The sequence below is a fragment of the Tasmannia lanceolata genome, unplaced genomic scaffold (assembly GCF_043159265.1).
Source record: "Tasmannia lanceolata isolate RefF3 unplaced genomic scaffold, GAP_Taslan_0.1 ptg000003l, whole genome shotgun sequence".
NCBI classification, from domain to species: Eukaryota; Viridiplantae; Streptophyta; class Magnoliopsida; order Canellales; family Winteraceae; genus Tasmannia; species Tasmannia lanceolata.
The window spans coordinates 62,788,888-62,849,891 of NW_027518680.1; the positions used below are offsets into that span (position 1 = coordinate 62,788,888).

Below are 61,004 nucleotides of genomic sequence, written 5' to 3' on the forward strand. Positions count from 1 at the left end.
GAATTTTGACTTCGTTTTGACCGTAATTTGACCTTTTGAACTTTACCCTCAAAGGGGTAAAATTCTAAAGATTGAATTTAAGAAGATGTCAACATAGATCCAAAATCAATGAAAATTTAAACATAACATAATTGTAAGATTTTGAATTAGTACGAATTTCTTTATGAATTCTTGATTTGATTTAAAGGGTTTAAAAATTCATTTAACTCTAGGGGTATTTTTGGAAAAAACCAATTTTCAAAAACTCTATAATGTTTTCAAAAGTGAAATTTGGATGAGATGCAAATTAAATCTAATCTAATCTCTCGTGAATTTTTCAAGATTTTTGGTTGCTGTTGGATATTTGTTTATGATTTTTTACGTAAAATCATGCATGCTGTATTAAATCTGATAAAAATAGTAAATTGCAATGAAAACTTCTGAAAATATTTGTTTGATAATTACTACTGGAATTACATGTTTTAATAAAGTTTAAACTGATTTGGATTTGATTTACTATGTGTTTCTTTGTTAATTCATAATCTGGATGGATATTTGTAAAATCGTAAATTAATAGTAAATCATTTTTAAAATTTATGAAACTTTTACAGTAATCCTTTCTTATTGTAATACACATACTATAGAAATTTCATATTGTTTTGAATTGATTTGCTATACGTTACTGTGTTAATTCACAATCTGGACAGAAACTTTCAACATTGAAAAACTAATAGCAAACCACATTTAAAATCTATGAAATTTTTATTATAATCTTATATAATTAAGGAGAAGTTACTGTAAAAATTTCATCTTGTTCTGAAAAGATTTGTTATATGTTGATGTGTAAATCTACAATCTGAATTGAAACCTTTTAAAATCCTTGAGTAAATTGAATTAAAATCAAATTGTTTTAAAAATTTCCAGATCATAATATTCCATCACATATTCAATCATTAAATTATCAAAATAGAAACCTTAGGAATCACTGATTTCCTTTGTAAAATCCTGATGCTGTGATTAGTTTGTATGTTTTATTTTCTCATCACATTTACTCAAACTTAATCTAACAAAACCTGAAGGCATCATAGATTGCGCGAACTTATTGCACACACTTACATCACTTGCATCTAAACCCCTGCATCTCACATGCACACACGTCCTATTTTAGGAACCCGGAGTGTTATCTAGCATGGTTGACTGGGATTTCATCACCTGGTGCCTCTGTGCTAGAGAAGCATTCCACCCTTAGCCTAGTACCTTTATGGTACGTAAACGGATCTCTTGTTCACGTACTGATACGCCGGACACTGGTACAGTATATCGAACATGGATTCGCGCTAAGGGAACTCTTGGCCTTACCCCTAGATTAACCCACACATGCATGTAGTATACGAACACATGTGCATCACGTGTGTGAGCCTAGTTTAGGATATCCTACCCATTTGTGTCTAGATTAGGCCGTAGTCCATCTTCCAATGGCTACGATCGGTCCTAGGTACACAAACAAAGTCATGAGTCGAGATCCTCTCTCCACTCCGCTAGATTAGGGTTAGGGTTGATGCCTTCAGGTAACACTGATAAAATGTGCGAAGATTAAAAAACTTTTCCTTTGGGGTTAGGATGTAAATCCCATTCATTTTCAAAGATCTCATAGGATTAGTCATTCATGATCCATCCGTTGAAAGCAATCTTATGCTATCTCATCTCATCTTGATCACAGATTTTCAATCTTCTATTATCTGATTCGATCGTGTTTCCATCTGATTCGAGAGTCTTTTGACTCATCTGTCTTTAGTTGGTGTTAGTGGAGTCTTTGACTCGTGTTTTCATCTCTTTTAGAGAGTCTTTGACTCATTTATCCTTTAGTTGGTGTTAGTGGAGTCTTTGACTCCTGTTTCTTTTCCTTTAGAGAGTCTTTGACTCATATATCCTTTAGTTGGTGTTAGTGGAGTCTTTGACTCGTGTTTTCATCTCTTTTAGAGAGTCTTTGACTCATTAATCCTTTAGTTGGTTTTAGTGGAGTTTTTGACTCGTGTTTCTTTTCCTTTAGAGAGTCTTTGACTCATTTATCTTTTAGTTGGTGTCATTGGAGTCTTTGACTCGTGTTTCCGTTTTTAGAGAGTCTTTGACTCATCTGTTTCATTTGTAGTATTATTAGAGAGTCTTTGACTTTGTTATCTCATTTCAGTGTTATCAGTTGCTCCTATTTGAGAGTCTTTGACTCGTTTATCCTCTAGTCGCTTTTATTAAAGAGTCTTTGACTCATTTATTCTTCAGTTACTGTCATTAGAGAGTCTTTGACTCATTTGCTCTTATAATAGTATTATTAGAGCATAGTTTCCCCTGAACACCCTAGGGTTTGTCCCTAGGATGTTGTTTTGTATATTCCCTCCGGTCTTTGGCCAAAAGGGTGAAAACATAAAAAATAATTGATTTGCTGTAAGTGTTTGATAGGTAGAGAGTTCGTTTCGAACTACGTTGGCTTGATCCTCTTCCACGAGGTACGTAGTGCAGCTTGGGATCCACATCCCAAGTCCAGCCAAACCTTTAAAAATAAACATTTTAAACCTTTGAAAATTACAAAAATATTCAAACCATTTTCAAAAAGATCTTCCTTTAGAGTTAGGAGTGTGTCCTAGCTGTTTAGGTTGTGTTCTAGAGTTAGGAGTTTGTCTTGATTTGTATTGATATGGTATGTCCTGTCGTGTGAGTGTCCCTAGAGTTAGGAGGCCTCGAGTCGATCGGTTAGACATTTAGTCGAACCGATGGCTAGACTAGGCATATAGTCAGCCCGTGGTTTTCATTAGGTTGCACAGCCTAGTTACACATAGGATTGTAGGAACCACCTGCATTAGCCTAAGGCTAATCAACTTGCATTAGTTAGGGCATATAGGGTGTCCTAAAATCCACAATTCACTGGAATTTTAATAATCATACAAGAAGCTTTAATAACTGGTTCGGTCTTTTAGATCGAGTCTAGGATAGAGGGCTAGATGTCTTAGGCATCATAATTTAGAATAGGGCATCGAACTACGTGGGCTCCGATTCTTCCCGAGGCCGGGATACGTAGCGCAGCTAGGATGGATGGCCATTCTGGTCCGAGTCCAGTCCTGCATTAGAGTTAGGACTTGTCTTGTCCCGTCATACATAGCATAGATTTGTGTCTCATGTTTTGATATGTTTTCTTACTTTCTTGTACTGATACTATACCTTTGGTTGTAGCTTGCATGTGCGTGTCCACCAGAAACTTAGACACCCATTAGGCATGTCGCTCATAACCTAGCTTTGCTTAGGTGACACATTTTTCATTTCATTTTACGTGTTTATTTCTCCATTCTCAGGAAATGCATGCTTAGGTAGACGATTCCTGAGGATTGTTCCCATTTCACATGATTTTTACTCAAACTTCTTTGGAATTAATGAAAATGGCATAAGAGACCAAGTGCTTGCACTCGGGCGAATTGGGGGTGCTCTCAGACCTTCCCCATTCGTAACCAGGCACGGACCCATATATATTTCTGGTTATCCATTGCACAGAGGATTTGATTTTAGGGTTCCATGGCCTATCCATGGATGGCGACTCTGAGTTCTTTTTAGGTACATCTCGGTTTCGAGCCCTGGCTCCTGATCAGGATGTATCTCATTCGTTTTGTATCGCCACTCGTGCTATGCTGTGAGGGTGGCATCCGTTTCGAGAGTTCCTTGGCAGAGCTCTCCTTCACATTGTGGAGATCTTAGAGGATTGCTGTGGGGACCTCGCGTCCCTCGCCGCACTCGTCCTCTCCGGATCGGGGTCCACAGCAGGTGAATGACCTTAATTTTTGCCTAGACCGCCCTTTCGGGTTTTCAGTCTAGCGGGTCTAAGACTCCATCATTTTTTCTTTCTTTCTGTTTCTCTACAAACCTTGACCTAAAATACACCAGAAGGACTTTTAGGTAGGCTTGGGTTCAAACAGGTTACATATTGGTGATTTTTCATGTATTTGACCGAATCTGGCCCTCCAGACTGCCTACGTATCCCCAAAGAAATGGGAATCAGGTCTGCGTAGTTCGCCCATTTTTGGGGTTTCAAGGATTGTTTGTTTTGTTCTTTCTTTCATGTTTTTAAGGATTTGAAAGATTTGGAGGTTATGAAAGATTTGACCGAACCTGAATTGATCAGGCTACCTACGTACCCTGTAGAGAGGGATCAGGTCATGACGTAGTTCAGGTTAAATATCTTTTATGACGCAAGTCATAAAAGATGCCCCTGGTTTGAATTTATCAAAGAAATAATGTTTTCTCTCTTTTTAGGCTCAAAGGGTTTGCAAATGGTATTTGACTTTTGGGTTGTTAGCTTTTGGCTCTGATCGATCAAAGACGATCTCCTGGTGTATTTAAGCATAGTACTTCTTTAGTTGGTCCAGGTTTGTAGGTTCTGTTAATTTTTCTCCATTTTCATTGAGGAGTCTTACGGCTTTTCCGGGCAGGACTTCATCAACAATGTAAGGACCAGACCAGTTCGGCCTGAATTTTCCTCTGGGATCGAACACCGGTGCTCGATAAGATTTCAAGACGAGATCTCCTGGTTTCAGGTCTCGAACCTTGACTTTCTTATTGAATGCCCTTTCGATTCTTCTCTGATACCCTTGGATGTGGTATAAGGCTCTGAGCCTCTTTTCATCAATTATCTGCAATTCATCATGTCTGGCTTTGGCCCACTCAGACTCTGGCAGATTCGCTTCCATCATAACTCTTAAAGACGGGATTCTCACTTCAACAGGGAGGATTGCTTCCATTCCATACACCAGAGAGTACGGAGTTACACCTGTAGAGGATCTGATCGATGTCCTGTAAGCCCACAAAGCATACGGGAGTTTATTCGACCAATCCTTATAAGTCTCGGTCATCTTACTGATTATGACCTTGATATTCTTATTCGCTGCTTCTACAGCCCCGTTTGTCTGCGGTCTATAAGGAGATGATTTATGATGCTTGATTTTAAACTCTTCGCACATGTGCACTACTTCTTTCTTGAAATGAGATCCATTGTCAGAAATCAGTTCATGAGGTACTCCATATCTGCAAATGATATTCGCACGGATGAACTTCGCAACGGTATTGGAAGTTATAGAAGCATATGAAGCAGCTTCTATCCATTTTGTGAAATAGTCAATGGCCACCAAGATGTACTCGTGTCCACTCGACGATTTGGGATAAACCTTGCCAATGATATCAATCCCCCATACTGAGAATGGCCATGGTGAAGTCATAGAATGCAGCTCTGACGGAGGCACATGAATAAGATTCGCATAGACTTGGCATTTATGACATTTCTTCACAAATGCGAAACAATCTGTTTCCATTGAGGGCCAACAGAAACCGAGTCTAAGGATCTTCCTTGATAGCATTTTACCATTCATGTGAGGACCACAAACACCTTCATGTGTTTGTTCAATGAGCTCCGTAGCCTGATCTTCATCAACACACAGAAGCTGAATCCCATCAAAGGATCTTCTGTACAATTCTTCACCACAAATGATGAAGTTAGCGGCGAATCTCTGAAGAGTTTTTCTCTCTTTGCTGGAAGCTTCAGGGGGATGTCCATTGCCTGAAATGAGATTTCGAATATCAGTATACCACGGTTTTCCATCTGGACATCGCGCTGATATCTCAATGGCATTTACATGCGCTGGAGCCCATTGCGACCTCACAGCTAAAGGCTGGACCTCCATTGTCTCAGAAATATCCAACATCGAGGCTAAGGTAGCCAAGGCGTCTGCAAAATGATTCTTGGTTCTTGACAGATGGGTAAATGTGATATTCTTGAATTTCTTGGCCAGAGATTCGAGATAGAAATTATACGGGATCAATTTTGATTCTCTTGTCTTCCAATTACCGTTGGTTTGACAAATTATCAGAATTGAATCTCCAAATACATCAATCTCTTGGACTTTCAAAATTAAAGCTGCCTCAAGTCCTGCGATACAAGCTTCGTACTCTGCCATGTTATTTGTACATTCGAATTGTAACTTGATGGATATCGGGATGTATTCTTTCTTGGGAGATACAAGCACTGCTCCTATTCCTTGTCCTCGATTGTTTACAGCTCCATCAAAGTACATTATCCATCTGGTACTTGGAATTTCTTCTTCAAGTTCCATGATCTCTTCATCAGGAAACTCAGCCTTCAGAAAAGCATTCTCCTCAACAGGAGCATCAGCTAGCTGCTCAGCAATAACCCGTCCTTTGACAGATTTCTGAGTGACGTATGTGATGTCAAACTCAGATAACAATAGCAACCACCTTGCAGTTCTTCCTGTAAGGGCGGGCTTCTCGAATAAGTACTTCAACGGATCCATCCGTGAAAGCAGAAATACCTTATTCGATAATAGATAATGTCTAAGCCTTTGAGTCGCCCAGACTAATGCTAGACAAGTCTTTTCCAAGATAGTGTACTTTATCTCGTACTCTAGCATTTTCTTGCTGATGTAGTAGATAGGCTTCTCCTTCTTAGATCCTACATCTTGCTGAGCAAGCATACAACCCATTGCTGTATCTGTGATGGACAAATACATCAACAATGGTTGACCAGGAATGACTGGGGATAAGACAGGAGGCAAAGACAAACACTGCTTGACCTTTTCAAATGCTTCCTAACATTCTTCATTCCATTTCTTGGAGGAATTCTTTTTTAATAACTTGAAGATGGGTTCACACGTCATAGTTAAATGGGATATGAATCTCCTCAAGTATTGCACTTTGCCAAGGAATCCACGAATCTGCTTTTCTGTCTTTGGTGGTTGCATTTCTTGGATAGCCTTGATCTTCTGAGGGTCCACTTCGATTCCTCTTTCACTGACCATGAATCATAGCAACTTCCCTGATGTGACCCCAAATACACATTTATTTGGGTTCAAGCGAAGTTGAAACTTCCGGATTCGCTCAAAGAACTTTCTCAAAGCGACCGTATGCTCTGGCCGAGTCCTGCCTTTGACAATCATGTCATCGACATAGACCTCGACCTCCTTATGAATCATGTCATGAAGAAGAGTAGTCGCAGCCCTCTGATAGGTGGCACCAGCATTCTTGAGTCCAAACGGCATAACTCTATAGCAATATGTCCCCCACTGAGTAATAAATGCCGTCTTCATCATATCCTCAGGCGCCATCTTGATCTGATTGTAGCCTGAAAACCCATCCATGAAGGATAACAGAGCATGTCCAGCAGTGTTGTCTACCAGGATATCGATGTTCGAAAGAGGAAAGTCATCTTTTGGGCTCGCCTTATTCAGATCTCTGAAATCAACGCACATCCTGACTTTTCCATCTTTCTTGGGCACAGGAACTATATTTGCAATCCATTCGGGATATTCCACTACTTCAATGAATTTTACTTCGAGTAGTTTCTTCACCTCATCATGAACCTTTAACTCCCATTCTGTCTTGAGTTTTCGGAGTTTTTGCTTCTTCGGTTTGATGCCAGGGATTAGAGGTAATCTGTGTTGGACAATGTCTTCGCTCAATCCCGGCATGTCATCGTAAGACCAAGCAAAGACCTCCTTAAACTCTTTTAGCAAGGTGATTAATTCTTCGCGCTCCTCAGGAGATAAAGTTTTGCCAATCCGAATCTCCCGAATTAAAGTTTCATCACCTATATTTACGGTTTCAATTTCTTCTTCGAGTGGTTTTGCTCGGCGAATCTCCTCTTGTTGAATCATGTATTTGATTTCAAAAGGAGTTTCGTCGGCTTCCTCGTTTGAGGGGGAGTCTTGATTATTATTATTATTAGTTATTTGATCAGGTTTTGAAGCAGAATCAGAAACAGAATTAGAAATAAAGACAGGATCGTACACAAATGAGTCTTTTATTTCTTTTGCAGAATTGATGATTACATCGAATGATTCACCCACAGCGGGCGTTACAGACTCTGAATCCAAATGAAATGACATGTTGACATCAATATCAACATAGACAGGACTATGTACAAATGAAGAATCAGTGAAAACATCTTCTGACCGAGACTCGACAGGGACCGACTCTTCACCACCTCCGAGAACTACTCCGACCTCTATGGTACCTGCATCAAAAGAAAAGTTAGAAATGACAGACTCTGGGTTGAACTCAGAAACTGACACATTTTTTGAAATGACTGACTCTTTTGAAAGGACTGGACTATACTGGAGGACTACTTGGGGTATAACCTGTGCGGTCCAATTGTCTAAGGGTCCAATAGCTGGAGTAATGCAGTTTTTGGGGCTCACGAAAGGCACATCTCCTCCAATCATAGCGATGATTGGGGCCTCAACCTGATATAGGGAGTCTAGGAGATGCGGCTCAATATTTTCCACCCAATCTGTAGCTGGTTTTTCTGCTATCGCTGCCAAGGTAAACTGCTCACTGTAGAAGTCTTCTGATAACTCATCTGTGAAGAAGATCTCTAACCCTGGAAGCCTCTTCCCAGTCTTATCGCACCAGGTCTCAGGAAAACCATAGAACGGACAGTCTGCCCCTTCTCTTCTGAATCGGCCGTTCATAATCATGCTGTACGGTCCTGTCGGAAATTCTATACCCCGACGACGGCATTCAGCCCTCTTCAACATATACTTTCTCATTTCTTGAACCTCTTTTCGGGTTGGCTGATATCCTAACCCGAATAAACCATCTACTGCTTTCAACTCTGGCCACTCAGTTGGGCCCTGTAGATTTCTTCCCAGGCCAGCTCCTGGGACATAACCATATTTTCTCATTATCTTTACTACTTGAGTGTTTGTGCTTGAGAGAAACATTATTTCTTCATTCATTGCTTCCCCAAAGGAAATAGTAGAGACTTCTAAAGAAAAGCCGGTTAAACTAACATCTCTTGATTTTTCAGTGATCAATTCAGATGTTATTTGACCAATTTCCGGTTCAGGGTCGCCTCGCACTGTGATCACCCGATTGTTTCGGACGAATTTCAATTTTTGATGAAGTGTGGAAGGAACGACTCCAACTTTATGAAGCCACGGCCGACCAAGCAGGAGAAAGAAAGATGTTTTGATGTCAAGAACCTGAAACTCTATCTCGAAAGTTTCACCTCCTATTTCGACTTCTGTGGCGAGTGTCCCGATGAAATCTCTTCTAGTTCCGTCGTACGCCAATATCCCCTGTTCCGACGGGATAAAATCAGCTGGCCCGAATCCTAGGGTAGTGGCGGTGCTTAAAGGACATACATTTAAAGCTGACCCATTATCCACTAATACCTCGGTGACTCTCTTCTTGTTGCACAGTATGGTGATACGGAGAGGTCTTGTGTGATCTCTTCCTTCTGGAGGCAGATCCTCATCAGTAAATGACAATGTTCTAGAAACCCTGGCCATTGCCACGAGATTGACCAACTCATCGGGGGTAATTTCAACTGATACTTGAGAGGCATTTAATTCTCGAAGCACAACCTGTCTGTGTTTCGGTGATGCCATTAGTAAACCCCAGATGGACACGTTAGCTTGTGTCTTCTTCAGTTGTTTCAACAAATTTTCTTCCTCTTCATCCACAGTCTGCTTCTGTTTCAGATTCTCTGCAGCTCTTACAACTTCGGCAGGATTTTCAGCTCTGAGTTCTGCAGGTTTGAAGACACGACCACCTCGTGTGACATGGCGGAGCTCGTCACACTGATCTTCCGGAAGCAACAAGTCTTCTTCTTCCAATCTTAAAACATAAGGGATCTTTTCTTTCATCTCTTCCTCCTCACTCTTGAGGACATAAGAACAAGAACACTCAGAGGATCCTGTTAATCCTTCATCTAGAGGGGACAGTATGTAAGGTTTCTTGTTTTCGATCGTTTCATCATCATCATCCCATCTCAGAACATACGGTCTATCAGAAATAACCGCACAAATACGAGAGTGATCTAAGAGGATTTCTTCAGTGAAAATGGCATACACGTTCGGGGGAGGGACTGCATGTGTAGGTAATGGGTTTCGAGTGACATTCGGTGCTTCAACGGCAAGATCCTTTGCTTCTATCATGTCTTGGATCTTGTGTCTTAAAGCCATGCATTTGTCAGTCAAATGCCCTGAATTCTGATGATAATCGCAGTACTGGTCCTTCCTCCAATACTTGGGCAAAGGGTTGGGAAGCTCTCTAGGTTCCAACAGAGTAATCTTTTTATCTCTCAGCAACTTCTTCAAAGCCACTGATAAGGAGTAAGGGAGAGGGTCAAACTGACAAAAGACCTTCTTTTCAATAGGCCTCCTGACCTCGGTCACCGTTCTGGAAGGTGGTTGATCATAACCCGGTGGTCTGGCATAACTGGAAGGCCTGGTATAGTTAACATTGTGCACCTCCTTCGGTGCCACAATAGGTCTTTTTCCCTCTCTCACATCAGACGAAGATCTTGATCTTAGTCCCTTGGACAAAGCATCTTCGATTTGAGTTCCTGTTTTTATCAGATGGTTGAAATCCAGAAAATACTGAATAGCCATGTGATGATAGTATTGCGGGGATAGGTTCTTGACAACAATCTTAATTTGATCGGCATCTGATAATCGATGTGTCATCTGCGCCGCTTTACGCCTCCATCGGCGAATGAAAGAAGTGAAGGTTTCATTGTGCCCTTGTTTCAGCGCCTTCAGATCTCTTTTTGTCACATCTATTCCCTCCTCCATGGAGAATTGCTCAACAAATCTATTGGCAATATCCTCCAGAGTTCTGATCTCTTCGGTTTTCAAGCTCAAAAACCATTTCTTTGCTGTTCCAGTAAGAGATCTAGGGAAAAGAAGAGCAATCTGCTCTGGAGTAAGCCCATGCTGCTGTAAGAGAGGAATAAGGGCTTTCAGATGACTCTTGGGACATCCTGTCCCATCATACTTATCATGATCCGGCATCTTGAAATTAGGAGGTAGCACAACTCCCGGTATTATCATAAACTCGGCCATGTTTAATTTTTTCGGACCCTGCATTTTCATGTTCTCCATCTCCTGGGCCATCTTATCCAACCTATCGACTATCCCCTTGCCTTTATCCAGATGGGGGAGACAGTTCTCTTCTTCATACTGCTCGTCATCAGAATTGTCATAGACTGGCAACACAGGAGGTTGAACCATCGCAGGAGGTGGGCGAGGCATGATTGGGGTTTGCTGAGGCGCAGGATTTTTAGAAGTAGATTCTCTGTCATTCTTTAATCGGGCTATTTCTTCATTAATGGTACTCAATTGCAACATTATAGCTTTCATCATCTCATTGGTGTCCATACCATTTTGCCCATTCTCTGCCATCGTTTCAGGGGTTGGTTGGACTGGTGAAAGTATTTCTTGAAAATTCAAGGAAGGTGATAGAGGAGAAGTAAAAGAAAAAGGTGACAAGGATTGTCGGCTCAGCCTGGAATCAGATGTCTGACGGGACCAGGTTGGTTTTGAAACGAGGATTTTCTTAGGAGCAATGGCTGCTCGAACAAGAATCCTGAAATAGAAGTATAATCACTAGATTAAAATTTTGATAATCGAGATAAACTATTTTGATCAAGCAATGACAAAAGAAACAAAAACACACTTTCATTAATAAGATTCAAATTGTGATTACAACGGATGAAAAATATTAATCTCTGATCACAGCTGGATAAACAGAATGACAATAATGGGAAATGCAGAAATCGGAATAACAAAACATGATATGGATCTTCAAGGTTCCTCAATCCGAGCTCTCTGGCTTGCGGGCTCTTCCGATATTTCTCCACGTCGGAATTTGCGAGATAAACCTAACCTCCTTTCTATATTTTTGTTTCCCCAAGCAGCCACAATGAATCGGACGAGATCAGGAGTGAGATCTTCACAAAGAGGAGGGACTATGATTCCGGGAGGACATGGAATTCCCGTAATCTGATGGAGAATTCGCATGGGTGCATAAAAAGAAGATTTCTCGATACCCATGAGGTAAACAAATGAATGCGGGTAAGTGCTAGTAAAAACATGGAAACACGAATGACTTACCCAACGAAACTGGCTTTCCTCTACATGTTGTAACCAATTGTGCCATTCATCGATAGATTGAGGTTGATTGGCTATTGGTTTCCATGTACAGAAATTCTTCAAGATATACGGATTTTGACTTTGTCGCTGAAGAATTTGAAATTTTTCACCAAGCCAGACATACAACAGCTTCACACACCCACAGAAATTGTCTTTGATTTCTCGGGAAGCAATAAGATCTAATCCCAAGAAGGTCTCCGCTAACATGGTAGGGATGGGATTTCTCCCTTCGTTAATTTGGTCTACCACAGTTAACAAGGTTAACGGAGCAATACGAGGGTTTTTCCGAATGAAATATCGTGCAAAGACACTAAAAATCAAAGCATTGCGTCGACAACTTTGAAAACGAGAGTTAGTAGGATCGACGTTTTCGGAAAAAAGGGTAATGAGGTTTTGAACTTGCACACACGTATCCGTTAAGCATGGAAGAGCATCAACGATTTGATTTTTGAATAGCTTGCAAAAAATAGAATGAGAGGAATCTATATTCGAAGATCGTATCCAAAGTCCCTCTGTTGGGAGCTCTAATAAAGCACACCAATCCTCGAATATAGGACAAAGCTCGAAAGATCCGAATCAAAAAACATGAAGATTAGGATCCCAGAATCCAGCGGCTGCTTGGAGAAACTTCCAATTTATATCAGACACACTCAAATGATTGAAGGTACAGATGAACCGATCAGTCATACTCCTGTCCGAAGATTCTAGCGGAAGAGCCCTAATTGTCTCGCTTATCCAGCCTCTCAACACATTATTCGCCATGATTTAACCTAAACACAAAGAATAGGATGGGATAATTAGGGAATGGAGAATAACTTGGAATAAACAAAGAATAAAGATGGACTTAACCAATAATCACAAGAAGGATATAATTGGCGACATCAAATGTTCCATTGATGATCAAAGATGATCAGAAACTCAGGGAAGAGACCACGGTTATAAAATGACAAAAGTAGATCATAGACCGGATCTAAATCTGAAAGGTGGACGACAAAAATGTACGATCAAGAAGATCAATAATGATAGACTATGGTCATAGAGACAGCAGACAAGCTATCGACCATATCTAAGACAGGATGAACAATAATTTGAGTAATACAACAAAAGAATGGATAAATGAGGTTTGAATTTGAAGGATGAAAACAGGTAATGTTTATCATCATTGGGTCAAGGAATAAACCATAGCTATGAGTGTGACAAGTAGAAGCCACTAGCTAGGTTTAGATCTGAAAGATGAATATCCACGATTGATTGATTCAAGCCAGGAATCTCTACTAGAAAGTAGGTCCTGATCTTATAATCAAAAGATATATGGACAAAAATCTCAATGAATAGAGCAAAAGATAGGCCACGACCATGAGAGGGCAAGTAAAAGCCACTGGTCGGGTCTAGATCCGAAGAACGGACTGATATGACTAATTTGATTAGATAAGGAAGCCTCACTAATGAGTAGGCTCTAATCTAATAATCAAAATATAGATATATACATATATATATCCTAACCAGGGGCACCAGCCCTAAATATAATCCCACAGAGTCAAGACACTTGACTCAAGACAGACATGTGAGTGTACTAGGACTGCGATGTAGTCATATAAGGTGAGCTACAATAATCTAAGGATAGGACATAGCTCCTAAATCTAGGTTCCAACATGTGTAAGCAACACATATTCGTCATTATATGAATACAGTATATATATAAGCACATGCAGATCCTAATTGGGTTTTACTAAATCAACAAATATATCCAAGTACATAATATATGTAAAATGAAAGTAGAGCTCCGGACTCAATATCAGGTACTATGCATATGATCCATACTTTAAGTATATAACACAAGTACACCGAGTTTATATACAGTATGCTTCATTGCTCACCGGCTGCTGTAAACACAAGTACACCGAGTGTTTACGACTGCAGCACTGGCGCATAGCTTGGTAATAGATACAACAGCACCATCTAGATAGTGATATCCCATGAGGCACGCATTATATCTATCCCGTGGAGCCAATAATAAGAAAAATCAATAAAAGAAAATAAAGAACAAAATGATGTATGCCGTGCAATGTGTGAATCCCTTGTTTTAAACACCTATCTGGTGCCCCTGGATTCTAAGCGATTAAATTCCCATTTATAATGATTTTAGCTCAAAATTCTTCAAAATTAGCAACAAATGGCATTTTAACAGAGTTAGGCAATGTTCTAAGAACTCCCCAGTGGAGTCGCCAGCCTGTGGACCCCGATCCGAGAGAGACGGCGGGGAGCGTGCCCCACACTAGCAGTCTCATATGGATCATCCACGTGAATGGAGAGCTCTACCAAGGAACTCTCGAAAGAAGAAATGCCTCTCACAGCATGAGTGGCGATACAAAGGTGAGATACCTCTCGATTCGGGGACTAGCTCAGATTCGAGGCGTACCTTATACAAAGAAGAGTCGCCATCCAGGGAAGTAGGCCCTGGATCCCACACTATGCTCTGTTGCAACGGATAACCAGAGATTATAAAAAAAGGTTCGTGCCTGATTACGAATTTGGAAGGTCTAAAGAGCACCTCATCCGCCCAAGTGCAAACACCTGGTCTCTTATGCCATTTACTTAATAATTTTGAAGAGTTTTGGGCGAAAATCATATGAAATGGGAACACAAATCTCCGAGAAGACGTCTACCTAATCATGCATGTCTCAGAGATGAAAATTAAACACATACACAAAATAAATGAAAGATGTGTCACCTAAGCAAAACTAGGTTATAAGTGACATGCCTAATGGGTGTCTAAGTTCTGGTGTGCAAACACATGCATGATACAGCTAAATGTATAGGATCTGTACATGAAAGTAAGAAAACACAGCAAAAACATACAACACAAATCAAATCTATACCTGACTGGACAAAATGAGTCCTAACTCTAATGCGACCTGACTCGGACCAAGATGGCCGTCCATCCCAGCTGCTCTACGTATCCCGGCCTCGGGAAGAATCGGAGTCAACGTAGTTCAATGCCCTATTCCAAACTACTATGCCTAACCATCTAGAACCGCTATCCTAGACTCGATCCATTAGACTCAACTGATTTTTAAAAGCTTTTTTGTATGATTGCTTAAATTCAAGTGAATTGTAATTTTCAAGACTCTCTATATGCCCTAACTAATGTAAGTTGATTAGCCTTAAGCTAATGCAGGTGGGCCTACATCCTATGTGTAACTAGGCTGTGTAACCTAAGGAAAACCATAGGCTAACTATATGCTTCCTAGTCTAGCCATCGGTTCGACTAAATGTCTAACTGATCGACTTGAGGCCTCCTAACTCTAGGGACAATCACACGACAGGACACACCATATCAATACAAATCAGGACAGACTCCTAACTCTAAAACACCCCAAACAAACTAGGACGGACTCCTAACTCTATGGGAAGATCTTTTTGAAAAGGTTTTGAAGAAGTTTTGTATTTTTGAAGGTTCGAAATGTTTATTTTTAAAGGTTTGGCTGGACCTGGGATGTGGATCCCAAGCTGCACTACGTACCTCGTGGAAGAGGATCAAGCCAACGTAGTTCGGAATTGATTTTCCTAACTACTCTGAAAGACTCAAGATTTTTAAGGTTTTTGGTTTTTGGAATGTTTTTGATGTTTTTGACACGAGAGGACTGAATCCTATCATCATAAGGGGAGGACAGACTCCTGATATCCCGCAAAGGTTGGACAGCATCCTATGCTTTGCGGGGGAATGAACAGAATAACAACTCTGCAAGGGTTGGACAGCATCCTATACCTTGCAGGAGCGGATAGAAGAACATGATCTGATGAAAGGTTGGATAAAATCCTAACCCCTATGATGATAGAATTCGATTCCTGAACAAGATGACTGACTCTCTAGACTAAGGACGGATTCCTATGCTAGTGGACTGTCAAACTAAGATAAAGCTCAACAAGTAATAAGGAAAAAGAGACCTTGTGCATATTTGGCAAAGGTAAAACACCCAGCTGGGCCGGACAGCTACCTAGCCCTAGGGTGCAACAAATGTGCAACCCAATACCCATAAGGGTAGGGGTATGATGCCAAGCCGAGTAAGATGTTCTCCCAAAACCAAACGACGCAGAAAGAGGAGGTTTAGCAAGAAAATGAGACTGGGTAAGTCTCTTAGACACAGAGGTAAGATAAAGAAAAATGCTAACAAGGAAAAAGAGACCTTGTGCATATTTGACAAAGGTAAAACACCCAGCCGGGCCGGACAGCTACCTAGCCCTAGGGTGCAACAAATGTGCAACCCAATACCCATAAGGGTCGGGGTATGATGCCAAGCCGAGTAAGGTGTTCTCCCAAAACCAAAAGACGCACAAAGAGGAGGTCTAGCAAGAAAATGAGACTGGATAAGTCTCTTAGACATAGAGGTAGGATAAAGAAAAATGCTAGCAAGACTGGGCAAGTCTCCTAGGATGGGCTTGAGCTATCACTTTCATCGCCCTTGCAACGAGAGGGAATTCTAGTATCTAAAGAATTTAACAAAAATCTAAAAGACTGTGTTAGTCTATCAAAGAGAGAAGAAAAGTCTACCAGATAATCACAAATTTTATTCTAAAAATAAATCAAGTGCTAAGCAAAGAAGAATATACAATCTAATAGCAATCATAAAATGATAAATAACATTAATTAGTCCAGACCAGCCGCTGGATAGCCTAATAAAGTAAAAACAATATCAAACACTTCAAAACCAACCACAAACCCCAATACGGGGACTCCAATGAAATCAGATGATGCCAAAGTAATCATCTGATATCAAATACACATGATAATATTTCTAATCCCGCCTTGAGATCGGACAGTACTCATGTCGATAATATCGAATAGAGTAGTCATCTGATCTCCTTCTTCCTATTAACAATTTATTTAAATAAAAAGGAATGAGTATAATGAACTTTGATATAATCTCACCTGAACAATCCATTTATCTTCAGAATCTAACTCAAAATTAAATAAGAGGAAAGAAGAGGGGAGAGGGTATTATCATAATCCAATAAATCCCTCTAAGGGTGGGCTTAGGCTATCGCCTTCATCGCCCTTGTAATGATGGAAGGAAGGTTATTAATCTAACAGGTTTAACTAATCAACAAAACTAATTTTCCACTCAAATATTATCAAGTACTTGACTCCAATATGATGTGGATATAAAATTAGAAAAAGATAAACTCTCTTTGCTTGAGACCTCAATACTCAAGGTCTTATAAAACAAAATTGAGTTCAATCAATCCAACCTGTTATCCCTCAAAGATATAAGCATCACAACCATATTTCAAACAAATACCTTATATAAATTGGCAGACTTTAAATCCCATTCATGTTGGTCATATGGTCTGACCAAGCAATATAACTCCTCATGATTATTGCAAGCTAAAAAAAAGAATAATCATGAAAATAATAACTATATGAACATTGAAACAAAACGATATTTGTTTCCACTCATTAACCCAAACAGCAAAGAAGAAACACTTCTAGATTAATAACATTAACATTATCAAGACTGAAATGAAATACACCCTTGTAACAACCCCAAAGCAAAACAATAAATATTTCGATATCATATATATAAGATAAAAAAAAAAAGCTAATTCAAAACAGACCAAAGAGCAAATTGACTCTCTTAGGCGACAACGACTGGACCCTAAAGTAAAGGAACTAAAGATGACTTTTTACAGATTAGGACAATTCCCATTAGTCCAATTTTAATGACCAAACCGAGATATTTATTTCAAATGACCATCAAATACTATGATTTTAATCATCAAAGCTACCAAACAGGATTTTATTTGAGCTATAGTATGAAGACAACAGAACTTCTATTGTATATTTTTACACAACCGTATAGTTGAAGCAGATTCATGCATGCTCCAAAATACATACCCTAAGAGCATGGGCAAAATGACAAAATAAACTGATCTCATGAGAATAGCTAGCAACTGCTGCCCAACTACTTTGCAAGTGAACTGTAAAGTGCTTTTTAAGGTGAAGTGTTCACAAATCCTTTTTTTTTTTTTAACCATGATTGACATAAAAACAACACAAAACAGAATTATTATATTTTTTAAACATACTAATCCAAAGTTTCCATGAGCTACTGATTCCATAAAAAATTAGTGAACATATATTTAAGCAGAAAACTTTCATCAAATTGTATTTAAAAGATAATGATGAGAAACAAAATCAAGGATAACAAGGGTAATCTTAGCGAAAGCTTCCACCTTGTAATAAAATTTTGTTCTACTTGAAACAATCATGAAGCAAAAGAGGGAGTTATCATACATACACTGATGTAATGAAGAAAGAATTGTAGCATTATAAGAGTAAAATTTTGGCTAATAACTCAAGAACATAAAGTTATAGGATACTAACTAGTAGTGCCAACATAAAAATCGATCAATCAACTTTCCTTAAACTCTATTTTCCAGTTTGACCTAAATTTGTAGCAAGACAATATATCAAACATTGGCAACAAAACACATTTCAAAATTCAAATACAAGTGAAAGAAAATGTGACTTCACTGATTCATGACATTTGTGAGACTCTGATCATACTAAGGATATAGAAATCTATCACTACAAATCAAAACCCTGCTCACTTACAAACAACACTCTTAGCAAGAAACATATAAAATTTCATAAAACACTTACCTGATCAGTGAAACTTGCTAAAAAAAATTCTCCAGAAAAGCTCCGATGATGCCGCAAAAAATCAGAGAAGAATATGACCAAAATTTATCTCCGAAGTACTCAGATCTTGGTTAATAATAGGTACTTAGATGATAATGAGAATGAGAAAAGGTAAAATTGTAGGCTTAAGGACAGATCTAAGATTTGAAAACGATTAGGGTTTGAAAGAGAAAAAGAAATGGTTGATCCAAAAAAGAAACAAAGATCTGAGGGAAGGAAAGTGCTGGCCGAAATTGAGATTCGCTGGAAAAATAATCATGCCGCAAAACTTGCCGGAGGTTGACCGGAGAAGACGATCGGAGTTAGGTCTTGACGAGATCTTGGTGTTGCCGGAACTTGCAAAGGTTACCGGAGAAGATGCAAAGACGCTAGGGCTTTGAACGGATTTTTCTTTCTTTCTCTCCTCAGCTCTCCCTTTTTTCTCTCTCTATGATTTCTCAAATCGGTGCTCGCCGGAGCTCGACCGGAGCTTGAGCGGAGAAGAAAGATCGGACGACGAAACTAGGGTTTCAGATTTTGGGGATTTCTCTTCTCTCTCTCTGTAATTAGATTTAGAAAATTCTGATCTCCTAATCTCTCTTTTCCCTTGATTCTATTTGTAAACCCTAAATAATTTTCTTATACCTCAGATCTGAGATTTGGAAAGAAGCTAAGAGAGATCTAAGAGAAAAAATGAAAAGAGATGAGAATGAAAGGATTGACGATGAAGATAGGGGATGGAAGAGTGCATAGCCGGTGGTGAAGTGAAGAAGGGTTGAGATCTCACCGGAAATTGATAGCCGGAGCAGAGAGAAAACACCGGAGAAGACGACCGGATATCTCTCTCTCTTTCTGCAGATCCTCCTTCTTTTTCTTTGAATTTGTGCTCAGCTAGGGTTTAAAGGTTGAAAAATGGTGAAGAACAAGAAAATCGGCAAATATAGCGGTTTGCAGAGAAGAATGCAATATTTAGAGAAGAGCAAGAACCGGCCGGAGCTTGCCGGAGGTCGATCGGAGATCAGCCGTAGAAGAAATTGGTAAGGGATTAGGGTTTGAAGAAACAAGATCTAGTTTCTCTCTCCCTTTTTCTCTCTCTCTCTCTCTCAAAACGAAAATTTTTTTTAAAAAAAATGAGGTTAAATGGCTATTTATAAGAGAAAATGAATGTTGATATTGGCACTCCAAGTTGATAAGCGCACACATGCGCGACCCCAGCTGGCTAATGCACCCTCCCCACGCTTGATAACTGCACTAACTCCACTTGTCTTTTTCGAATTTCTTCGTCGGATCTTTCTGGAATTTTGCAGGGATTTTTCTGGGGTCTTAAGGTTTCCAAAAATGTATTCATGGGTACTTAGGATCTTTGGATAACTTGAATTTTCCCTAAAGTACATAGATTTTTAGGTAAAATGAAAAACCTAGTGGGCCACACCCCATTACACTACACACACCAATTCAGCCCGTTTGCTGGGCAAACGCGCTCAGATCATGATGAAATTTTGCAGGGGGTTAAAAGAGACCCGAATCCAGCCTAGGGTGAAGTTTGGTACCCTAATGCTGAGATTCGGATGGATTTGGCACGAGCTGGGAAGGTGTAGGGCTTAGTCAAAATGGGGTGTCTACAATTAGTGCATCATTTTGGTATTTTTTTGTAATTTTAATACTTTGCTTCCATTTTTTCGTAATTTTTCATTTAAAACTTAGTACTTCAGCCACAAATCAGTAATGATTACTATTTTTTGCAATTATGCTTGTGCTAGCCACCTTTGCACTCATATTACTTCTGCCAATCTTTGCATCAAAGGATGGGCCACAAGCCGAGAAGTTGCCTCGGCAAAGGTGGCTAGCAAATTCCCATACAAAAAAAGGGAAATGTTATCCACACTACTGTATTTTGATGAGGGCACTCCTCATTTAATTAAAAGTACGGTATGGACCCCCATAGGATGATCCAAAGCGTCAATTAGATGGGCCACTGCCTAAATTGGTTGTGTCCCAAAAATCATTTCCATAGGTTGATCCTAACCCTATGATCTATAGAGGGTTAGGACCAACCCTCTAAAATTCTGATCAGAGGGTTAGGATAAACCTACGGAAATGCTTTTTGGGGCACAACCTATTTAGGCAGTGGCCCATCTAATGGACGGTTTGGATCATCCTATGGTGCGGGCCATACCGTACTTTTAATAAAGTGAGGAGTGTCCTCATCAAAATACGGTAGTGCGGATAACATTTCCCAAAAACATCTTAAAAAATACGGCAAAAATTCGGGTGACACGCGGGTCGACCCGGCCCATACGGGTCCGGCGTGGGAACCACATTTTCTACCCCAGAACCACTAGGGAACCAAATTTTATACCTCAGAACCACTAGGGAATCACATTTTATACCCCGGAACCACTAGGGAATCACATTTTATACCTCGGAACCACTAGGGAACCACATTTTCTACCCCGGAACCACTAGAGAACCACATTTTATACGCCAGAACCACTAGGGAACCACATTTTATACCTCGGAACCACTAGGGAACCACATTTTATTCCCTCGAACCACTACCGAACCACATTTTATGCCTCGGAACCACTAGGGAACCACATTTTCTACCCCGGAACCACTAGGGAACCACATTTTCTACTCCAGGACCACTAGGGAACCACATTTTCTACTCTGGAACCACTAGGGAACCACATTTTATACCCCGGAACCACTAGGGAACCACATTTTATACCTCGGAACCACTACGGAACCACATTCTATACTCCGGAACCACTACGGAACCACATTTTATACCCCGGAACCACTACGGAACCACATTTTATACCTCAGAACCACTAGGGAACCACATTTTATACCCCGAAACCACTAGGAACCACATTTTCTACTCTGGAACCACTAGGGAACCACATTTTATACCCCGGAACCACTAGGGAACCACATTTTATACCCCAGAACTACTAGGGAACCACATTTTCTACCCCGGAACCACTACGGAACCACATTTTATACCTCAGAACCACTAGGGAACCACATTTTATACCCCGGAACCATTAGGGAACCACATTTTATACCCCGGAACCATTAGGAGGGGTATATTTGTCCTAAAAGTCATCTTCTCTCACCTGACAACACCTTTTTTATAATTTTCAAATCAGTACCCTTTGTTCACAATTTCGTATAAACTTTGCATTTTTTTTAATGATTTTCCCTTTAATTATCCGATGTCCAATAATCATCAATTTATGGGCAGATGAAACGGTGGGTCCCACTGATTAATTACCAGCCATTGATCTTGTTTGGATCAATAATCAATTGAATCATGAAAATCAATGGTTAATCTTATTGGAAAGATAACGGTGTCACTGCTGCTGCATCCCATGTATAGTTATGGCAGCTTGAAAATCTTAAAGATCAGATAATAGAAGCCGTCGGACTGATGGATTAAAAGAAGAATGGGCAATGGTTAGGCTAATTAAGACTTTTCTCAAATGTAATCTCTTCTCCACAATTCCTATACTCAAGCAATGCTTTTATCATAAAGCTTATTTGCAAGAGGCCAATTTAAGGGTTTGGATATAAGCATTCAAATGGCAAAATCTTAATAATCGGATAATGGTAGCCGTTGGATCGTATCCACTATTTCTTGGTCACGATCCGATCATATCCCTTTTCAGTTGGATTTCTTCAATATACTTTTCGGATCATACATTTGAGTCACAATCTATTTCAAATCAGACCGTCCATGTCCTAGGTCCTACCTACGTTAAAACACAGTTTAAGAAAGGAAAATGAAATCCGAAAAGAATGGTGAACGAAATGAAGAGAAAGAAAATGTCCTGGTTTTGAGTATGGTTTTATAAAGTTAGAAAAATGCCCCTGCTATAATAGGCATTGGTTTAGAAATCTTACAGGTATAGTGTAACACCCAGCCCCAATGCTTGAACATGTTTTAACTACTTGTAAAGGGTGTTATTATCAAATGGACTTATGATTAATTTCCTTGGAATGAGTGTCGTTAGTAAAATCGAAATTAGGAATATTTGCTTGGAAATGAGTGTCCCTACCAAAACTCATGCCTCTAGAATAAGGTAATTTTAAAGTGGTAGTTTTTTTGAATAGGGTGTCATTATCAAAATCAGGTATTTGATGTTTTACTAAAAGTAGCTATGCTTTTAAGCAAATGCCATAAATAAAGTAAGGACACGTTTTTTGTGTGCTCATTAGGGATTTCAATTTCGGTGACTAGAAATTGAATTAGAAGTGTTTTATTTTTTAAAGGCCATGATGATTATTGGACTAGTAAGGTACTGTAGGATCCTAAATAGAAGTTCTTAAAGGAAAGTGTAAAGAATGATATTCCCATATCAATCTTGTTTATAAACGGAAAGTAGGAGAGATGACCAAATCCGTTAGTGCCTTCTTTGAATTTTGGATGGCCATGATTTGTTGCCATAAGAATAGCCAATTAATTTCTTAACTAAATATAGCATGGTGGGCAAGCAAGGCAATTTTGGATTGGTGTGTTGGGTTGGCCATGGGCAAGGAAGGCAAGTTACCTAACCCAATTAAATTGCTTACCTTTTTGTCATATGCAAGGAAGGAAATTTTGCCAAATCAAATTTAATTGTTGCATGGTCGATCAAGGCAGTTGCCTTTCTTACAAATCAAGCCTTATGGAAAAATGAGTCACCTAGCATGTATGAAGAGGATTGACTTTGGACAAGAGACCGTTGTTGGTCTTTTCTCTCAATTGAAGATAATATCAGAGACTAGATTAGTTCTCTTTCAAGGCATCATTTTTTTCCCCTCTTCCTTGAATGACAGCAACCACTTTGTATTTGTGCCCTCATCTACAACATCCCCTAAAATCAATGCCAATGGATTCTAATTCAATACAAGCAGCCCCTATTGCTAGTTGTTTCAACCCCGTCCGCCATTCATTTGCATTGTTTAGCCTCCTTTCTTGGGGTTTTGAAATACCTTGGAAGTTCTGTGTCGTCTTGGTGGAAAGTGCAAGAGGAAGCTTGTTGTCTCTGGACCCTCCATCTCATACTTGTAGTCGCCTTTGACACGACCACAATTGGTTGTCGCCGTTCCTTCTCAACCAGGAAAAAGCCTACTATTGCTTGGTCTTTGCAGCGAGAGGGTGTTCGACGGAATTCCTTAAAGAAGTTGATCCTTCCCTAGACTTGGGTATTAACTGAGTTAGTGGTTACACCTGCATCAATCTTGACCTTGCAAAGTAATTCTTGGAGATTGCGCTTAAGGTAGGTGATCCTACCCTATGTCAGTGTATTATCAAATATTTACATTTAGCTAAGTTGAAAGCTTTTTATTACAATTTTTGCATATCTACTCTCACTTGGAACTTGTTTTGGAGAAGATTCTCACTGACCGTTTTTTAGTATGTCATTCTAAATAGTTGAATGTCATTATGCATGGTATCCTTTAGTCTTGAAATGTTTTCATTCCTATACATAAAAAGCTTTATGAAGAACATGATTTTGAAAACTAGAATTCATGAAGCAACAATTTGAAAGGCACTTTGTTTACGATATGGTTTTCATAGATTGGAATGGGGGGGAGTCCCCTATGACTTGAAGCGTTTACAAAATTTATGGCACGGTATTGCAAACATTAAATTGCTTCTATCTATAATTGTATACAGTCTTGGTATGGAATGGATTCCGCCAGTAAGGTTGATCTCTGGTGGGGATCTAGTGCCCAACCTACCAGTGGGTGAGTACACTGGACGTGATCACGTAGACCGGTCAAATTTTATCTACCCGTAAGGTTGATCTCGGGCGGCCAGTAGGGAGTCCTCTGGCTATTGATATTGTGACATTGCGCGCTTTTGGACCTGTGAGTCCTGCGAACGAGTGTTCGCCTTGGGTTACGCTACTTGCCAATAAGGTTGGAAATTGGCCACAGAGAAGACTGTTAAGTATTTGATTTCCAAGTGGAAAAATGCAAAACCAAGTGTTTGAAAATATATATTCTTTGTCATTAATTTCAAAGTGGAAAACTGCATAACTGAGTGGTTGGAATTGTTTTTGTAAAAACATGTATTTTTCTTATATAGCTTATGTAGAAATGATTTTCTTGATTCTTATCAATTTCTGCATTGGCTAAATTTTATGGCATGTTACTTCTTTTCCGCACCAGCATGTTTTCGTTTTCCTATTAGCTAACTTGGATTTGAAAAGTTGGCTGGGCTGTTAGCTCATTATGTGGTTTAACAATTTTCAGATACAGAGGAGCGGCAGTAGACTTGCTGAGGAATTCAAGCACTTGGATTGGAACCTAAGACATTTCTTGCTTTCTTTCATTATTTCCAGTTTAGAAGCGTTTGTTATTTTATTGTGGATTTAGACTTTTGGACCTATATATGTATTTCGTTTGAGCTTTAATTGAGACTAAAATTTCCGCTTTTATTAGTCGCTCTAAATATTGAGAATAGTTGGTTGTGAAGAAGCCTTGCATGCTTGTGGGGGCGACCCTACCGGTGTGCGGCGGCTGTCACGTGCGCCGGACCCTGATTTTGGGTTCGGGTAGTGACATATAGTGTAATTTTAGAGATTTTAGTATGTGTTGTATATTTATGCTCTATTTTTTGGACCTTTGAACTTCCATGAATGGGATTTGCTAGAGTCCCTCACAACATGTCAGTGCAACCACAGAGGCTCACTTTTCAGCAGAATTTGTGATCATTCAGGTGGCTGCCTTGACACGCGACAGACCATCTACGAAATGCCTTTTGTGATGGACGCTTGTAAATCAATTCATGATTTTTCTAACCTTTTTGGTTTTGTTCAACCCTGTGCATTTTCATTAGTTTAATTAACCAAAACGTTAAATGATCAATTTATGGGCTGATGAAAGGGCGGTTCCCACTTGTTAATTACTAACCATTGATCTATTTTGGATCCATAGTTAATTCAATCAACTCCTAAGGTGAAAACAAATGGTTAATTTTATTGCAAAGATATAAAGCAACCAATAAGATGAACAATCACAATTACTACCTGCATCCAAGTTTTTAAATTTCGGTTTCGGAATGTGTTTCGGTCCTCATCGAAACCGAAATTTCAGGCAAATTTTGAAATTCCTTTCTAAATCCGTTGAAATAAAAAAGGGTAATATTTTATCGTGTACATTCGGCTGAAATTTCAGGATAATATTAAATAACGATTAAAATTCAGATTTTTTAAGGATATTCCTTAAATTTCGGCCTGAATTTTCGTTAAAATTTCGAGGAATTTTGTAACGTTTCGACTTAACCCAATTTCGGTTTCGGTCGAAATTTAAAACCTTGCCTGCATCCCATGGATGGTTACGACCAAGGTTTTAAATTTCGGTTTCGGTACCGGTTTCGGTCATCTGGGAAACCGAAATTTCAGCCGAAATTTTGAAATTTCGGTCGAAATCAAGTAACCCGAATAAAAAATAATTTTATATTGGTTCCTAAATGTCGTCTGAAATTTCAAAATTTCAGCCAAAATTACGTTTATTTCCGTTGAAATTTCGAGAACAGGTAAGATTAAGGACTATTAAAAAGGGATTTGGTAGGCAATTTAATTTCAAGAGCAAATAAGATTACAGACTATTAAAAAGGGATTTGGTAGGCAATTTAATTTGGAGAGCAAATAAGATTACGGCCTATTAATAAGGGATTTGCTAGGCAATTTGACTGAAAGACACTTGAGGCAGTTTCATGGCTTATTATCGTCGCCTCAGGAAAATCAAGCATCTCACCCATATCAAAAACTAAGATGATCATTAGTATCTATTTCTTCTTCCATGTATCTATTTCTTCTTCCATCTCAAAAACTCATACCAGAAAAGAGAAGAAAATAAACGGTGTGAATATGTAAACGATCCATGGAATCTTACAGATAATCTCTAGAAGATTAATTAGGGATGATTTGTCTCTATCTCCAAGTAACATTATCATTCCTTTTTGTTGGTTTGGAGAAAATAAACCCCATCTCCATTTTCTTAGAAAAGGATGAGGGGTGGTAGGTCGGCCATTGATGAGAGAGCTTCCGCAAATTTAGGCAAAAATGGTATATGGTTATCTTTACCTTTTTTCTTAAGGTAAGAGGCTATCTTGTTACCCATATTAAACGGTTGCAAATTTAGGCCCTAAAAAACGGTATTATGAGTTATCTTTACCTTTTTTACCCGGGAAATGATATTTACGCCCCTTTTGATCACCAGGGACACCCAATGACAGTCAACGTTGCAATCAAAGCCCTTGAATATCACTTCCCTTTTGTACATCAGGCCTCCTTTTGTCATTGATACACTGACACCGGGTGTGCCTGGTGATCAAAAGGGGCGTAAATATCACTTCCCTTTTTATCCATATTAAACGGTTGCAAACAATTGCCCATCGAGACGCATGGGATACGGCTTTTTCGACCGAAATTCAGAAATTTGGGCGAAATATAGTAACGTTTTGGGTAAATGCAGTTTCGGTGTCGGTCTCCACCGAAATTTAAAACCATGGTCTTACAACAGCTTGAAAATCTATACTACATAGAGAACCCCGTCATCCCAATGAAATGTGGGTTGTTGTTTTGAGAATAATTTTTAAAGTTCCAACATACCCCTCGTGAATAGATATAAATACACAAAATAAATGAAGGAGACATTTTCATACATTAGTGCCCTTCATTCGGAGCTATCGGACCTTCGGATAGGAATCCAATGGACGCGGTTCAGATCCAACTGTTGTGCCCCATTCTTGCCCTTTAACTCTGGGACCCTTTGGATCCATTAGGTTCATTGACACCATAATAATAATGGTAAAGATTATATTGGCGGTTCAGAACCTTTTCGTTTTGATAATGACACCCTTCTCGACTAATTAGTGTGTGATCTGTGTTTCTCGCTGCCCGACTAGTCAAGTAAACGTCGTTGGGCCCCACTTAAAGTAAAATTTGTTGATATCCTAAATCATGAAAACGTGGACGGGCCCATTTAAAGTAAAATATCTGACGTGAGATGCAGTGACTCTCTATTTTTTATGGGAAAGGGTCACGAACTCACGATCCATTTCGAATCGTGTGGGGCCTCACTTAAAGTAAAATTGCTAACTGCATCCCATGGATGGTTACGACAGCTTGAAAATCTTAAGGATCCGATTATATCCCTTTTGTCGGATCCTCTTCAAATTGCTTTTCTGATTATACTTTCTGGGTCACGATCCATTCTGAGGGTCCTAGTTCAATCTTACGTTTTACTCAGGGTCAGCGGAGGGAAGATGAAAGAAGTTTTACTAATCTTTAGAAATATTTTTCCTTTCCCACTTAAAGTAAAAGGCCTAACGTGAGACATGCCAACCTAAATCATGAAACGTGGAGGGCCCATTTAATGTAAAATTTCTGACGTGAGATGCACCCATCTACTCATATCTCTCTCTCTCTCCTATAAATAGAAGGGTTTTAAGGTGAATCTGCATCTTCAACCCAGGCTTGTTTTCTTAGTGTTTTAAGGTGAATCTGCATCTTCCATGGAGCTTCCAAGTAAACTGAGCTGTAGTTTATTGCCTTCATCTGTTCTCTTTTATGTCACTCTTGTCTTGTTCCTCTTCTTATCAGTAGAGTCTTGTACTCTAGGAAACGAGACCGATCGACTAGCTTTGCTCTCCTTCAAACATGAAATAACCCACGACCCTAATGGGGCTTTAAACTCATGGAACAATTCTCTCCATTTCTGCCAATGGCTGGGAGTCACATGCGGTCGTCGCCATCCTCAAAGGGTCATTGCCTTGAAACTTGGCGATCAAGGCTTGGTCGGACCCATGTCCCCTCACATAGCAAATCTCACCTTCCTCCATAAAATCAAACTCGGAAACAATGGATTCTACGGCCAACTCCCCCCAGACATGAGTCGTCTATTCCGTTTGCGTCATCTCAATCTGAGCCTCAATTCATATGAAGGAGAAATACCAGCCAATCTGACTGCCCATTGCCCAAAGCTCGTAGGCATGGATTTAAGTTACAATAATTTTGTTGGGGGGGTTCCCAATAAGTTCCACTTGCTCTCTCAGCTCGCTTATTTAAACCTTTTTCATAACAATCTCACAGGAAACAGCCCATCCTCGCTTGGGAACCTTTCATCTCTCATCCATTTAGATCTAGGACATAATAGTTTGGAAGGAAGCATCCCGCATGAGCTCGGACGACTAACCAGCTTAGATTTCCTTCAACTCAGTGTAAATAATTTGTCAGGTATGATACCTCAACCAATTTACAATCTCTCGTCTATTTCTGCTCTCTCACTGGCAGCAAATCAGTTGCATGGAAGCCTTCCACCCGACCTGGGCCTCTCTCTCCCTAATTTACAATGGCTTCTCATGGATCTGAATCTATTCACAGGTCCCATTCCAGTCTCTTTTTCTAATGCATCACGCCTTTTACACCTTGATTTTGGTTATAATAGCTTTAGTGGACTTCTACCTATGAATTTGGGAAGCCTTCAAGATCTCAGTTTTCTTACCTTCGGACATAATCAGCTAGGAAGCAGAGGCAAATCTACCGACATGATTTTTCTCACTTCTTTAACCAATTGCTCTAGTCTAGAACTATTACAACTGGACACCAATTACTTAAGTGGTGCACTGCCCGACTCTATAGCTAATCTCTCAACTCAATTGACACGACTGACTTTAGGAAGAAACCAGATATTTGGGAGCATCCCTTCAGGTATTGAAAATCTCGTAGGTTTAAAGACACTAGGCATGGAGAAAATTTTTCTCACAGGTACTATTCCTGTTGGACTTGGAAAGCTTAACAAGCTGCAATTATTGACCTTGCACACAAATGGATTGTTCGGGCAAATTCCATCTTCCCTTGGTAACATAACTCATTTGTTAACACTCGATCTATCTAAAAATAAATTACAAGGACACATTCCACCAAGTCTTGAAAATTGTGGAAATTTGGAATCCATATATCTTTATCAAAACAGCCTGACTGGTACCATACCCAACCAAATTCTTAAGCTTTCCTCTCTATCAATGTACCTTGGATTATCATATAATTCTTTAACCGGGCCCCTTGCTTCAGAAGTAGGAAACTTAAAACAACTTGGGAGATTGTACATGTCTGGCAACAGTTTGTCTGGAGAAATTCCAGACACGTTAGGCAATTGTCTTAGTTTGGAATACCTTTATATGGATCATAACCTCTTTCAAGGAACCATTCCGTCATCATTGGGCAGTTTAAAAGGTATTCGAGAGCTAGATCTTTCACACAATAACTTGTCTGGAAAGATTCCAGAATACCTGGAAAAGTTTCGCGGCCTCGAGTATCTAAATCTATCTTTTAATGATCTTGAGGGTGAAGTACCAAAGGAAGGGATTTTTCAAAATGCAAGTGCGATTTCAGTTCACGGAAACAACAAGCTTTGTGGGGGTATCCTAGAACTACAGTTGCCAGCGTGCCCTCTCCACATTTATAACAAACGTGGAAAATCTCATTCTCTACTAGTAATAATTTCAATAGCAAGTGTGGTTTTATTTCTTATTATATTATCCTTTTTCTATATTACCTTCTATTGGAAAAGAAAGTCGGGGAAGAACCCTTTAGTAATGTCACCTTCGGTGGATCCATGCTTAAAGCTTTCCTATGCGGAGTTACTTAGAGCAACTAATGGGTTCTCTTTGGAAAATTTGGTTGGTGCTGGAAGTTATGGTTATGTTTATAAAGGATTTTTAGACCAGAACGAAACGGTTGTTGCAGTGAAGGTACTCAACCTTCAACAACACGGGGCCACTAAGAGCTTCAACACCGAATGTGAAGCCTTGAGAAACATTCGGCATCGGAATCTCATTAGGATCTTAACTTCTTGCTCAAGTATTGATTACCAAGGCAATGATTTTAAAGCTTTGGTTTTTGAGTACATGTCTAATGGGAGTTTAGAGATGTGGTTGCATCAAAGTGGCGATGGGCAACATCCATTGGTGAACTTGGCCCTTATTCAAAGGCTAAATGTAGCCATTGATGTGGCCTGCGCATTGGATTATCTTCATCACCATAGACAAACACCACTTGTTCATGGTGATTTAAAACCGAGCAATGTTCTTCTTGATGATGACATGAATGCCCATGTGGGGGATTTTGGGTTAGCAAGGTTTATTTTTGAAGACACTGCTAATCACTCTAACAATCAAAGTAGCTCGCTGACAATAAAGGGGTCTATTGGATATGTTGCTCCAGGTAAATGACTTTGTCAATATTTTTTATTCTTTATTATTATATTATAAGATTTTAAATTTTTTAATAGCTTGATTATAGGATGAAGTTTTATTTGGCAACATCTCATAGTTTCTTTCTAACAAGATCAAAGGTTTGGTTTTTGTATTCATGTTTAAATGGAAAGAATATGGTATGGGTGGAAAGAGATCTACACATGGAGACGTGTATAGTTATGGAATCTTGCTGTTAGAGATGTTCGCAGGGAAAGCTCCTACCAATAACTTGTTTTTAGATGGCCTAACTCTCGACCAGTTCATTAGGATTTCGCTGCCAGATCGAGTGATCGAGATTACAGACCCACAGTTGATCTCAGAAGAAGTCCAAGTTGTCAACAATAATAACAATGAAAATCATACCATTATGAAAAATAGAATGCATGACTGTGTGGTTTCAATGTTCAGAATCGGTGTCTCTTGTTGTGCAGAATCACCAACAGATCGAATGCAGATGGGTAACTTTACGTGAGGGTTCATCTTATCTTAGCAATAACTAAGGTATTGATTGAAGTCGAATGGTTCAATGACAAGAATCGTTGGAAACATTTTCTCATACCCTCATTATGAGATATGCAACTTTAATGTGACGATGTTTATGTCATGCATTTATGTTGATTTTCACCTCCATTTGTTTGTATTCTCTTGAAAATTCCAGCTCTCTTCTTTGTTTGTTCTTGAAAATAAAGTGGTATTGAGGAAATAGACAAACAAACAATGCTGCTGAAGGGGGTTGAAACATCATTTTCCTTTTGAGGATGCTATAAAGTCCATCACTTGGCCAAGTGGGTCTTTCCTCACTGTAGTACTTCAGTGGATTTAGCTTCGTTGATCGTTTAGTTCAATGTTAATTGAGGTTTTTTCTGTAAAATAAAATTTTAATATTTATCAGTCTTTATTCCTCGTACCGAGGGCCTCATTTCAAAAAAGTACGCTTAAGTTATGATTGATTTTGGGAAATGTTATCAGCACTACTATATTTTGATGATCACACTCCTCACTTTATTAAAAGTACGATATGGCCCGCACTTTAGTGATCAAAACCGTCCATTGGATGGGCCACGGTCTAAATAGGTTGTGCCCCAAAAATCATTTCCATATATAGGTTGATCCTAACCCTCCGATCTGTAGAGGGACTGATCCTAATCCTCTACAGATCGGAGGGTTAGGATCAACCAATGGAAATAATTTTTGGGACATAACCTGTAGAATAAAAAGAGTCACGGTGGTCATAATGTTGACATCTGGTGAAAGTCTCATAAGAAACCCAGACAGAACAATACAAAGAAAAAAACAGTGCTTTTATTTGTTAATGAAATTTTATTTAACTAAACACATAAGAAACCAACCCATAAGAAAAAGAAAAAGGAGGTGAAAGAGTCCAAAAGAGGGGTTTCTTGTGTTGTTAGGGAAGGAATGGTGAGGAGACAAAAAGGGGTTTGGGTCACATGCTAGCGGGAATCTTCTTGAGTAAGGCAAATGTAGTGGATGGGTCTCATATATGACTGCAAAGATTGGAGTGCCATTATTGAAGCAAGGGGGTGTGCATATCAACGATTAGTTTTTTTATCAGAAAAGTAAATGCAGGATAAGATCTTAAACATACCACGATCAGGCAGGGAGAGCGATAAGATCCCATTTTACGCTCAAAAGAAAAAAGGCAAAGGGCAATGTTGCTATCGGAAGTTCTTACTGTGAGAAGCGCATGAGAAGCATGGCTTTGGCTTCACCCACATGATACGGGCATGATCTGAGTGAAAATTACTCGGTACGAATATTCTTAACCATTTTATTCTTGAACTTGAATATAAGTCATTGAAAATTTAATTAGGGCCCGTCTGGATACCTCATATTTTGTATTTAGATTTGGAATTGAGTTTTGAATACAAAATGAATAGATCCGCCAGCTCATGTTGAGGGAACCAGAGAGTGAAGGGGTACTTCCTACTAGAGGGGAGAGGTTGATGAGCAAAGAGGGTGAAAGAAACTGCCAGATCTGTAGATTTCCTATTACTTATTTTCACAGTATATTTGGAAATCTGATTTTTTCCACCATCAGCCGCTAAATTGGAAATCCAAAAATTTGATTCGGATAAAATTCACAATGCAAAAAGTGCTGCAATGATGAGAAATCCAAATCAAAATCTTCTCGGCATCCAAACGGGCCCTTAATGAATAATTGGCACCCATGAAAAAAAAAGTCCATCAAATATTAGTAGAGCTAGTTGAGGAATTGGAAGGGGGGCATTCAAACGGGCCCTTAGGGTCACCCATGAAAAAAAATAGTCCATGGAATATTAGTGGGCCAGTTGAGGAATTTGGGGGTGGGTGAATACTGAATAGTGTGTTTTTTACTGTTTTCAGAGATTTCGCATGCTCTCTCTACTCCTATCCCCTCAAATCTCTCTCCCCTCCCTGCTGCCCTTCATTCTGAGCTCCTCTCTCAGAATTGGACCCACGAATATTCCATGGAAGAAATTTTCATGGCTACCAAACATCCCCTTGGTATTTTTCAAGTGAAATGGCATCCGTACTCTGACTTTAATAAGAGGTAACCCTATATTTTTTTGACGTTGTTCTAATCTATACTACATAGAGGAATGCTAAACTTAAGGACACCATTTCGAAACCTAGCTCAATGGCCCCTCATGAGGTCCACACCAGTCAACCGTATTTAAAGCTGCACAGAAAAAAAATGCAAAAACTACGCCACTCAACCGCATTTAAAGCTGCATAGAAAAAATGCAAAAAGTGAAGGAAATATTAATGCGGTTGAGTGGCATGGATCCAATGGGATATCCTTGTGACTGGGTTTTTGCAAGAGCATCCTTCAATTTAGCATTCCTCATATACAAGCGAAAGGCCCCCCTACTTTTAAGGGGTTAATTAAAGGGCGCTGATATTCTCCACCCCGCTGATATTCTCTACAAAGTGGCAATAGTATAATGCCTATTTTGGACTATCCTAAAACAACCGTATCTTTCTCTTTAACCCTCATGTCTTTTTTTGAAATTTTGATATTGACACCCCCATAAATAGTCAATTTTGCCCCATGTCGGTTTGGCACAATATAGCCACCATTTAAATTGCGCCACCTGTCCAATATGCCTTCATGACAAAAAAAACCTCTATTTTCCAATTAAACTAGTTTGCAGTCCCGTGGGATAGTTTGCAGTCCCGTGGGATGCACGTGGCGACCCAAAAAAAGAAGCTTTAGAACTTTCTTAATTTCTAAAAATAGCTTTTATAAAGCTTTAGAAAAATCATGCTTTTGATAAAATCCAATATGATCTTGATAAAATCCGGATTAGTTTTAATCAACCCTTATTTTAGGGGATTTTTCCATTCCCTGATTTTAGGCTTTTTGTCAATTCCAATATTATATGCATTTTACATTCCGGGTGCCACATCACCTTATCACGTTGTTACATTCTTTTATTGTAGGCGTTTTGTCAATTCTAAGATAAGGAGCGTTTTAAAATCCGGGTGTCACATCCCCTTAACACGTTTTCCAATTTCATTAATTAAAGTTACATGTGTTAGAGGAAACGTGTGAAAATTTTAATTCAAGTTTCGTGGGTCCCACTGCATTCGTGTGAAAATGTTAATTCAAGTTTCGTGGGTCCCACTGCATTCATAATATAAAAAGGTAGTAATTAATTTTGGGAAGCTATGGGTGTGACACGTGGCACCACCTCAGCTTCTCACATTCAGCTTTACTTATACTAGCAAAAAACCCGTGCGATGCACGGGCCGACAAAGAATTATACATACCACATCATAGGTTGATCTAAACCTTCCATGTGATGAAACACAACATAAATATGTTGTGCCCGTAAAATAATTTCCATATGCTGATCCTAGCCCTCCAATCTATAGAGGTTTCGTTAATTATTGTTCCTCTTAAGGTGCCCAGAATTCGTCAATATTTTTACAGGTGTCCTGCATTCGTAATATCAAACTTTTTTGTAATTTGACCTGCACATAGTGAATAAGGAAAAGTAGTTCCTGATTTCCAACCTGACTGGGTTCAACCCGACCCAACCCGATTTGCAATTTACTCAACCCAACCAACCTGATTTCCAATTCAGGTTGGGTTGGGTCTGGTTGACCCGATTTGATATGGTACCAATTATTAACTACCTCAACTCAAGCCGAGTTGTTTTGGATTTTGAGAACCAATAGTGAGTTACCAATAATTAGTTTTTAACTCACAATCGGTTCTCAAAATCCAAACCAAACAGGGCTAACACTCAACAAAGGGAAATGTTATCCGCACTACTATATTTGGATGATCGCACTCCTCACTTTATTACAGTATGGTATGGCCCGCACCATAGGATTATCCAAACCGTCCATTGTGGACTGTGAAGACTATTTCAATGTTGAAAAAGAAAAACGCTTCCTGCTTTTCTGGGCTTAGCATACATTGTAATAAGAGAATTGGATATGCTCGTCTCATGTTCAAGTCCCAACTTGATCGTCTACACGTGGACTTCTAACTTCTTGACCATGCTTTAGAGTTGAGGCGGCAGATATAGTGCTAGGGATGCTAAGAAATGTTATGATTTTGGTATTACACACGATTCTGACATGACTAGTCCATGGAATAAATCTATGGCAGTTTTGCTACAACCATTCTGTTCATATCCTGGGACACGTGTAATCAAATGAAACTACATTCTTTGGGGATATCATCTAGAACATTTTGTTTGCATCTTTTAAATTCCCACACTTAGTATAAAATGTAACGAGAGAAATCCCCATAGTCGTCCTGTCGAGTGTTAGGTACCTTATCGATATGCCAAAAGCTCAAGAGCTGATGAAACGCGTTAGGCAAGGCCCTTTAAACCTGTCCCATACCAGGCTGGGTCCCACCCAGTCTCATACCAAGGCGGGCCCCCATTCAGGACTGTAACATACCACCACGCTTCCGAATCCGCCGTCCTTGGTGGCCCACTTTGTGACGGCTTTCACTCTGGCCTTTTTTCCAGAACTTCACTCTGGCGGCTTTCACTCTAGTTTTTTTTTTACTAGGTAGTCCTCTCCACAGGTCACCCCTTCCGTGACTCGAACACGGGACGTAGTGGCTGCTCTGATACCAAATGTTAGGTACCTTACCGATACGCCAAAAGCTCCAAAGCTGATGGAACGCATTAGGCAAGGCCCTTTAAACCTGTCCCATACCAGGCTGGGTCCCACCCAGTCCCATACCAAGGCGGCCCCCCACTCAGGACCGTAACATCGAGCAGTCCATCTTTGATGATTTTTCCCTATATTATCCTCCCATATTGCTCCAACAGAAGTACAAGCATTAAGCGTGCTAATATAAGTGGGTTCTGTTGAACGAACAAGTCCTACGCAGAGCATGTCTGAAAACAATTGAAGTCTTCCCTCCAATTCCCATTTGAAACATTAGAGGCTATGATCGAATTCCATGTCAGAATGTCCTCTTGCAAAGGGGGAAAAACCTCGCAGAAAATCCTCCGAGTGTCATACAAGAATTCGCATTCTGAGTACATGGTTATGATTATGAGGGAAGTCCACTCACCAATAACTGATGCAAAACCAGCCCTTACAGACCAACCACGGAGCTGTTTGCCGACCCATACACTGGACACGGTTCCAGTTTCAGTATTGTGCCTAAATTCAACCCATTATTTTTCCAAAACGGAATCCCGTTTTCAGAGTATTAATGTTACTCTTTCTAAACCGTTCAGTTCCTACTTTTAGCTATAGACATATTGACTTGACTAATTAGTGTGTGGTCACAAAGTGTCATTTTCTGTCTAGTTGAATTCGAAAGAGACAACATCCATTCCAGGACGGCAGGACCATCCCTTTGACTGAGTCAAGTGAACGGCCCCACTTTAAGTAAAATTTCTAACGACGATGGGATAATCCTAGCCGTCCATTTGATGGGCTTTAAATGATTTGTAGAAAATAAAAATGATTAACAGCCAACATTAATCGGTAGAAGTCTCATACAGAGGGCTACGATCATTCCGATCAGATGGCTAGGATCGTTCTGATCAAGAGTCCACATTCAGCCGTTAGATTCCTATATGGATGGCTAAACTGATTATTTGACTGTAAATTGCGTGCAATTTTGAGTCCGATAGTCGGTTCTGGACTCAAAATCAATTCTCAAAATCCAAACAGAACAGGTTAGGAAGTATTAGGTAGTAATGGGCAAAAGTTATGGATCCTATTCAGCTCCTTTTTCTTCCTTTAATGTATTTATGACTGCTCATTTTACACTAGAAGGGCGTTGCTCAGTGAAGAAAATGGGATGAATATTTCATTTCCCCTAGAATAATGGTGTGTTGGGCAATCAGACAAATAGAAATGATAATAATGCCCAACTACCGGTCGAATCGGACAGATAGATATGATAATAATGCCCATCTCTCTCTCTCTCTCTCTCTCTACCCCCTACGCACCCCCCCCCCCCCCCCCCCCCCCTCTATAAATAGAAACCTTTGAAGGTGATTCTGCATCTTCAACCCAGGCTTGTTTTCTTAGAGTTTTAGACTTTCTCTTCACTTTCCATGGAGCTTCCAAGTAAACTGAGTTGTAGGTTGTTGTATCCATCATTTCTCTATCATGTCACCCTCCTCTCTCTACTCTTATCTGCAGAATCTGGCACTCTAGGAAACGAAACCGATCGATTATCTTTGCTCGCCTTCAAACATGAAATAACCCATGATCCTAATGGGGCTTTGACCTCATGGAACAATTCTCTCCATTTCTGCCAATGGCTGGGAGTCACATGCGGTCGTCGCCATCCTCAAAGGGTCATTGCCTTGAACCTTGGCGATCAAGGCCTGGTCGGACCCATGTCCCCTCACATAGCAAATCTCACCTTCCTCCATGAAATCCGCTTTGGAAACAATGGATTCTACGGCCAACTCCCCCAAGACATGAGTCGTCTATTCCGTTTGCGTTCTCTCAATCTGAGCCTCAATTCATATGAAGGAGAAATACCAGCCAATCTGACTGCCCACTGCCCAAAACTCATGTCCTTGAATTTAAGTAACAATAATTTTGTTGGGAGAGTTCCCAACAAGTTCCACCCCCTCTCTCGGCTCGCTTATTTAAACCTCAGACATAACAATCTCACAGGAAACATCCCATACTCTCTTGGGAACCTTTCACCTCTCATCCATTTAGATCTAGGAGTTAATAGTTTGGAAGGAAGCATCCCGCATGAGCTCGGACGACTAACCAGCTTAGAAGTCCTTCAACTCAGTGCAAATAATTTGTCTGGTATGATTCCTCAACCAATTTACAATCTCTCGTCTATTTTTGCTCTCTCTCTGGCAGATAATAAGTTGCATGGAAGCATTCCACCCGACCTGGGCCTCTCTCTCCCTAATTTATATGTGCTTCTCATTGATCTAAACCTATTCACAGGACCCATTCCAGTCTCATTATCTAATGCCTCACGACTTTCAATGGTTGATTTTGGTAGGAATAGCTTTAGTGGATTCCTACCTATGAATTTGGGAAGCCTTCAAGATCTCTATTATATTAGCTTCGGACATAATCAGCTAGGAAGCAGAGGCAAATCCAACGACATGACTTTCCTCACTTCTTTAACCAATTGCTCTGGTCTACAAGAATTATTTCTGAGCACAAATTACTTAGGTGGTGCACTGCCCAGCTCTATCGCTAATCTCTCAACTCAACTGACACGACTGAGTTTAGGAAGAAACCAGATATTTGGGAGCATCCCTTCAAGTATTGAAAATCTCGTAGGTTTAATGGAACTGGGCATGGAGACGAATTTTCTCATGGGAACTATTCCTTTCGGAATTGGAAAGCTTAACAAGCTGCAATTATTGAGCCTTCACACAAATGGACTGTTCGGTCAAATTCCATCTTCCCTTGGCAACATAACTCATTTGTTACTACTCGATTTATCTGAGAATAAATTACTGGGAAGCATTCCATCAAGTCTAGGAAACTGTGGATATTTAGAAGGAGTAATCCTTCGTCAAAATAGCCTCAGTGGTACCATACCCACACAAATTCTGAAGCTTTCCTCACTATCAAGAGACCTTGACTTATCACATAATTCTTTCACAGGGTCCCTTGATTCAGAAGTACGAAACTTGAAACAACTTGGGAAATTAGACATTTCTTATAATAGTTTATCAAGTGAAATTCCTAGTACATTAGGAACTTGTCATAGTTTGGAATACTTACACATGGATCATAACCAATTTCAAGGAACCATTTCTTCATCATTGGCCAATTTAAAAGGTATTCGAGAGCTAGATCTTTCACACAATAACTTGTCTGGAAAGATTCCAGAATACATGGAAAAGTTTCACTCCCTGGAGTATCTAAATCTGTCTTTTAATGATCTTGAGGGTGAAGTACCAAAGGAAGGCATTTTTAGAAATGCAAGTGCGGTTTCAGTTCATGGAAACAACAACCTTTGTGGGGGTATCCTAGAACTACAACTGCCAGCATGCCCTGTCCAAGTTTATCATAAACGTGGAATAAGTCATTCTCTGAGAGTAATAATTTCAACAGTCAGTGTGGCTTTATTCCTTATTATACTATGTTGTTTCTTTGCTACCTTCTATTGGAAAAGAAAGTCGAGAAAGAATACTTCTGTTTCGTCGCCTTTGGAGGATCGATATTTAAAGCTTTCTTATGCGGAGTTACTTAGGGCAACTAATGGGTTCTCTTTGGAAAATTTGATTGGTGCTGGAAGTTACGGTTCTGTTTATAAAGGATTTTTAGACCACAATGAAATGATTGTTGCAGTGAAGGTACTCAACCTTGAACAACACGGGGCTATTAAGAGCTTCAATGCCGAATGTGAAGCCTTAAGAAACATTCGGCATCGGAATCTCATTAAAATCTTTACTTCTTGCTCAAGTATTGATTACCGAGGCAATGATTTTAAAGCTTTGGTTTTTGAATACATGCCTAATGGGAGTCTAGAAAAGTGGTTGCATCAAAGTGGAGATGGGCAACATCCATTGGTGAACTTGACCCTTATTCAAAGGCTAAATGTAGCCATTGATGTGGCCTGTGCATTGGATTATCTTCATCACGATGGACAAATACCACTTGTTCATGGTGATTTAAAACCGAGCAATGTTCTTCTTGATGATGACATGAATGCCCATGTGGGGGATTTTGGGTTAGCAAGGTTTATTATAGAAGACACTGCTAATCACTCTAACAATCAAAGTAGCTCGCTGACAATAAAGGGGTCTATTGGATATGTTGCTCCAGGTAAATGACTTTATCAATATTTTTTATTCTTTATTATTATCTTATAAGATTTTAAAATTTTCATTAGCTTGATTATAGGATGAAGTTTTATTTGGCAACATCTCATAGTTTCTTTCTAACAAGATCAACGGTTTGATTTTTGTATTCATGTTTCAATGGAAAGAATATGGTATGGGTGGAAAGAGATCTACACATGGAGACGTGTATAGTTTTGGAATCTTGTTGCTGGAGATGTTTACAGGAAAAGCTCCCACCAATAACTTGTTTACCGATGGCCTAACTCTCGACCAATTCGCTAAGATGACGCTTCCAGATCGAGTGATCGAAATTACAGACCCACAATTGATCTCCGAAGAAGTCCAAGTTGTCAACAATAATAACAATGAAAATCATACCATTATGAAAAATAGAATGCATGACTGTGTGGTCTCAATGTTCAGAATCGGTGTCTCTTGTTGTGCAGAATCACCAAGAGATCGAATGCAGATGGGTGATGTTGTCAGAGAATTGCATGTGATCAAAAACTTATATCATGGAATTGGCATCCATCGAGACAGGAAAAATAGGATGCCAACTCTACGTGAGGGTTCATCTTATCTTAGCAACAACTAAGGTATTGATTGCAGTTAAATGGTTCGATGACAAGAATTGGTGGAAACATGTTCTCATACCCTCATCATGAGATATGCAACTTTAATGTGAGGGTGTTTATGTCATGCATTTATGTTGATTTTCACCTCCATTTGTTTGTATTCTCTTGAAAATTCCAGCTTTCTTCTTTCTTTGTTCTTGAAAATAAAGTGATAGTGAGGAAATAGACAAACAAACAATGTTGCTGAAGGGGGTTGAAATATCATTTCCCTTTTGAGAATGCTATAAAGTCCATCACTTGGCATAGTGGGCCTTTCCTCATTGATTGTTTAGCTTCGTTGATTGTTTAATTCGATGTTAATTTAGGTTTATTCTGTAAAATAAAATTTTAATAATATCAGTCTTTATTCTTCGTACCGAGGGCCTCATTTCAAAAAAGTACGCTTAAGTTATGATTGATTTTGGGAAATGTTATCAGCACTACTGTATTTTGATGATCGCACTCTTCACTTTATTAAAAGTAAGGTATGGCCTGCACCATAGGATGATCCAAACCATCGATTGGATGGGCCACAGCCTAAATAGGTTGTGCCCCAAAAATCCTTTCCATATATATCGGTTGTTCCTAACCCTAGCTCGGATCTGTAAAGGATTAGGATAAAACAGTCCCTCTACAGATCGGAGGGTTAGGATCAACATATGGAAATAATTTTTGGGGCACAACCTATAGAAAAAAAGAGAGTCACGGTGGTCATAATGTTGCCATCTGGTGAAAGTCTCATAAGAAACCAAGACAGAACAATACAGAAAAAAAAATCAGTGCTCCAATTTGTTAATGAAACTTTATTTTTAAGTAGACATACGGAACCAACCCATAAGAAAAGGAAAAAGGAGGTGAAAGAGTCCAAAAGAGGGTTTGTTGTGTTGTTAGGGAAGGTATTGGTGGAGACAAAAAGGGATGTTGGGTCACATGCTAGCGGGAATCTTCTTGAGTAAGGCAAACGTAGGGCGTGGGTCTCATTCATATTCATATGTGCAAAGATTGAAGTGCCATTATTGAAACAAGGGAGTGTGGATATCAACTATCAGTGTGGATATGCTCTTAAGTCTCTCTCCCCTCCCTTCTGCCCTTCATTCTCAGCAGAATTTGGACCCGCAAATATTCCATGGAAGAAATTTTCATGGCTGCCAAACATCTCCTTGGTATTTTTCAAGGGAAATGGCATCCCTACTCTCTTTTTTAATAAGTGTAACCCTTTATTTGTTTTATGTTGTTCTAATCTATACTACATAGAGGAATGCTAAACTGAAGGACATCCTTGCAAACCCTAGCTTAATGGCTCTTCATTGGGTCCACGCCACTCAACCACATTTAAAGCTGCATAGAAAAAATGCAGAAACGGAAGGAAAGATTAATGCGGTTGAGTGCAATGGGTCCAATAGGATGTCCTCGTGACTGGGTTTTTGCAAGAGCATACTTCAATTTAGCATTCCTCATATATGAGTGAAAGTCCCCCTCTTACCTTTTAAGGGGCTAATTAAAATCAATTTCCAAAGTTTGGTGAAAGAGGGTTTTACCTACCCATCCTTTCACTTCCTAATAAAATCCTAAACTATCTTGGAAACTGCTAGTATATAATTTGATGTTGAACAAATCAAGTAGAAAATGTTTTATGAGCCATGGTTGTTAAATCTCTTTCTCGAAGCCACTTTTTTAGCCGCACGGGTGCAACGTGGGTGCGATCGGATCAGTTGATCTGAATGCCGACTACAAGTCTAACCCATTGTGGTTGGTCTCTCCTTGATCAATCAAGCCTAGTGCTCAACTGGTTAAGGTTTTTCTTCAACCTTGAGGTCGGAGGTTCAATCCCAACTTACCAACTTTAAAAATCTAAACTTTTCTTTTCGTTTTTTTAGCCTTATTTCTTATAAACAAGAGACCATTCAGGGAACCAAGATCATGTGTGTCACCAATCTTAATTAATCTTGACAATGATCTGCCTCGATGAATTCAACCACATTGGGGCTGTTTGGAAGTAGGGAAATTTTTAGGGATATTTTCAAGGAAAGTGAGTTTTTCAACTGCAAACTTACTAGATAATGTTTTTTCATGAAAATTTTCATAAAGAACTAAATTTTTCATGAAGAACTAAATAAAGAACTAGTGTGTAGACTAGTGTGTAGAAACTCTTTTCTCTTTCATAGAACAAAAAAATAAAAAAACTAACAGGTGGCCCCACCTAGATCAAACAATTTTCCAATTAAATGAGAACGACACCACAACTTTTGTACGGTAGAAGTACCACCCCTACCGTTTTGTTGCAGGAAAATCTCTTTTTGTCATTTTCTGTCTAGTTGAATTCGAAAGAGACAACATCCATTTCAGGACGGCAGGATCATCCCTCTGACTAAGTCAAGCACTTTAAGTAAAATTTCTAACTTGAGATAGGGTGACTCCGAGATGTATGCCTATATATTGCGGATTGGATGATGCTACAAAAATGGACCGATGGGTTAATCGTAGCCGTCCATTTGATGGGCTTTAAATGATTTGTAGAAAAGGAAAAAGATTAACCGCCAACATTAATCGGTAGTAGTCTCATACAGAGGGCTACGATCATTCTGATCAGCGGTCCACATTCGGCCGGTAGAAGTCTAATACAGATGGCTAGGATCCACATTCGGCCGGTAAAAGTCTAATACAGATGGCTAGGATCGTTCTGATCAACGGTCCACATTCACCTGGTAGATTCCTATATGGATGGCTAAAGTAAACTGATTATTTGAATGTAAATTGCGTTTAATTTTTAGTTCAATGGTCAGTTTTGGACTCAAAATCAATTCTCAAAATCCAAATAGAACAGGTTGGAAAGATTAGGTAGTGATGAGCAAAAGTCATGGATCCTATTCAGCTCCTTTTTCTTCCCCGGGCCACCCCCTTTAGTGTATTTATGACTGCTCATTTTACTCTAGAAGGGCGTTCCTCAGTGAAGAAAATGGGATGAATATATCATTTCCCCTAGAACAATGGTCTGTTGGGCAATCAAACAAATAGATATGATAATAATGCCCAACTACGGCTCCAATCGGACAAATAGATGTGATAATAAATAGAAACCTTTGAATGTGATAACAAATAGATGTGATAATAATGCCCAATTCTCTCCATTTTTGCCATTGGCAGGGAGTCACATGTAGTCGTCGCCATTCTCAAAGGGTCATTGCCTTGAACCTTGGCGATCAAGGCTTGGTCGGACCCATGTCCCCTCACATAGCAAATCTTACCTTCCTCCATGAAATCAACCTCGCAAACAATGGATTCTCCGGCCAACTCCCTCCAGAGATGAGTGGTCTATTCCGTTTGCGTTCTCTCAATCTGAGCCGCAATTCATATGAAGGAGAAATACCAACCAATCTGACTGCCCATTGTCCAAAACTCACGTCCATGACTTTAAGTTTCAATAATTTTGTTGGGGGAGTTCCCTACAAGTTCCACTCGTTCTCTCAGCTCGCTTACTTAGACCTTTGGAAAAATAATCTCATGGGAAACATCCCAACTTCTCTTGGGAACCTTTCATTTCTCATCCATTTAGATCTAGGATATAATAGTTTGGAAGGAAGCATCCCGTATGAGCTCGGACGACTAACCGGCTTAAATTTCCTTCAACTCAGTGTAAATAATTTGTCTGGTATGATTCCTCAACCAATTTACAATCTCTCATCTATTTCTACTCTCTCTCTGGCAGCAAATCATTTGCATGGAAGCCTTCCACCCGACCTGGGCCTCTCTCTCCCTAATTTACAATGGCTTCTCATGGATTACAACATATTCACAGGACCCATTCCAGTCTCTTTTTCTAATGCATCACGCCTTGTAGCCCTTGATTTTGGTTGGAATAGCTTTAGTGGACTCCTGCCTATGAATTTGGGAAGCCTTCAAGACCTCTATATTCTTAGCTTCACAGATAATTGGCTAGGAAGCAGAGGCAAATCTAACGACATGATTTTTCTCACTTCTTTAACCAATTGCTCTGGTCTACAAAAATTATCTCTGGACACCAATTACTTAAGTGGTGCACTGCCCGACTCTATAGCTAATCTCTCAACTCAACTGACATACCTGACATTAGGAAGAAACCAGATATTTGGGAGCATCCCATCAGGTATTGAAAATCTGGTAGGTTTAACAACTCTGGGCATGGAGAAGAATTTTCTCACAGGAACTATTCCTTTCGGAATTGGAAAGCTTATAAGCTGCAATTATTGACCTTTCAGACAAATGGACTGTTCGGTCAAATTCCATCTTCCCTTGGCAACATAACTCATTTGTTACGACTCAATTTACAAAAAAATAAATTACAAGGAAGCATTCCATCAAGTATAGGAAACTGTGGATATTTAGAAGGAGTAATCCTTCGTCAAAATAGCCTCAGTGGTACAATACCCACACAAATTCTGAAGCTTTCCTCACTAACAATAGTCCCTGACTTATCACATAATTCTTTCATAGGGTCCCTTGATTCAGAAGTAGGAAACTTGAAACAACTTGGGAATTTAGATATTTCTTATAATAATTTATCAAGTGAAATTCCTAGTACATTACGAAATTGTCATAGTTTGGAATACTTACACATGGATCATAACCTCTTTCAAGGAACCATTCCTTCATCATTGGTCAATTTAAAAGGTATTCAAGAGCTAGATCTTTCACACAATAACTTGTTTGGAAAGATTCCAGAATACATGGAAAAGTTTCACTTACTTTCGTATCTAAATCTGTCTTTTAATGATCTTGAGGGTGATGTACCAAAGGAAGGGATTTTTAGAAATGCAAGTGCGATTTCAGTTTATGGAAACAACAAGCTTTGTGGGGGTATCCTAGAACTACAGTTGCCAGCATGCCCTCTCCAAGTTTATAACAAACATGGAAAATCTCATTCTCTACGAGTAATAATTTCAATTGTCAGTGTGATTTTATTCCTTATTATACTATCTTGTTTCTTTGCTCCCTTCTATTGGAAAAGAAAGTTGAGAAAGAATCCTGTTGTTTCGACGCCTTTGGAGGATCTATGCTTAAAGCTTTCTTATGCAGAGCTCCTAAGAGCAACTAATGGGTTCTCATTGGAAAATTTGATTGGTGCTGGAAGTTATGGTTCTGTTTATAAACGATTTTTAGACCACAATGAAACGGCTGTTGCAGTGAAGGTACTCAACCTTCAACAACACGGGGCTACTAAGAGCTTCAACGCCGAATGTGAAGCCTTAAGAAACATTCGGCATCGGAATCTCATTAAAATCTTAACTTCTTGCTCAAGTATTGATTACCAAGGCAATGATTTTAAAGCTTTGGTTTTCGAGTACATGCCTAATGGGAGTTTAGAGAAGTGGTTGCACCAAAGTGAAGATGGGCAACATCCAGTGATGAACTTGACCCTTATTCAAAGGCTTAATATAGCCATTGATGTGGCCTCTGCATTGGATTATCTTCATCACCATGGTGAAATACCACTTGTTCATTGTGATTTAAAACCAAGCAATGTTCTTCTTGATGACGACATGAATGCCCATGTGGGTGATTTTGGGTTAGCAAGGTTTATTTTTGAACCCAATGCTAATCGCTCTAATAATCAAAGTAGCTCGCTGACGATAAAGGGTTCAATTGGATATGTTGCTCTAGGTAAATGACTCTATCAAAAAAATTTGTTCTTTATTATTATCTTACAAGATTTTTAAAATTTTTATTAGCTTGATTACACGAATCTCATATTTCCTTTCTAACAAGATCAAAGCTTTGATTTTTATCTTCATGTTTAAATGCAAAGAGTATGGGATGGGTGGAAAGAGATCTACACATGGAGACGTGTATAGTTATGGAATCTTGTTGCTGGAGATGTTCACAGGAAAAAGTCCAACGGACAATTTGTTTACAGATGGCCTAACTCTCTACCAGTTTGCTAAGATGGCCCTACCAGATCGAGTGATGGACATTACAGACCAAAAATTGCTCTCAGAAGAATTTCAAGTTGCCAACAATAATAACAACCATAGAAATATAAGAAGTAGAATGCATGACTGTGTGGTCTCAATGTTCAGAATCGGTGTCTCTTGCTGTGCAAAATCGCCAAGAGATCGAATGCAGATGGGTGATGTTGTCAAGGAATTGCATGTGATTAGTGACTTGTATCAAGGAATAGGCATCTATCGAGATAGGCAAAATAGGATGCCAGCTTTACACGAGGGTTCATCTTATCTAAGTAATTACTAAGGTATTAATTGAAGTTGACATCAATCATTGGAAATATTTTCTTATAACCTCATCATGAGATATGCAACTTTAATGTAAGGATGGTTGTGGCATTCGTTTATGTTGATTTTCACCTCCATTTGTTTGTATTATCGTAAAAATGGCATCATTTCCAGCTCTCTCTTCTTTGCCTATTCATGAAAATAAAGTCATGTTCAGGAAACATACAAACAGACGTTGTTAAAGAGGGTGGAAGTATTATTTCCATTTTGAGAATGCTATAAAGTCTATCACTTGGCATAGTGAGTCTTTCCACTTTGTAGTATTTCAGTGGATTTAGCTTTGTTTATCGTTTAGTTCAGTATTAATTTAGGCTGATTCCATAAAATGAGATTTCAATAAAATAAGGAGTCTTTATGTCTCGTTATACCAAAGGCCTGTTTCCAAAAACGAAATACACCTAAGTTATGATTGATCTTAATCACACTTGATTGGCCTTGCTTTCGTTATGCTATATGTGGCTCAAAAATCGTACCAATCATTTAAGGAAAATGATAAATACACCCTTTTATTTACCAAGATAGCCCTGCCAGTGGTTTCATAACTCTGGAAAGATGCTCAAAAAGCCAGGATGGCTTAGGTTTTTTGCTTGGCATTTGGATTCCACATTAGCAAAACCTCTTGTTTTGTATAGAAACGAAATCTCTAGTGACTATCAGGGATGTTTCTTGCTTTTATAATTGCTTGTCTGTTGATGTGTCACCCTTGTCTCCTTCCAATGAAATCCAAGCCACATTCCACAGAAGGTAGAATTTTTCTTGAATTTGTTGAGGATGCTGTTTTCCTCTCTCTCTCTCTCTCTCTCTCTCTCTCTCTCTCTCTCTCTCTCTCTCTCTCTCTCTCTCTCTATATATATATATATATATATATATATATATATATATATATATATATATATACACACACACACACTAGTAGACAAACCAGAGGTTAATGGTTATAAAAGATGCCATAATACTGTTCTTTAATAATATATGTTTTGTTGCCAATACATGAAATAACGTATGATCCTAATGGGGCTTTGACCTCATGGAACAATTCTCTCCATTTTTGCCATTGGCAGGGAGTCACATGTAGTCGTCGCCATTCTCAAAGGGTCAATACCTTGAACCTTGGCGATCAAGGCTTGGTCGGACGTCCCATGTCCCCTCACATAGCAAATCTCACCTTCCTCCATGAAATCAACCTCGCAAACAACGGATTCTCTGGCCAACTCCCTCCAGACATGAGTGGTCTATTCCGTTTGCATTCTCTCAATCTGAGCCTCAATTCATATGAAGGAGAAATACCAGCCAATCTGACTGCCCATTGCCCAAAACTCACGTCCATGAATTTAAGTTACAATAATTTTGTTGGGAGGGTTCCCTACAAGTTCCACTCGTTCTCTCAGCTCGCTTACTTAGACCTTTGGAAAAATAATCTCATGGGAAACATCCCAACTTCGCGTGGGAACCTTTCATCTCTCATCAGTTTAGATCTAGGATGTAACAGTTTGGAAGGAAGCATCCCGTATGAGCTAGGACAACTAACCAGCTTAGAATTCCTTCAACTCAGTGCAAATAATTTGTCTGGTATGATTCCTCAACCAATTTACAATCTCTCGTCTAATTATGCTCTCTCTCTGGCATATAATCAGTTGCATGGAAGCATTCCACCCGACCTGGGCCGCTCTCTCCCAAATTTACGTGGGCTTCTCATGGATGGGAATCTATTCATGGGACCCATTCCAGTCTCTTTATGTAATGCATCGCGACTTTCAATCCTCGATTTTTCTAATAATAGCTTTAGTGGGTTCCTACCTATGAATTTGGGAAGCCTTCGAGGTCTCTATGCTCTTAACTTCGGAAATAATAAGCTAGCCAGCAGAGGCAAATCCAACGACACGACTTTCCTCACTTCTTTAACCAATTTCTCTCGTCTACAATTATTAGCACTGGACACCAATCACTTAAGTGGTGCACTGCCCGACTCTATAGCTAATCTCTCAGCTCAACTGACACGACTGGTTTTAGGAAGAAACCAGAAATTTGGTAGCATCCCATCAGGTATTGAAAATCTGGTAGGTTTAACAGCACTGGGCATGGAGAGGAATTTTCTCATAGTTACTATTCCTGTTGGACTTGGAAAGCTTAACAAGCTGCAATCATTGGCCTTGCAGACAAATGGATTGTACGGCCAAATTCCATCTTCACTTGGCAACATAACTCATTTGTTAGGACTTAGTTTATCTGAAAATAAATTACAAGGAGGCATTCCATCAAGTCTTGGAAATTGTGGATATTTAGTAGAACTAATGCTCGCTCAAAATAGCCTCAATGGTCCTATACCTACTCAGATTTTGAAGCTTTCCTCACTAACAATAGTCCTTGACTTATCGTATAATTCTTTCACAGGATCCCTTGCTTCAGAAGTAGGAAACTTAAAACAAGTTGGGGCATTAGAATTTTCTCATAAAAATTTAGCAGGTGAAATTCCCAACACGTTAGGCAACTGTATTAGCTTGGAATACTTATACATGGATCGTAACCTCTTTCAAGGAAGCATTCCTTCATCATTGGCCAATTTAAAAGGAATCCGAGAGCTAGATCTTTCATACAATAACTTGTCCTGAAAGATTCCAGAATACTTGGAAAAATTTCACTTTCTCGAGTATCTAAATCTGTCTTTTAATGATCTTGAGGGTGATGTACCAAAGGAAGGGATTTTTAGAAATGCAAGTGCCATTTCAGTTTATGGAAACAACAGGCTACGTGGGGGTATCCTAGAACTACAGTTGCCAGCATGCCCTGTCCACGTTTATAACAAACGTGGAAAATCTCATTTTCTACGAGTAATAATTTTAATAGTCAGTGTGATTTTATTCCTTACTATGCTATCTTGTTTCTTTGCTCCTTCTATTGGAAAACAAAGTTGAGAAATAATCCTTTTGTTTCGATGCCTTTGGAGGATCTATGTTTAAAGCTTTCTTATGCGGAGCTCCAAATAGCAACTAATGGGTTCTCATTGGAAAATTTGATTGGTGCTGGAAGTTATGGTTCTGTTTAAAAAGGATTTTTAGACCACAATGAAACGGCTGTTGCTACTAAGAGCTTCAACGCTGAATGTGAAGCCTTAAGAAACTTTCGGCATCGGAATCCCATTAAGATCATAACTTCTTGCTCAAGTATTGATTACCAAGGCAATGATTTTAAAGCTTTGGTTTTTTAGTACACGCCTAATGGGAGTTTAGAGAAGTGGTTGCATCAAAGTGGAGATATGCAACATCCATTGATGAACTTGACCCTTATCCAAAGGCTAAATATAGCCATTGATGTGGCCTCTGCATTGGATTATCTTCATCACCATGGACAAACACCACTTGTTCATTGTGATTTAAAACCGAGCAATGTTCTTCTTGATGATGACATGAATGCCCATGTGGGGGATTTTGGGTTAGCAAGGTTTATTTTTGAAGACATTGCTAATCACTCTAACAATCAAAGTAGCTCGCTGACAATAAATGGATCTATTGAATATGTTGCTCCAGGTAAATGACCTTATCAATATTTTTTATTCTTTATTATTATCTTATAAGATTTTAAAATTTTCATTAGCTTGATTATAGGATGAAGTTTTATTTGGCAACATCTCATAGTTTCTTTCTAACAAGATCAAAGGTTTGATTTTTGTATTCATGTTTCAATGGAAAGAGATCGACCCCGCACTCAAAACGCGGTTTCTTTTTTCTTCCTCCTGCACGCTGTTTTCACCCTCCCCTGTGCGTGATTATCTCTCCCGCGATTTTCTCTCCGGTAACTCTCTTTCCGGAGATTATCTCTCAGGCATCTTCTTCGGATTTGCGATTTTATTTCTAGGGTTTTGATTTGCTTTCAGGAGTTTTGATATTCATTTTCAATTCTCTTTTTTCTAGGGTTTTGGTTTCTTTAAGAGAAGGGGTTTGGAATCTCGTTTCCTCACAAGAGAAGGTGAAGAAGAAAGGGTATAAGTCTCATTTATTCACATTGCCCTAAGGTTTTGAATCTTGTTTTATTTTTTTTCCTTTGGAAAATAAGGGTTTTGAATTCTCCTCTCAGATTTATCTTAAATCTAGGGTTTTGATTTCATTTTCAATTGTTTTTTCTAGGGTTTTGGTTTCTTCGAGAAGGGGTTTCCCTACCCATTTCCTCTCAAAAGAAGGCGAAGAAGAAAGGGTATGAATCTAGTTTATTCACATTGCCCTAGTGTTTTGAATCTTGTTTTCTATTTTTTTTCTCTTGGGAAATTAGAGTTTTGAATCTTCTTTTTAGAGATTATCTTAAATCTCTAATATTTTCTTTACTCTTTTGGAAAGAGTAATGAAATGGCGCAAAGTGATGAATTTTATTTGTTCCAATCATTTCTACCCGCTACATGTTTGTAGAAATGGCGCAAAGAGATGTTTCCATGCTCATCTCCATATGTTTTTTGAAGCAATGCCATGTTGTGCTTAAAGTTTGATTAGAAATACTCTTTATATGATTGCTTTGTGTTATAAATGTGATTTATTTGTGGGTTTTTTCCATTTTGAAATCCTGTTTTAAGGATTTCTTTAGTATTAAACCGACTTGTTGGATATAATGTCATAGATCGATTGATGGGGGATCATCCTAAGGTCCAAATTTTAGAGTTGAATAAGCCTCCTGTGCACAAATGATGGGGATCAAATTGGGAATACAGCATATGCTGTGAATTCGTTTCAATGCATACTATCTCGCACAAATGAGTGACTGACCACCTTGTATGCATATCATCTCCGCCTACTGTTATTCAGTTTGCTCATGAATATGAGTTTGATCTTTTACTTTTGTTTCCTAAAGAAAGTCAAGTATCAGTTGCATTGCATCAATTGATGCTGGCTATATTATTTCATTTGGCTTTTATCCTTCACATTCTAGTGATTTTTGAGGTATTACCCTGTTGACTAATACACCTTTAAGTTGATATGCAACTCTGGCTTAGCATTTCATTTCTAACTCACTTGCATGGACATTGCTGGAGTACACTTTGCACCGCTTCCTTTTTCACATCAAAACAAAACGCAACCAAGAAGTAGAACATGACATGGTAAAACATTGATAGCCACACCCTGATCTTTTTTCTTGCTTCTTTTAAATGATTCTCTGGACCATTGAGTGAATCTGCATACATTGTTATGTTATGGGCTACATGATGGCCTAGTAGTCAATTTCCCATTTTATGATCTTTGTTTTCCCAATATTTACACTTAGTTCATCAGTATGTTGAATGTAGGGGTGTAAACGAGCCGAGCCGAGCCGAGCTTGGCCAGGCTCGGCTCGGCTCGTTAAGGTCAAAGGTTAGGCTCGGGCTCGGCTCGGGCTCGAACTAGGCTCGGCTCGGCTCGGCTCGGTGAGGCTCGGCTCGGCTCGCGAGCCGCTCGTGAGCCTTATCGAGCTTGGCTGGTTGCGTTATATTAAAAAGAAATTTGCTAGCAAACTTCTACTATTGTACTTCTCGGGCATGTGAACATCATTTTTGCAGAGATTCTCGCACATGCAAAGGCCGCTAGCAAAGCAAAAAAAAGAAAAAAAGTAATCATTACGAAAAAAAAAGTGAATAGCTGAATGTTATAGTTTTAAATGAAAAATTACCGATTGAAGTTAAAACGTTATTACAATTACTAAAAATTTACAGAAGTTACGACCGAAAAAAGTTATGACTTATGATAATTACTCCTCCAGCTGTTTCTACTTTATTATATTTATTACTATTATTTTATACGGTTTTTATTAACGAGCTTTAACGAGCCGAGCCGAGCCGAGCCCGGCCTAAATCGGGCTCGGCTCGTTAAGCTTAACGAGCCTGGCAAGCCGGCTCGGCTCGGCTCGTTAAGGATTCGAGCCGAGCTCGAGCGAGCTTCCGAGCCCGAGCCAAAATTGACACCCTTAGTTGAATGACTATATTGGGTTGCTTAATTCTTGACATACTTGCCAAGTCACTTCCTTATAATTTCCACAGCCTACAATCTATTTTGTTGTTCCTTGGATTATTAGTGGATGCTATTCTGATTGGCTGCTATTTGGCAGTGAATACACATTTACAGGCATTCATTAAAAAATGCCTCTGAAAACAGTATTCACAGAAAACGTCGGTGAATTTCAATGTTTTCACCGACATTAACAAACAGTCTGTGTTTGTAGGTACCTATACACCGACGTTTTCAAAACGCCGGGATATGTAATAATTGCTGCATTCACCGACATTAGCAGGGCCACATCCTAAATAGGTTGTGCCCCAAAAATCCTTTCCATATATAGGTTGATCCTAACCCTCCGATCTGTAGGGGATTAGGATCAAACAGTCCCTCCTCTCGGAGGGTTAGGATCAACCTATGGGACAGAACAATACAAAGAAAAAAACAGTGCTCCTATTTGTTAATGAAATTTTATTTAACTAAACACATAAGGAACCAACCCATAAGAAAAGGAAAAAGGAGGTGAAAGAGTCCAAAAGAGGGGTTTATGGTGTTGTTAGGGAAGGAATGGTGGAGAGACAAAAAGGAGGTTGGGTCACATGCTAGCGGGAATCTTCTTAAGGTAAACGTAGGCGTGGGTCCCATATATGTAAAGATTGGGCTGCCATTATTGAAACGAGGGGGTGTGGATGTCAACCATTAGATTGTATTATCAGAAAAGCAAATTGAAGATAAGGTCTTAAAAGTGCCACGATCACTCCGGGAGCATCATTTGTCTTCCATTATCCGTTTCACGTAAAATGGGCGTAAAACAAATTTTGTAACATGTTTTACGACATAGAGGAATGCTAAACTGAAGGACATCCTTGCAAAACCTAGCCTAATGGCTCTTCATGGGGTTCACGCCACTCAACCACATTTAAAGCTGCATAGAAAAAATGCAGAAACTGAAGGAAAGATTAATGCGGTTGAGTGCAATGGGTCCAATGGGATGTCCTTGTGACTGGGTTTTTGCAAGAGCATCCTTCAATTTAACATTCCTCATATATAAGTGAAAGCCCCTCCTACGTTTTAAGGGGCTAATTAAAATCAATTTCCCAAGTTTCATGAAAAATATCTTTTTTCATAATTTTTTCCCTAGATCCAAACATCCCCCCTGAGGATTGCTGGAATCAAGCGCTATAATCGGCATCATATTCCAATTCTGCCTTGTTCAACAAAATTCAACAAAATCAAGGACCGGGAATCCCATCATGGCGTAATTAATGAGGTAAATGCTAGAATATGTTTCCCACCTAATTTTGTTCTAATTTTTTCATTCGGTTTTCAAGGAGAATAGAATAGGATGCCAATTCTGATTCTTGATTCCAACAATCCAAACACCAATCCAAAGGGTTTTCATAGTCTCATGCCCCCTTTTTAGTTATTTTTTTGTTTTATTATACCACTTTGCCTACCCCAAGAAGAATCCCTCTCTTCCATTACCTTCCATGTGAGAAGATGACAATTCCATTTTCATGTCATGTATAAGGTGTCGAGATGTCGACAATGCCTTCTCTATTGACAGAAATAATATCCTTGTGTTTCTTGTGGCACTCCACTCCTGCATTTTATTTTAACTGTTCTACTATTTTATCTTGTGAGGGGTAAAGGAACCTAACATTAAGGTGAGGGATACTTACAAGGAAAACGATAAAAGCTTTAAGCCAGATTATTTTAAGACAAATTTCCTCTTTGGATTGATTCTTCTAGAGGAAATGACCAAACACGCGGTGCACAAGGAGTTTCCAATTCTATTTTGGTTTCCAATTTCACCTTCAATTTCCACCAAACTCCTTCAACCAATCCCTAACAGGGATTTGCTAGCGTCCATCGCAAAAGGCATTTCGCCGAGAGTCCATTGCATGAGAGAGCAGCCACATCAGATGAATTAAATGAATAAGACAGAATCTGAGCCCATGTGGCTGCTCTCTCATGCAACGGATGCTCCGCGAAATGCCTTCTGTGTTGAACGCTAGCAAATCCCTCCCTAATAAATACTAGGGATTTTTCCTGATTAGTCCCTACGTGGCAAAATAACTTCTTAATAGTCCTTAAGAAAAGCTTATTATCCAAGCAGTCCTACTTTTAGAAAATTATTGCTAAAAGGTCTCTAAAACTAACATACGTCTATTTTCTCCGTTTAAAATTTTAAAATGGCAATTTTACTACCAGTCCCTTTAACCCGTTTTAGCCTATTTTGATTTCCCTTCCAATATTTTACTCCCAACCCTAGCTCTTATTCCCAAAAGTTTGAAAAGAAAATATATTCCTAAAATTTCTTACTTTATTTACACATGAAGAAAAGACAACTCCAACGGACCCTATTTAATTTTTTTAGAGGGGTTTTCAATTTATTATGAAATTCATAAGTAACCTAAATCATATCATTCAATTTGCAATGAAAAAAGTTCACAACTTGTCGAATGTTTTTTTGTTGAAGGATTTTTGTCGAAAATCTATTTTCGCCTATTTCCTAATTTATTTCTGAAAATATTGGAAGGGAAATCAAAATAGGCTAAAACTGATTAAAGGAGTTGGGGGTATAATTGCCATTTTAAAATTGACGTTTGTTAGTTTTAGGGACCTTTTAGCAATTATTTTTTAAAAGTAGGACTAATTGGATAATATGGTTTTCTTAGGGACTATTAAGCAATTGTTTGCCATGTAGGGACTAATTAGCAAAAATCCCTAAATACTAATAATGTTTCTTTTCATTGTCCTTCGTTTAATCGTTTTCTTCCCCAAGAAAAAATTAATTGGAAAAACGTTTCTTTATACCTCATGTTTTGCTTTGATCGGGTGGCTCCCAACATTTTTTTTACCTGAGCCTAGAATGAGTGGGGCGGCCACCATTTTACACTTAATTTGATCGGCCGGGCATCTCTCCCCAAACCCACGCATATAGCAGGGCCCACTATTTTACACCTCGTGCAAATATGGGTGTGGCCCACCATTTTACAAATCATGCTATTGATGGGATGAGGCCACCGTTTTACACCTCATGTTTTTTATGGGGGTGGGGCAACTATTTTACACCTCAGGTTTTTTCCGGGTGGCGCCAACATCTCTACCCAAACCTATGCATTAGGGTCGAACCCATCATTCTATTAAAGAGATTGAAGAATCTTTCCTACATAGCTGCATATAATATCCACTTACGTATAATACGTACTATGAACAATATAAATTTTCACTTTGTATGTACTTCGAATAATATTTCCTTAGAAAGGACTTTCATATATCTTATATCATTGAATTTATTTATTAAGTATTAGAAATATGAGAGTATAAATTCTCAGTAGAGGAACAATGTATGTTCCTTCTCTGATCGATAATATAAAAGCGATTAAAATTTTATGGGGCTTTAATTATTACAGCCCCAAATGTACATGTTCTTGAAACTTAATTAACTAAATAGTGACCGAGTTAGGACTACATTCTACCCATATAATATCTTCACCACCAAAACTATTCGCTAATCCTCACCTATCTCATTATGTTCGTGAAAGACTTATGTTTGAGGGTTCCTCCTTCAAAATATAATTTTGGTACTCTATTAAAAGATTATGTTTATCATGCAATGTATATATTTTGAAATTTAAAATATTTATAATTTTAAAATGAAAATAATTCAATGTCATTGTTTATTTAGTATCTTTTGATTATTTTATAGATTTTGAACACTGAAACAATATTCTAAGTCATGACTCACAATATATTTTTTTTATTTCTTTTGCCTCCAATTATTAGAAAATAAGCTCAAAATTCTAATAATATATTGGGACGATTGGAATTATCAAATAGAGCGAATTAACAATGAATTAAATCAAAAATTCAAATAGGGTTTATATGAAAATTATGAAGTGCTACCTCAACCCGAATGAAGCGAACCGATGAACCAGGTTACATAGATCCTAACTATCACTGTTCGCATTTTTAACTAACAGTCTCCCTAGGAACCGTGAGGGGGATAGTCTCCCTCATGGAAGTGTGACTAGAGCCGAGCTATAATTTTTTGAATTTCTTCCTCCCTAAGAAGTTATATATGTCTGTTTTCTTTGCTTTTGTACTCTTAGGCCTGTGACCGCCTTGGTCTTTGGCACTCTTTTTTCCTAAATAAAGTAACACCAACTCAACTCGACTCGACTCAACTAACCCTTTGTCCCAAACCAGTTGGGGTCGGCTAATGAATCCTTTAGAAAATTCTCATGAAGAACTAAATAAAGTAACACCATTTCATAAAAAGGGAAGAAGAGACAAAGAAATTATAGCAACAAAAAGAGAAGAAGAGAGTAAGAAAAAATGCCTCGAGTACCCCCATTGCAAACGAACCCTTGTCCCTTTTATACTAGGTTGCATTTCCTCTTAATCTAGACCGTCCTTTCTCTTTTTCTTTGATCTCACGGTTCGTATGGATTGCTTCTCAATTAAGTAACACAAAATGCCTGGAGTACCCTCCAAAAGAGGGAAAAATCCCCTCTTTTATCTTAAAGCTACTCTTCGTTGCAAGTTAGAAAATGCGGCCAGTATCTACTCGAACCAAAAAAAATAAAATGAAATGCGGGTATCCACGGGTTCACCCTACCCAACCCATATTTTGGCGGGTTGGGTGACCCACGGGTCATTTTTAAACGGGTCACTCATATGCCAACCCATACCCACAAATTTGCAAGTGAGTTCGGTCGACCTGCGGGCACGGGTTGATTTTGCGAGGTCTAACTGTCGCCCTAGGCTCCACTATGAAGTACATTGATCCAATGAACAACCTCTGGTCCCGCCTAGATCAAACAATCAGAGTCCGTCTATCTATAAGTCACTACTTGGATTCTCCCTAAAAAGGTTTATACTCTTGTTTTTTATAGGCATTAATCTTGCAAATAGGAATTCCATTTAGCTGGCATGCGAGCTACCCTCATTATTGTTTCAATTCTCAACAGGATTTGCTAGGCAATTTTGCGGAAAGACATTTGCGCTCACTTTTGCAGTAGAAAACACCCAGCTCAGATGAGTCAACAGAATAGGACAAAATCTGTTAAAAAGTGAGAATATTGTTGTTCTCAACATTCCAAATCACTCAAATTTATGGAATCTCAGGCTGATGACCAACAGGCTAAATTGGGAGAGAAAAGAGAGTCATTAGGAAGACACCACATTTTTAGGAAGTTTGTAACAGCCCTCCCAATCACACCACGTATCTAACAACACAAGTATAACACATTATCATGCCAATAGGATGCCATCTTTACATGAGGGTTCATCTTATCAATAACTAAGGTATTGATTGAAGTTGAATGGTTCAATGACAAGAATAGTTGGAAACATCATGAGATATGCAACTTTAATGTGAGGATGGTTGTGCCATGCATTTATGTTGATTTTCACCTCCATTTGTTTGTATTCTCCTAAGAATTCCAGCTCTCTTATTTGTTTGTTCATGAAAATAAAGTCATATTGAGGATATAGACAGACAAACAATGGTGAGAGGGGGTTGAAATATCATTATATAAAGTCCATCACTTGGCATAGTGGGTCTTTCCTTATTGTAGTACTTCAGTGAATTTAGCTTCGTTGATCGTTTAGTTGAGAGTTAATTTAGGTTTATTATGTAAAATAAAATTTTAATAAAATCAGTCTTTATGCCTCGTACCGAGGGCCTCGTTTCAAAAAAGTACGCTCAAGTGATGATTGATTTTATAGCCCTTGCTTTGGATGTGCTATGGCTCAAAAATCAAATTCACCCTTTTATTTACCAAGCCAACCCTACTAGTGACTTCATAGCTATGGAAAGACGAACAAAAGCGAGGATGGCTTAGGGGTTTTGCTTGGCATTTGGATGCCACATCAGCGAAATCCCATGTTGGGTTGCCAATATAGCAACTAAATCTCTAAAGACTACCCTCCTGGTTTTACAATTTCATGTCTGCTGATTTGTCTCCCTTGTCTCCTTCCAAGGAGATCGAAGCCAAATTCCGCAAAGAGGTGGAATATTTCTTGAATTTCTTGGGAATGATGTTTTTCTTCTTTCTTTCTCCTTCCTCTCTTCTCCTTGTATATTGGTAATGACCTTCCTTACCACTGCTCTATGAGGTTGACAACCAAGCACTTCTTACCACTATTCTACTAGGTAAGTTCCATGTAAATCCAAGGCATGTCTAGTACGTACGCCACCCCTTTACGAAGTAAATGCCTGCAGTCAAACATAGTCTAAAGGGCAGGCATGGTTAAAACAAGGGTCGTTATCACCGGCCATCACTCAAATTACAAAGCTAATAATGTACATTTTTCATCCTTGTATATGGACTGTCAAAAACTATATAGTGGGAAACGGTTCACATTTAACAACAAAAGGTAACAGATACGGCAGTGACGTAAGAGCTGGGCTTGAGGACCCGAGGAGCCGAAGTGAAGGAGCTGAACCCTGCACAAGAGCAAACGAGGTCAGAAGACCAATCCGGAGTCGTTGCTCCGGACGGGCCCTTTGACACCCAAGTCAGTATGAGTAGGAGTGCAGAGCCAAAAATTTAGGAGTGGTAGCTTAGAAGTTATTACCCCTTGCTTTGAGCCTTGAGAGGCCATTTATAGAGGGAGACCTGGGGTTGTTGGATTACCTACCCCAGGACAGGTGTCGGCCCTTTTGTGGGTTTAGGTTTACCTACTCTTAGGTAATTATCGGATTGCCCCTAGGCCGATGCTGGATTTGTGGTGGGCCCTTCTGGGGCCACTTATCTAAGCCAGATTTTTTTAGGACAAAATTCCTTTTTTTGTGGTTCTTCTAGAGGAATGACCAAACATGCGGAAAAAATTACATTTTTTTAAATTCATAAATGTAATCTCTTCTCTACAAATCCTATACTCAAGCAATGCTTTTATCTTAAAGCCTATTTGCAAGAGTCCAATTTAAGGGTTTGGATATAAGCATTCAAATGGCAAAATCTTAACAGTCTTACGTTTTACTCAGAGCTTAGGGTCAGTGGAGGGAAAAGGAAAGAAATTTTGCTAATCTTTAGAAATTTTTTTCCTTTCCAAACTTTTCCAAAAAAGTTCTACAATCCAAAGCCGGGCTTAGTGTTGTTCTTTTTATAGAGAACACCGTCATCCCAATGAAAAGTGGGAAAATGAAATGTGGGTTGTTGTTTTGAGAATAATTTTTAAAGTTCCAACATACCCCTCGTGAATAGATATAAATGAACAAAACTTGGCTCCAGAGTCCGGATAGGTCCGGAGGAAGTTCCTCCAGCCCCGCTAATAGCAGGGGGTGTGGAAATATCAAATCCATCACTACTTTCTTGTTTTCAATAGAAATTGATATTTCCACACCCCTTGCTATTATACTATTACCAAGGGGTACTTCCTCCAAACCTATCCGGAGCCAAGTTTTATTGGATATAAATACTAGTCAAGTAAACGTCGTCGGGCCCCCGCCCCACTTAAAGCAAAAGGCCGAACGTGAGACATGGCAAACTAAGTAAACGTCGTGGGGCCCACTTAAAGTAAAATTTCTTTGATATCCTAAATCAAGAAAACGTGGACGGGCCCCACTTAAAGTAAAAGGCCTAACTTGAGACATGCGGGCCAACCTAAATCATGAAAACGTAGAGGGAGATGCCGAGAACCAATGGGATAATCATAGCCGTCCATTTGATGGGCTTTAAATGTTTGGTAGAAAATGAAAAATTATTAATGACCAAGATTAATCGCTAGAAGTCCAATACAGCTGGCATGATTGTATGATATGGTATCAGGATTTTGAGGATCATTTACAGGTTAGTTGTTTCAATTCAATTTCTTTAACTTTCTGGTCTACTTAAAATGTGATAATTTAAAATTAAAATTTGTGTTTTATAGGGCAAAGATTTTGACTCCATCAAATAGACAACTCTTAGAGTTTTCAGTGCACTCTAAGCCTTCACTCCGTCAAATAGATAACTCTTACAGTGGAAAGCAGGGAAGCAGGG

The 61,004-nt window shown here is 39.1% G+C and overlaps 2 protein-coding genes, 1 long non-coding RNA gene and 3 pseudogenes across 3 annotated transcripts; 5 read left to right on the forward strand and 1 right to left on the reverse strand.

Annotated features, from left to right (window-relative positions):
- Positions 1 to 8,029: 8,029 nt before the first annotated feature.
- LOC143870039 (uncharacterized) lies at positions 8,030 to 11,213 on the reverse strand. Its single transcript, XM_077376553.1, has 2 exons — positions 8,163 to 11,213; positions 8,030 to 8,038 (listed from the first exon to the last, which is right to left on the reverse strand). The coding sequence occupies exons 1-2, from the start codon at positions 11,211 to 11,213 to the stop codon at positions 8,030 to 8,032; spliced, it is 3,060 nt and encodes a 1,019-aa protein (XP_077232668.1).
- A 16,949-nt stretch (positions 11,214 to 28,162) lies between these two features.
- Positions 28,163 to 31,376, forward strand: LOC143870040 (receptor kinase-like protein Xa21 pseudogene; annotated as a pseudogene).
- A 6,079-nt stretch (positions 31,377 to 37,455) lies between these two features.
- LOC143864265 (uncharacterized) lies at positions 37,456 to 40,965 on the forward strand. Its single transcript, XM_077375178.1, has 2 exons — positions 37,456 to 40,162; positions 40,326 to 40,965. Exons 1-2 carry the CDS (start codon positions 37,456 to 37,458, stop codon positions 40,772 to 40,774), a joined length of 3,156 nt encoding a protein of 1,051 aa, XP_077231293.1. The 3' UTR covers positions 40,775 to 40,965.
- Positions 40,966 to 44,096: 3,131 nt separating this feature from the next.
- Positions 44,097 to 47,018, forward strand: LOC143864274 (uncharacterized; annotated as a pseudogene).
- Positions 47,019 to 49,991: 2,973 nt separating this feature from the next.
- LOC143870041 (putative LRR receptor-like serine/threonine-protein kinase At3g47570 pseudogene) lies at positions 49,992 to 50,591 on the forward strand (annotated as a pseudogene).
- A 151-nt stretch (positions 50,592 to 50,742) lies between these two features.
- Positions 50,743 to 51,597, forward strand: LOC143864282 (uncharacterized). The gene is made up of 3 exons (XR_013241127.1): positions 50,743 to 50,848; positions 50,968 to 51,036; positions 51,181 to 51,597. It is a non-coding gene; the product is annotated as an uncharacterized LOC143864282 (long non-coding RNA).
- Positions 51,598 to 61,004: the final 9,407 nt, after the last annotated feature.

Bases quoted from the DNA above. Each gene is read 5' to 3' on its own strand.
- LOC143864265 (XM_077375178.1), top strand. From the start codon at position 37,456: ATGGAGCTTCCAAGTAAACTGAGTTGTAGGTTGTTGTATCCATCATTT. The intron at 40,163-40,325 runs GTAAATGACTTT...TTCAATGGAAAG, and splicing joins TATTGGATATGTTGCTCCAG to AATATGGTATGGGTGGAAAG.
- LOC143870039 (XM_077376553.1), bottom strand. From the start codon at position 11,213: ATGGCAGAGAATGGGCAAAATGGTATGGACACCAATGAGATGATGAAA.